Source organism: Convolutriloba macropyga, chromosome 15 (assembly GCF_964194025.1).
Source record: "Convolutriloba macropyga chromosome 15, txConMacr16.3, whole genome shotgun sequence".
Lineage (NCBI taxonomy): Eukaryota > Metazoa > Xenacoelomorpha > Acoela > Convolutidae > Convolutriloba > Convolutriloba macropyga.
The window spans coordinates 10,041,018-10,106,217 of NC_134482.1; the positions used below are offsets into that span (position 1 = coordinate 10,041,018).

At 35.5% G+C, this 65,200-nt stretch overlaps 3 protein-coding genes across 3 annotated transcripts; 2 read left to right on the plus strand and 1 right to left on the minus strand.

Moving 5' to 3' along the window:
- Positions 1–787: 787 nt before the first annotated feature.
- LOC142354038 (cilia- and flagella-associated protein 69-like) lies at positions 788–2,974 on the minus strand. The gene is made up of 3 exons (XM_075406300.1): positions 2,374–2,974; positions 1,473–1,647; positions 788–1,030 (listed from the first exon to the last, which is right to left on the minus strand). Exons 1-3 carry the CDS (start codon positions 2,780–2,782, stop codon positions 823–825), a joined length of 792 nt encoding a protein of 263 aa, XP_075262415.1. The 5' UTR covers positions 2,783–2,974; the 3' UTR covers positions 788–822.
- A 76-nt stretch (positions 2,975–3,050) lies between these two features.
- Positions 3,051–8,571, plus strand: LOC142354037 (uncharacterized). Its single transcript, XM_075406299.1, has 4 exons — positions 3,051–3,172; positions 3,836–3,964; positions 6,389–6,635; positions 7,764–8,571. Exons 2-4 carry the CDS (start codon positions 3,879–3,881, stop codon positions 8,451–8,453), a joined length of 1,023 nt encoding a protein of 340 aa, XP_075262414.1. The 5' UTR covers positions 3,051–3,172; positions 3,836–3,878; the 3' UTR covers positions 8,454–8,571.
- Positions 8,572–16,151: 7,580 nt separating this feature from the next.
- On the plus strand, positions 16,152–29,519 carry LOC142354400 (uncharacterized). The gene is made up of 4 exons (XM_075406677.1): positions 16,152–16,211; positions 25,313–25,447; positions 28,883–28,997; positions 29,263–29,519. The coding sequence occupies exons 2-4, from the start codon at positions 25,345–25,347 to the stop codon at positions 29,513–29,515; spliced, it is 471 nt and encodes a 156-aa protein (XP_075262792.1). The 5' UTR covers positions 16,152–16,211; positions 25,313–25,344; the 3' UTR covers positions 29,516–29,519.
- Positions 29,520–65,200: the final 35,681 nt, after the last annotated feature.

Sequence of the window (65,200 nt, forward strand, 5' to 3'; positions counted from 1 at the left end):
CTGCCACTATCAGACGTCCCACTTCAGACGTTTATTCGGTTATGTTTTCAATTTAATGTTCCTCCATTTTGGATCTGATTCCTATAATGGAGTACAGAAATTATTAAGTACGGAGCTGACCTAAGTCGCCAAATCACGGTTTTGCTGCGTGAAATTGGCTCACGATGTTTGACAATATTTCGGCTGGTCGATTTATTTCATGTGCGGCAATTTGGCTTCTGTTTTTACTGTTATTCAGCCTTTTGAAGTTTTTTTGCGAATGGTTAAAATTTTGTGCAAATTTTCAGCAGTTTTCTCTGTAACTCAAGGTTTAGTTTTTGTTTTATAAAAATTGGTTAAAATGTAATTCATGACTTTTGCTATGTTTTAATTTTTTTCGTATGTTCATATTTTAAACAGGTCACACTTTTCACGTTTGATTTTTGAGCTACCCCACTCTCTGTTTCAACTGAATGGAGTTCAGATTTAATCCAGCAAATTTACCCGAATAGGTTTAAGGTCGAAAATTGAATTAAAATAAAAAACGGTATACACCAATAAAGCAGTGATACTAAGTCTTAATGTTCAAAGACTTTGTATTAAGTTATCAAAGTTACTCAGAGTATACTGCTAAATAGTTATTGAATTTTTTTCTCCAATTCAAAAAGGTGAATGATCCATATTTTTCTTATCTGATGAAACTACAGAAATTACAACATTTTGACGCTTAGAAGAAATTAGATTGTCAATTTTTCTCTTTTTTACTGTTTCAATCCCGACGACGGTAAGTGGGGTCAACGGCGTCTATTTTCCGACAATTTACCGTCATTGTTTTGTCTGCTTTTATTTAGGAACAAATAAAATTTTCTGTTTTAATGTAAATGGTCTCACTTGGAACAGGACGTTGATAACTAGAGGTGATTGTAGTAGAGTGAGAGCCTTGACCAGTGTGTCGGCCACCCCACTCAATTCCAACATGTATCTGCTGTATTCCACGGGCACCCTCTGAGGCTCGTCTGGGGCATTTCTCACTGTCTCAGATTCCTCTTTTCTAAAATTTTGATCCAGCTATTTTTTGATCTGTTTCTTTTTTGGCCACATGTTTCGACTAAATTTTTTGGGTCACTTTCGCGAAATTAAATCCACAATGGTTTAATATGAAGTTTTAGGTTTATTGATTGGGCTTAGTGTATGTTACCAACGGCTGTGCAATAATATGCCAAAATCCTATTAGATATATAATGCACGATCTTTAAACACCACCTAACTATTGCTTAAATATTGCTTCCACCTAACTTTTTGGGGTGCATAATAATTGATGGTAAATCGGATTTTTTCCGTTTGTGCCCCCCCCCCCCCGCTTAGTGGGTGCATATTATTTGCACCCCCAAGACGCACGTGCCATATTTTTACGTAATGAATTACTAAGTAAAGGCACGGCCGCTGTAACGGGGGGGGGCACAAACGGAAAAGATCCGGTAATCAAGTCTTACCCAGGTTTAGCCTTTGACTGTTGGACTTGAGGGACAGCAGTGCCAAGGTAAATGGCCAGTAAAGTGTGGCATATCTGCAGCTGTAGTTCCTCATTGTCTATTCGCAGCAGGAATCCCAGCTGTGCATAGCTGTCCTTCAGCACTCCTTTGTAGGCGACGTCGTCTGAGAGTTTCTCTGAAATCAATGTAATCTCAAAATCAATTTCCAAATACCGACAAAATTATCTCTCAAAATAATGCCTCCAAGAAAGCTTTACGTTTTACCCCCAAAAAGTTTTTGTTCCAAGAAAAACGCGGTCTTTACCATTGTACCCCCCCCCCCCCATGAAATTATGGGTCTTTCCCATTATAGCCCCCATGAAATTATAGCACCCCTCGTGGTATATTTACCAAGATTGGGAGAGGGGGGCTATAGGTTATCTGACCACTAAACGGGGGGGGGGGGATAATGGGAAAGACACACCATGTTGTATATTCGCTGCGACGTTACGTAATATGGCCAGTAAGCTGTGACGGAGGGTTGAAAATGGGATCTAATCTCCCCCCCCCCCCCCCCCCAAAGCTTGTGGGATTTTTTTATGCTGATCATGCGCCTGTGCTACTTTTTTACGTAGTAACTTGCTATATAATTACAAGTATTTGGGGTTCATCTAAACACACGGGGGAGGGCGCCGAATAGATTCTCTAAAATTTTGCCAAAAATTGAACATTACAACGGGGTCTGAGGGGAGAGACCTGACCAGATTTTCTTTTCTGGCCAAAATCTTAGTGGGCTATAATGTGTACCCTACGACGCCGCCCCCGCAAGTACCGTAATTATACCATAAAGAGGGGTTATAATGGTTAAGACTCCGTCAGACTATGGATGGTTTTTAATACACGCCCACTGTTTACAACTAACCTTTCTTAAAAGGTTTCTCAGCTATTTTGATCATCTCGACCATAGGCCGAACGTATCTACTGTCTTCAGCACACCTGTCTGCACACGCGTTCACAATTATCAGAATATCCACCAAATCTCGAAGGAAAAACCCATCCCCATATTCTGTAACAATCTTCTGCAAAATATGCAGATGCCGTTTTGTCAAATCATGTGAATGTGGATCTGTAAATAGAGTAACAGCGTGAGCTATTTTGACTGGGTGGAAATTTGAGGGCATTTCGTTCAGGTTGGCCTCGTCTGGTAAAACGTGACGCATAATGGGTGGCATGGTTTTTGGTTGGTTTTGTTTCTGCATCAAAGGGTGCATTACGTCTGCGGCACTGGAGACAAAGTTTTCGCCTCCGGGTTTGGACTCCGCCAGCGCCATTTTTAACGAAGTTAAAATAGTAATTCGGATTGTTTTTCCAAACCGTTATTTGGTTTCAGTGTTCATGTTCGTGTGGAGCAATATGCAAAAAATGCAGTGCGCTCATAAGCTTAAAATTTTTCAAATTATGCGTGTGTGTTATGTGGTGATTTAACATTTGAAGGTGCGTGTTGTATTGTAAAAAACGCACGTGTATTTAATTGCGAGCGTTGCTTTTATCATTGTTGTTCAAAACGAATGGTTCAGCAAAGCGTTTGTCTTATTTAGCCGTTTTTCAGGATATAAGATCTAAACTGTGAAGCATGTCGGATGTTAGCCTGTTAAAATGGCTCCTCCCTCCCACAATATGATTTGCTTCCTCCCTGTCACATATCATTCTGCTCCCACGAGGTATCGTACTGTTTTTCATGGTAATGTGTGATATAACAACGCATAATTTGCAACTGGGGCATAAAAACAGTTCCGAAACACTGGGTCCGAAACCAAATATAACTGATATTTTCAGAACACTTATCTTAGGCTTTTAGTGGCTTTGTGTATTTAGGTCTCACTGGGTTATTCGGATCTGACCCAGTCATTTTTATTGATGTTATAGAATTTTGGGGTCTTTCCCATTATAGACCCCCCCCCCCCCCCAGTTTAGCGGTGAGATAACCTATAGCCCCCCCCCCCCCCCCAATCAAGGTAATTATACCATAATGAGGGGCTATATTTTCATGGGGGGGCTATATTGGGAAAGACCCGAAATTTGTTTAAAATATCAGATCTTCTGTTTTGCCACCCAGCTTAGTGGGTATGTAACTTTTACGCACCAAGGCCACATGCTACTTTTTACGCACCAAGGCCAAAAATACTGGAGGAAGTGGGGGCAAAATAGATCCAAAATATCTAACAAAGAAAGGTATAACTGCTCCTTATTTTCGCCGTATTTTATGAAAATGATACAGTGCAAATATCAATTAGTAATCGCAGATTAAAAAATCAGCTGAAACGAATAGTGTTGTTTTTAATCTCAATTTTTGATTACGAAATACACGTTGTATTGTTTTTAAGGTGGTTAATGTGATAGTAAATTATAAAGTGAGAAAAGAGCGATATGGCTGTGAAGAGTCATAAGGCTGCAGTTGTCATTGTTCCCAAAGTGACAGACGAGTTCCTGGATACTATACAGAACATTAGACGGTAACTACTGGAATCAAATTTCATGAACAAAGATTATTCTTCTTTTCATTATTTTAAGTTTCAGATCTTTATCATGTATAGAAAATAATTCCCCCCAGCTGATTGGGTAGATACCCCCTCCCCGCCCCCAGACGCACGTGCATAATGAATTGACATTTTTAAATTTTATATAACATATAATGGCACGTAACGTGTATTTGGGGGGGGGGGGGAAGGAGTAACCGAAAATGGTGAACCTATGTCATAATTATTCTCAAACAAAGTTTGTTGCTAGCTGCGAAGCTGTAAGCTGAGCGGAGCTATATTGCGATGTTCGTGGTTTTTTACTATTTACAATTTTTACAATCTTTCTTTTATTAGCTGTGAAGCGATAACGGCTATTGTTGGGGGCATCGTGGTTTTTTTTACAATCCAAAGGATTTTTACAATCCAAAGGATTTGGATTGTATATTGGTGTACTGTCTTTTTTAAGATCTTTTCACGCCTTTTTCGGCTTTTTCACGTCAGTGAGAAGTAAAGTTAGAGTTTGATTTTAGTCACGCTGAAGTACTAAAAAGGGAGCCAAAATTAGAGTAGGTTTAAATCAGAAATTGGTGTTAGAACAAATTTTGTTTTGGTGAGGGAGTTTTTTTCCACGTGCGTCAATTTGACTTCTGTTTTTAGAGTTTCTTTTCCTTGAGTGCTTTTAGTATGGTACATATGTGTTCTAATTGCGCCTAGTTGAAATTGCTTGAATTCATCTAGGGACAGTTGAAACTTTAATGACCTGAACATTTTTTTGTCAAAAAACCTTAGAGTATTTGATTTTGCTCACTTTCAAAAATTATTACTGTTGTCTTACCACTTAGTATCATCATTGACAGGTCTGATTTATTGATAATGAGGCCCAAATTACCTAATTAATGAGGTAATAGCTGATTAGTTTTTATGACTTACGAGTTAGTTTTTTTATTTTTTGTTGTACTTTTGTAATTGTTGTTGTCTTATCGGTATTTCTCATTAATAGCAGGCCTCATTGGTTGCTAATAGGGGTTATTTTAGTTGATTAAATCGGTTATGTTCAAAGCTGATACCTTCTATGAGTTTTGACATCAATTGTTTACAAAAATTTTTACAGAATTTTTGTTTTTTTTTTCGTTAACTTTATTATCTTATATCTTTGTCTCATTATTGACTGTTTTCATTGCTTTCTAAAAAAGCTTTTCTTTTTTATAAATTTTTCGATTAATGGCTATTTGTTTCTTTGACTTATACTCTGCCCCGGCTCAATTGGGGTTTATTCCTTTTAGAGCGTATGTGTCTCAGAAAAACGTCAGCGCGACTGTAACCAAAATGTCCAGTGTTCTCTAGGTGGTCAATTTGTTATCTTGTTTCTTTAGTTGTTTCAATTCATGGAAGACCAATAGTGTCTATCGCGTCTACTTTCCGACAGTCTGCCGGTTATGTTTTTAAGATCTGTTCACATTTTCATCATTGAAGTCATTTTGGAGTGATGATTTTGGTCACGCTGAAACAGGAAGTGGAGCGAAAAAGCAAGTGATTTTGCGGCCCGAGTTTTCAAGTTTAATAAAACGGTTTTTAAACAAAAGATAGCTTTCTCAATTGTGATTTTTTGTTCACGCGCTGCAATTTGTCTTCTGTTTATACTGTTTTTTCAATTTTTTCATTGGAGTTTTCTAATTGGTTTTCCCAATCCATTCATAGACTTTTGTAGGTCTGGCTATTTGTTTAGTCAATGAAAATTCTTTGGATTGAAGGTCAGAACTTTTTCTTCTGTCGTTCTGGTGTTTTTTCGATGTTTCTAGAGTTTTTTGATAGCAAGTAATTGTTTTATTTGTTATTCTTACATTAAGTTCTAGACAGAATCCACTATTTTTATCAATCCGCTGGCTGGCAAACATAAATACTTACTCGATAATTGCGATTTTTTTCTTGGAGCGGAATACTCATCACTTCTTAGTCCTTATTGACTCCTTAGTCCTTCTTAGTTCTTAGTCCTTAAAACTCAATATAATATCAAAAGATTGCACATCTGAACTGGAGTCGTAAATTTAAGTGACAGAAGAACATGAGCAAATTATGTATATGGACAATCAAGAATTGAGAAGCTGGAAAATACATATGAAATCAAGGTGAAATCACGCGGGGTGCGAATGAACAATAGGGCTCATGAACCAAATGATAACTGTGGTTATTGGGTATAACAGTAGTTATAAAGTTGGTCAAAAATTGGAAGGAGTTTTGATATATTATTATAAATAGATTTGCTAAAAATTTGTATTTTGTGTTGATACCAGTAACCGTCGTTAAGTTTTTGTTTATAAAAAAGCTTTAGGTTTTCCGGGATTAAAAATGGCTTATGTCACCGCAACTTGCAGAGTTTACTTTAGATCATATTCAATGTTAATCTTATTATGATTTTAGGAAACACGACAAAGCTTTTCAAAGATGGATGCCACATATAAACATGTTGTATCCCTTCTACGAGCGAGAGAGCGACAACTTCAAGAAAGATGTCAAGGCTATCAAACACGTGATGCTTGAATGTGGTGTGACTAAGTTCAGAATGAAATTCAACAAACAGTCGGTGGCATTTTTTGAACATGCAGCCAACGCCAATATGCACATTAAACCATTACCAGTGAATAGTGTGAACCTTGAGGCAAATTCCGTAAGTGCATTTTCCCTGTTTACAAAGGAGCATGTGTGAACAAACTTATTCAAATTTTAAGATCTGTTCACACATTTTCATGATTTTTGAAGTCAAATTGGAGTAGTGATTTTGGTCACGCCGAAATAGGAAAGAAGCGAATAAGCGAGTGGTTTTGCGGCGTGAAATTTTTCCGCTCTAATTTTAAAGTAGAGTGAGAAAACGGTGTTTGAACAAAAATTCGGTTTCTCGCTAGTGGTTTTTTGTTCATATGCGGCAATTTCACTTTGATTTTTACTGTTTTTTCGATTTTTTGAATCGGATTTTTTTAAATGGTTTTCCCAATCCATTCATAGTCCGTTCTAGGTCTAGTTTTCTGTTTATTCAATGAAAATTCTTTGAATTGTACGTCAGGACTTGTCCTGCTATGTTTTTTTGTTTCGTCGTCTGCCGCTGTTTTTTCGTTTTACATTTGTTCACACAGCACAGCTGAAAAAGTCAAATTTTCTGAATGACTTCTTCCTCTCACTAACGGCGTTTGCGCACGTGACGTCATTTCTCACTCGCTTTAGCAAAAGTTTTTAGGTTATTTGCGTGATTAGATTTTGATCATACGTGACTTACCTCACTCAATAAAATGACTGTGCACTTTAAAACTTAAGTTTAATTTGAATTTGTTTAAGGTCAAAGGAACTGCTATGTGCAGTGAAGGTCCCTAATAAGAGGCTTCTGTGGAATGAATTTTAACAAGCTTTATTAATTTATCGCTGAATGTTTTTTAGTAATTTACTATGTTTTCTGTGGTTAATATTCTATAGATGAATTTAACGAATCACATGAATTTAAAGGATCTAGGATTTCTCAATTCTGTTCCCCTCATTCCCCCCCCAGCACGGTGGGCATATAACTTAGTGCCCCAGCATAAGCGCTCGTGCTACTTTTACATAGTGACGTGGTATAAATGAGAACATATAAATTCTAATTAGAGGACATAAAAACACTGGGGGAGTTGCGAAACAGAATAGATCCAATGAAAGCAAGAAATCAAGTCATGCAGGAAGTCAAATCGTAAAATGAAAGCCAAATTGAAAATTTAGCTTCAAGGAAAAAAAATGTCTAAAAATTTGAAGTGTTGTGATAATTTTTCAGGAAGCCACCTCAACTTCTACTGTTAAAGTCGTTACCACGTCAGCCCCCAAAGATACAAAAGCCAAGCATTCACAGCTTAAAGACCTTCCACTAGGCTACATTGATCCTTTCTCTAAAGTTCATTCAGACACAATTGAGAGCTGCCCTTCACTTTATGACTTACACACAGCAATTGACAAAGCCAACGCTACTAATCGTGCCAACATCAATTCTACGGATGCTTCGTTTGCTAAGTTCTGGGACAAAAGTTACGCGTTTTGGGACATTGAGTCAAGCAAATCACGCAAACGTCTACAAGCCGATGTCAGCACACCTCCACAGACAAAAAGTAATAACCAAGATGAACAAATCTATACTCGTGAAGATTTAGAGTTTCTTGGTAATTACAGCAGAGATGAAAATTTGGAGAATATCAAGAAGATGCCATCAATGCAAAGATTGCAAGCTTCGTTGGTCAGAGCTTTCCCCGAATGTGATGATTTGAACCAGATTTCCCATTTTGGATTCCAGCCTCATTTGACCCTGGGTCAGTTCAAAAAGATGAATTTGTTGAAACACGTGAATGAGATAACAGAGGCGTTGTTTGAGGAGGAGGAAGAAGAGGAATTTGAAGTTGATCAGGTTTTGATCATAACTCGGAAATCGGGCGATGATCCGTTTGAAGTGAGAGCTTCTGTTGAACTACCTTAAATTGTTTAGTTTCAGAGAAAGATAAATTTTACAGAATGTTCAAATAATACTGCTGTGAATACATATCATCGACTATTTTAATGAAATAACGTTCGTTTAATAAATTTTTCCATCCTGATTTTCAATTTTTGACCAAGCATCATTTATTGTTTGAGCCCAGATGGCAACTATGAGCAGGCGTTTCATGGAGTTTGGATTGTCAAACATGTATCAAGATACCGTTTAGTTCTTGTTTATGGTTTCGGTGCAATCAATATTTCACCAGTGAACTGAACATGAACAATAACTGGACGAGAATGTTGAATTAGGTGTAATATATAACAAATCTATGCTGTTTTTTCTCAAACTCGGACCTAATTCCTAGAAATTCCTAACACAAGATCTGCGATCTACGTATGAGTCAGCCCATTTGTAACAATTTTACTCCATAAACAGTTATTGAGCAGAATTGACACACTGTTTCTGACCAGAAATTGAAAAAAACTGCCCGCTGAGCAAAGGATTTTTGTCTTCAGAAATTGACGGAGCCGACGAAGTTTTGCGTGAGAAGGGATAGCTCCTGTACCGTGAGGTACCTTGAAGTCATGCACCCCAGTATTTGCAACGTAGTAAAAATGCGCTAAATCTTCCATGGAAGTCTGCTGCTGGTAGAGAAACCTTTCCGCAGTTTTTTCAGGTCCATGCTTCAGCTCCTTTCTAACAAGTCTGAAAATCAAAAAAGTTAAGGACCGTCCCGTTGCTGCCGGGTAAGTTTTACGAAGAATCATAGCAAAATTTTTAGTCAAATAGTCGGAATATTCAGTGAAAATGTTTAGTGAAAGAGTTTACTTCTTACAACTAGGAGTAGCTGTTGAAGTAGGTGCAGAGGCAGTTATCGACTCCACGAAATGAATATTGGAGATGCCTACTGGGTCCACACTGAGATGTCGTTCTATACAAATTGATTTTAAGAACGCTTTCAATTCAGTTAAACAATGTTCTTTGAAAACCGCTGAAGATAATATGCCAAGTTTTGCAGCGTTTAGTTGGTTTTGCTACCCGAAGCAGTTTGTTTTCGGGGATCTAACTATTACTAGTAAATCAGGAGTTCAACGCTCACACGGTTGTTTTTTGCTCTAAAGCTGTGACAAATAATAAAACAGCCTAATGTGAAGGCCAGAAATTGGCTACATCAAATGGTTTCCTGATGACGGGACTGTTGCCTGAAAAGAAGAAGTATTGGCAACCCTTTATGGGGAGGGCTCTGAAAGAGGTCTAATTCTACTTAAAGACGAATGTGAGACGTACTCATTTTCTGAGCGACTCGTGTTTGACAATTGAGTCAAACAAAACACTACTTAATTGTTAAAAGAAACTTAGTGTTGCAATTGGTAATCTAGTACATGTTGCATCTTTCTTGTTTAAACAGTTGAAAATTTATCTTTGCTGATTGATTGCCTTGATTATCGTGATGACCCGCAATGCCTCCTAGGAATCTTGAGATATTGGTTGGGTTCTGCAAAAATAGTGTACGCAATGAGAGGACTAACAACTTCTGAAAAATTATTGAAAGTTTCTTTTCATAAATTGCTATTAGTTTATCTGGATTAGTTTTAAAATGGTCTATCGGTTAGTATATCGCGGTTTGTATTTGCTGTGATTCTTCAGTTTTGCGTCTTGTTGATAAAATATCAGATGTTCAGCTACAAGATGAAAGTTTTTTCAAACAATTGGCTGATGGCATTGCTCATCTTTTAGTTGCAAATCTCACTAAAAAATTCACGACAAAACCGCTTTTTGTTCTTTAAAAAGACATACGGTTATTTGAGAAACAAACAGCTCTGCAAGTCGCGCTGTCACTCCAGCAGGCAGTGTCTTTAATATCCAATCGTCCTATTGGGGCTTTGGGGGGTCTGCGTTTGCGTTCAAACAATTTTGAAGAAGATCCATTCTAGGATTTCCGATATGAAAACGAACGAAAGTGTCAGTATTGCAAATCATCGACACTAGGCATCTTTGGAGATCACGGAGTTGCTTGCCATGGGAGAAGCAATGGTATAACTTAAGGAGATCGCATTGGAGATCGTCAAAATGCATCTTTATTGTCTGCAAATCTCGACCATACCGGAGAGAAAACAATTCCTGATAGCTAAAACCAACCATGAGAGGTTTTTTACCTTAATTGATTGCTGGCGAATCCGCTGCCTTTGACGTTGCAGTTTTTTTAGTTGCAACAATGAAGCACACTATTTAATTGGGCACAGAAGTTAGGTGACGCAATTGATGTTGCTGAAGAGTGTAAGTACAACGCTCATTACGCGAAGTGTAAGGAAAAGATTTATACTCCTCCCTCAAGAGAATGGGTGGACATTCAGATATTCGTTGTTCTTTTTCGTAGGAATTTTTGTTGGCTGACTGTAGATTGTTTGTTTTTGTCCGTAGTTGATATCGAGGAATTTGTAATTGTTCCGCATCCGCTCTTGCAGATCAGTCAGAAATGAATTCCGTTTTTCTTATGTTCTAATAAAGCAATTGAGTTGCCGTGGATGCGTATGGTTTTGGACGTGCCTCTTTCCTGATTCGTCATTTTTTTTGAATGAAGTTTTGAAGATGGACAGATTTCGATTAATATATTGTAACTTGGTTGTTATACCGTAAAAATGTTTTAAAATAGCAGTTGAAATGTATGAAAAACGTCGAAAAGTGTTCACGTCAAATCACGACGAAAACAAGAGCAGAAGAGAGGGGGTGGTTTTTTCCTCTATTTTTGAGAGAGCGAGAAATTGTTTGGATCACGTGTGGCATTTACAGATTTTTTATTTTAAACTCGAAGTTTTTTCAATTAAAAGTTTTTTCATTTATCTAAATTAGTAATAGTGAGTGAGTAGTTGCGAGGAAATTTTCGACGATATTTGTACTTTTTTCAAGTTTACCGTTCATTAATAGCCGCTTAGAGATAGCTGGGGCTATTATTGGCCTTCTCTTGGTTTTTTTACGACTCGAAGAGGAGTATTGGTTTTCTCTCGGTCTTTTTTTTTACAGGAAGTAGATTTGTTCACGCGGCATTTTGACCTAAAAGCGAAAGTGAGAAAAGCGGTCTTGGTGAACAGATTTTCGCTAAGCGAGAGAATTTTTTTGATCATGCGCTTCGTTTAGTGAATGACTTCTTGACTTTGGAAAGTAGTTTTTGACTGAATGGCACAAATGGATAACCGTTTTTAGTCGTTTTTTCGTCTAAGTGGCCAATTTTTTTTCTTTAATTTGGTTTCTTGTAGAAATAAATTTTATTCGATTCTATATTGAAATGTCAATCTCGGAAATTGATGCCACAGTGTTTTGCAGAGCCTGGAAAAGCGTTTCAAGTTGAAAATTGGCAAATATTTAATTTTTTAATTAATTTTTGGCTTTTTTTACTATTAATTTCTTCATTTGTGGATCTTTTAACCGTCTTTCTGTCAAAAATCAGTTAAAATGGCAACTTCTTTTTGATAATTCATATACTCAACGCCTCTTTCTCCCTCGACGTAATTTTTTTTTACAAAATTATACATATGCTAATCCGATTTTGGTAGTTTTTTCCCGATTTTCGTCAGTTTTTTGTTTGTATTTTGGTTGTAATTGCTGGAAATAGTCTTTTTGTGCAACATGAGGGACTTTAATTTCGTTTCAATAAAGCAGTTTCAATAAAGTTTTTGAAAAGCAGTTAAAACTTTTTCATAAATGCAGTTTTAAAAGTTTTTTGACCATTTTTTTTGCAAAATGTTTCAATGTTTCGTATTTATGAATTCTGCTTTTTCCTATTTTTTTGTTCTCTTCAGGAGGATACATCTTTGTATCGGATGATTAGTTATCTTTTCAATGTCTTGAATGGTGAACAATTAAATGTATTCGTTTTTCTTAAATTTTTAAAATTGATTTTTAACTTTCAAAAATCACTAATGTCTTTTTTGTTACGGTGTTCCTTACATTGTGCCCATATTCTTTACATTCTAGTTACTATCATTTTTTTTTTGTCCTGGCACCTACATTTTTTTCGGCAGGTATATATTTATTTAGTATATTGATTTTTTTTCAGTTGTTAAAAATGAACGATTTCAGCTTTTTCTTATATTTTCGTCAATTCTTTGGTTTGCAATTGATTTCATTCAACATAAGGCAGTACTGAGAGTTTGATAGCCAGCCCTTTCTAAAAGTTCCACTTATGATTATTGAATGCTAAGGTGTGCCGGCCTTGGTATTAATTTAAACGATTTTTTGCCTTTGAATATTCTTCTGCTGCTTATGTCTTTTCTACGATCAATTTAATTTTTGAATTGGTATGAAATCATGTGGTCTAACATATGTACAACAAGGAACAACTGTGTGTTGTTTTTTGTCTTAATTGCAGTGATTAGAAGTGTAAGTATAGGTGTTTTCTGATTCTTAAATTTGAGCTTTCTTTTTTTAGAAAAGATTTTACTTAGTTTCTAAGATTATTATCTGCTGTTTGCTTTCGCGATCTTTTTCAGATTAGAATCATGAGTTATTTGAAGGCAAATGATAACCTTGTCAGCGTTTTCAGACTATCAGTTTTTGTACCACCTTTTTTTATTTCGGATTTTTTCACGTTACCAAACATTTTCAATAATATAAAATTTTGCTGCATTTTGTTACTCTTGGGACAGCGGTTTAAGTTTCACCAATTTTTAGAGCAGACTATGAGAGATAATGAGTTAATGGTTTAATACAAAACGTAGTGGTTTCCGCTGCAGTTATGGTTTTTGTTAGTGAAGTTTTGACCCTTCGAGCCGCTTCCGGAATTCTTCCGGCTATGTTTTTTATTTCGTCGTCATGATTTTTGTTTCGACCTTATGACGTCACAACCACTTCAAATCTGCTTTTTGTTCATTCGTTAAGGCAATTTCAATTGAATTGCGTGCGTGACGTCATGTTTTACTCTAAGTGGAGCGAGTTTTTTGTTCATTCGCGTGATTAAATTTGTGGTCACACTTGACTTACCTCACTCTCAAAAATGACTTCCTCACTTTGAAATTGACTTTTATTTGCTTTAATTCAAAGATTAGGTCAAATGGGTGTGTGTCACTCTAAACGAAGGTTATTTGAGAGCATCTAATAGAGGCAGCAATAACCTAAACAGATTTTTAATCAAAATATAACATATCAGCCTTCAATGAAAAGACAAATTTTTTTGGTCTGTTTTTTTTTACTGTTTTTTTAGACTGCAGATCTACGAAGCTAGTGCGGCTATTTTCTGGCAATCTGCCAGCTATGTTTTATTTTTTGCTTCTCGCTTTGATTTTACGTTTTCAATCTCTGTCTTAGAACCATTCTTTGGAAGCAGCTCCTAAAGAGTTGCGATGAAGGCTAAACAGGGTAAATCCAACTGAATTAAGAAATAAACTCAACCTTTTCTTACAAAAAAATGGTTCAAGCCATAAACAGGTGTGATAGAGTGCAAATAGAGTTTTCTCGCTTGTGTTTGGAATCTCAGGCAAATTTTGTATTCGGTGACTAAAATTCAACTGTTTATATTGAACTTTCTTTCGTCAAAGTTTTTATATAATAATCTGCGGTTTGAAAATATTATAGCAGTGCAATTCTTCAGCGGAATAGTTTTTTGTTTTTTTTTCGTAGATTTTGTATTGAATCGTACTTCCTCTTTTATTAATTATCATCCTAATGCTATTGACTAAATGGTTTCACACAGCATACGAAAACGTTGAAAGCTCTTTACATATTTTTTCTCCCATATTTTGAGAGACAATTTTGCAAAACCGGTTTTACATCAGAACTAAAATCCAACTACCTTTTGATTAGGGATTTTTCGTAGCTCGTAAAAGACACCGAAGAATTGCACCCATCTGCTTTCAACGTTTTGATATGTTGTGTGAAACTCAGTTTGTGTTCAATTGTTGCTCATAGATGCTTTATTGATATTACGTCTTCTAAACCGTCCTTCTTCATTTAAACATAAAACTTCTTTTTGAGTGTTTTCGTCGTTTTTCAGGGTTTTAACCCAATTTATTTGCCTCTAGACGTTCTACTGTCTAACTCACCAATTTTTGGTTTTCTTCTTTAAATGATTTTAATGCGATGGTAGTTTTAATTGCTGTATCATCTGCAAAAGAGTTTTTCTTTTTGGGGCTTGACTTCCAAGTCAATGATGTAAAATGAAAAATCAACCGGACCAAGTATTGATCCTTGAGGAATCCGATATTTAGTTTCAGCTAACTTGGACGCGTTATTTCCAGCCTCTACATACTGTTTACAACCCTTAAGATAGACTTCAATCATCGTCCAATGATTTTGATTCAATAGACTTTTCTAGCCACTGTCAAATGCTCTTTTAGATCATGAAAAGTGCAAACCGTATTTTCAATTAAAAGAGTTTGTTGATCCTATGATGTCCACCAATTTTGGGTTTGCTTCAACAGCACTTTTTTGAATGAAAGCAAATTGGTTGTTAAAAAGCCTTCAATATAATCGGCGATTCGGAAGAAAAGCAGTTTAAAATTTTACCAACTGTTTGCAAAAGTCAAATTTCCGATAGTTAATTGGTTTTTAAAATGTGTCTTTCTAATGTAGTTGTATCACCTTTGCTATTTAGAGGCAGTTGAGATATTTACTCCCACTAAAATGTTGATTGAAAAATTCACACAGGAAAGAGCTCAGAGCCAAACCTGTTTTTTTAAAACACTCAATTATTACACGTATAGTCTTCTATTTATTTCGATTTAATGTGCGTTATGGAAATATAAACGTCCATCGTGTTCGATTTCTGTGGTTGCTCTGCAATTTTTCTTGAATTTTCTCCGAAAAGTGGCAAAACAATTGTTAAATAGGTTTTAATCACCAACTGAATTTTTTACTTCATATTTCTTACAGTTTTCATACTGGTGCGGACTGCAAATACTCGTAAATTTTTGTACGTTCATGAGATTTTTAATTCAATTTTCAACTAATCAAGTTGTTATTCGTGCTCGAGACCACGACGAACAGAAATTGAAATATTACAGGTGCATTCGAAAAGGCAAGAATTGCAGAAAGGCAATGCAATGATTTTTAATATGTCTTTGAAAGATTATCATCAGGTTGTAGAAACGCTTGAAATCTTTTTGCTGGATTCCTTAACCTGCTGTTTAGTTTAACTTGAAAATTATTTTAGTGATTCTGCTAGTTTTAAGGTTATAAGCTGGAATCCTGGGTAGCATAATAACTAGAATAAAATCTACAGTAATTATCTAGCAAAGAATCCAGTTGTGAGCTGAATTTGTTGGGTAGTATAAATACAAAAAACACGGAATTAGCTTCTTAGCTGTATATTGCTGTTGATATAGACCCTATAGGAAGGCAATTTTCGATTACAAAAACTGTGTCAAAGGGTCTACAAAACGGGATTTTTTGGGAAGTGGTTTTGTATAGGTTTTGAGTTCTGATGCTTAATATGTCAAATAATGTTCTCTGAAAACTAGAACACAGTTAGCAAAAACAGAATAATCTAATTTTTCAAGGTGTGGCTGAGAACTCGTGAACTGGGAAGGTTTTTAAAAGCGGTTTGTAGACTGTTTGGAAGTAGCAAAGTTCACACGTGTTTAAATGAGCTTTCACAACCTATTTAAACCCAATTTCATTTATGCATATAAAACAGAGCAAACTAAAAGCAAATTAGTGTCTTTGTCCAAAGTTGAATTATCATAATGATTCGTTTGAGTTCTTTAGGCTTATGTATTTATCTTCAAAGCTTGAGTTTACAAGCCAAATATTCGTCTGAAATTGAAGGTATGTTTTTCTAAGCTAAGTTCTTATGTAATAGTGTATGCTAAAAAATAATTGAAATAGAAAAGACAACTTCTTTACTTTTTTTGGGATATCAATTGTAATGCTAATCTCATTATAGGACCAATGCCTTGCTTAATCGACCAAACTGTTTTTTGATGTATATAAAGAAGCAATAAGCATACTCACAAGCAGTGCCCTAGTACCGGGGAAACTAGCGCCCGAGAACTGATTGAAAGGCGCAGGGGTACTATGATTTATGCGCTCACTTATTCAGAGACCCAAAACTACGAAATGAGTATTTTTTATACAAACAAGGAGGCTCGTTAATGTGCGTTTGCACATGTTATTCCGACCCGCGCTCATCTACATTTTTGACGTAGCTGTCTTTTGAATTACATTTTTGCAAAGAGATAATCAAGAACAGATATTTGAGTTTAAAAAAATCGTTACACAACCAAACTAATAATTGAATTAAATAGGGTCATGCCTCATTACAACGAGATCTGCCATTAAAAAGATGATCTGCCATGAAAAAAAAACAACAACGGCAAAAAAAGCAAAAACAAAAATTTCACGGAAAAAACTTAATATCTTAAATTAAATGCACCTAGTAACAACGTCAAATTACAATCAGACAAATCCTAACAAAACAAACTTACTTTTTTTCTAATTACACATCAGATGGCGTTTTTCCCAAATGAGATTAGGTAACAAGTCGACAAAGAGAAGGAATAATGAGATGATATACAAAAGTCAATCAACATTTTTAAAACCAAATAATTAGAGAAGTCGAAGATAATTAGCTTTTAACGAAATAATTTTTGATAAATTTACTAAAAAGTCATAATGAGACCAATAGAGCCTGTCTCTGGTTGGATTAAACCATAGGAACGGACTAAAGATGCAGAAAAACTCAAAAGATTTCGAACAACAAATTACAAACATTGCGAAAACACAAGTTAGTGAAGCCATTAAAATCATTAGCTTTTATCTGAATATTATGTATTTTCATTGCAATATCCTCTTATAGAAAATCATCTAAAATGATGCTGAATGAATAAATGAGTTTAAATGGGCCACATTTGAAAATCATTGTGATATTATGCGATGTGCTAAAGGAAGTGATAAAAAAAACAAAAACACACCACTCACATAACATTTTTTGTTTTGAAGACGCATATTATCCGAAAAACAAAACATTAGTTACGTGACAACAGCAGCAAACATGGCAATTTTTAAAATACATGGAACTAAATGGGACCTGTCAATGATGAGAATAGTTTAAAAATTGACGAAAATAACAACAAAACTGAGAAAAATGAAAAATCCTCAAAACTATTTAAAATGTATAATATCATAAACTTTAAGACTATTCGCAATAAACTGACTCCTTCGGGTAACATCACTCATGCGTTCCTATATTACAAGCTTATGGGTCCGGCCAGCATTTTACGACTACTTATAGAACAGAAGAAAGCAAATACAGCAATTTCAAAAAAAGTGAGCGAGAAAAGTGTCGAAGCCATTGAAAAAACAACTTTTCACTAGAAACTTTTCTGCTTTCAATTCATATTTTAAAACAAATTAGTGTTTTTGTCCAAAGTTGAAATATCATAATGATTCGTTTGAGTTCTTAAGGCTTATGTATTTTTCATCAAAGCTTGAGTTTACAAGCCAAATATTCGTCTGAAATTGAAGGTATTTTTTTCTAAGCGAAGTTCTTATGTAATAGTGTATGCTAAAAATTAATTGAAATAGAAAAGACAACTTCTTTACTTTTTTGGGATATCAATTGTAATGCTAATCTCATTATAGGACCAATGCCTTGCTTAATCGAACAAACTGTTTTTTTATATATATAAAGAAGCAATAAGCATAGTCACAGGCCGTGCCCTTGTACCGGGGAAACTACCGCCCGAGAACTGATTGAAAGGCGCAGGGGTACTATGATTTATGCGCTCACTTATTCAAAGACATAAAACTACGAAATGAGTATTATTTATACCAACAATGAGGCTCGTTAATGTGCGTTCGCACATGTTATTCCGACCCGCGCTCATCTACATTTTTGACGTAGCTGTCTTTTGAATTACATTTTTGCAAAAAGATAATCAAGAACAGATATTTGAGTATAAAAAAAACGTTACACAACCAAGCTGATAATTGAATTAAATAGGGCCATGCCTCATTGCAACGAGATCTGCCATTAAAAAGACTACAAGAAAAAAAAACAACAGCAGCAAAAAAAAAGCAAAAACAAAAATTTCACTGAAAAAACTCAATATCTTAATTTAAATGCACCTAGTAACAACGTCAAATTACAATGAGACAAATCCTAACTAAACAAACTTATTTTTTCTCTAATCACACATCAGATGGGGTTTTTCCCAAATGAGATTAGGTAACAAGTCGACAAAGAGAAGAAATAATGCGACGATATACAAAAGTCAATCAACATTTTTAAAACCAAATAATTAGAAAAGTCGAAGAAAAATAGCTTTTAACAAAATAATTCTTAATAAATTTACTAAAAAGTCATAATGAGACAAATAGTGTCTGTCTCTGCTTAGATTAAGCCATAGGAACGACTAAAAATTACGAACAACAAATTACAAACATTGCCAAAAAACAAATTAGTGAAGCCATTAAAATCATTAGCTTTTATCTGAAAATTATGTATTTTCATTCCAATATCTTCTTATAGAAAATCATCTAAAATGATGCTGGATGAATAAATGAGTTTAAATGGGCCACATTTGAAAATCATTGTGATATTATGCGATGTGCTAAAGGAAGTGAAAAAAAACAAAAACACACCACTCACATAACATTTTTTGAAGACGCATATTATCCGAAAAACAAAACATTAGTTACGTGGCAACAGCAGCAAACATGGCAATTTTTAAAATACATGGAACTAAATGGGACCTGTCAATGATGAGAATAGTTTAAAAATTGACGAAAATAACAACAAAGCTGAGAAAAATGAAAAATCCTTAAAACTATTTAAAGTGTATATTATCATAAACTTTGAAACTATTCGCAATAAACTGACTCCTTCGGGTAACATCACTCATGCCTTCCTGGAATACAAGCTGATGGGACCGGCCAGCTTTTTACTGCTACCTATAGAATAGAAGAAAGCAAATAGAGCAATTTCAAAAAAAAAATGAACGAGAAAAGTGTCGAAGCCATTGAAAAAATAATTTTTCACTAGAAACTTTTCTATTTTCATTTTAAATTTTTAAACAACAATTTGATTCTTCTTTTTAACAGTTTGACTTCAATAAATCAACAAACATGAACGTATACATTAAAATCATTCAGACTGCGGTGAATCGCGGTGAAATTTTTTTCACTGGATTCAACAGAATTCGTACCAACAAAACTTCCGAATACGAGTTTGAACCTCTCATCTCCCGCTTCTTATTCCATTGCTCCATCTCTCCCTTAGTTGCATGATATTGCTTGTGAATTTAATTCAGATTCAATAAACGTTATGCAAAACAAATGCGGTGAATTTTGTAAGAAATGCCGCAGACTTCGCGGTAAATTTTCGTTAAAAAATGCGGTGAATTGTTTCCATTTCACCAAAATCACTGCAATAACCGCATTTCTTATATTAGTTTAACCCAAAAGTCGAATGCGGTGTATTTTGTAAGAAATGCGGTGAATTTTTTGTTGAATTGCGATGAAATGCGGCGAAAATTTTGTTCACCGCATTACATTTCACTACAAAAATGCTCCGCATTTCTTACAAAAATGCACCCAAAAACGATTGTGGAAGGCAGATCAGGCTAGAACAAACCGAAATCGGCGCAGATCAGATTGATTGGTGTTGTGGAAAGTGGATATCAGACTCTATACGTTGCCCACTCTGAAAACAAAAGCTGTCGATAAGTTTCAGTATTATCCAACCACCAGAAGTAAAAGAAACAGCAGAATAAACTCAGAACGGTATCTGTCATTTTTGTGTTTTCAAACATTCAACCCTGAAAAATCACTAATCCTCTATGAACTCAAAATTTTGCTGTCAGCTTCTCAGGTACTTAATAAGCAACATTCCTTCACAATGAGTATCGTTGTCTGGCAATTTTTTGAAAAAATTATTGAAAATAAGATGTCATCAAATTATTCAAAACTTAGCTTAATTTGTAAACGGATCTTAGTTCTTAGAATTGCATATTTTTCACAAGTACCGAAACAGGATTAGAAAAGTTGCCCTTTCGTTAGAGGAAGTTTAACAAAGACCAAAGACTCTGAAAAAAATCATAAATTTTACAAATAAAAAATGGAAATATTCACTTCTGGAGTACATGCCAGAAACTGTTTTGTAATTTTCTGAATTTGAAGCAAGTTTTAACAGTTTTCATAAAATTTAGCAGTATCATATGGCAATAGTTATTTTTATCTAGCTCCTGTTGGTTTCCAGATAAAACCTTGTTTTCAATTTTCCAACTCCAGGTCCGGTGTGCAATCTGTCGAACAACTCTAGTTGAGTTCCTAAGACTGAAGTAGGAAGTGATAAGTGTCAGCTCCACGAATGCTGTTCTATTATTCGAATGAACAAGACGCATTGCAAATTAGTGTATCAATCAATTGTAGTTCTTGACTTGCTGGTTATCATTTATCAAGTATGACAGTACGGCTTTGACAGAAACGTTGATATTTTTCTCCAAACAAAAATTAAAAATTTTTTTGATCCAAACTGAATAATTTCATATCTCCCAAAATTAAAACTCAGAAACGTTTGTAACTTTTGAAACAGATTGTCTGTCTACGCACACAGTTCACGAAATACGCTTAGTATTTGGTGCGAGAAAATAATTGAGAGAAACGAAAGTTGTTGCTAAAACTTTATAAACTCTAGTTTTCTTCTTTGGAAACAGATAAAATTATTTTAACAACCTTGACATTCTCGTGCTTTTTTGTTGGGCTTAAACATCCGTTAATTTATCTTATCGTTAATATTCTAATCTGTAAGTGCATTTGCTTTATACATATATATATATATATATATATATATATATATAAATATATATATTTTTTGGGAAAAAATTCGGAATTTCAGAAGTTATGGAGAGTGGATATCAGACTCTAGACGTTACCCACTCTGAAAACAAAAACTATCGATAAGTTTCAGTAATACCCTACCATCAGAAGTAAAAGAAACAGCAGAAAAAACTCAGAGCGGTATCTGTCATTTTTGTGTTTTCAAACATTTAGCCCTGAAAAATCACTTGTCCTCAATAAACTCAAAGTTTTGCTGTCAGCTTCTCAGGTACCTAATAAGCAACAAGCTTTCACAATGAGTATCGTCGACTGGAATTTTTCGGGCCAGTCTGGAAACACGCTTAGTATTCGGTGCGAGAAAATAATTGAGAGAAACAAAAGTTGTTGCTAAAACTTTACAAACTCTAGTTTTTTTTTTCTTTGGAAACAGATAAAATTTTTTATCAATCTAGACATGCTCGCGCGCTTTAGTTGGGCTTAAACATCCGGAAAAGTATTCATTAATATTCTAATCTGTAGGTGCATTTGCATTATACATATATATATATATATATATATATATATATATATATAAATATATATATATATATATATATATTTATGTATATATATATATATATATATATATATATATTTATATAAATATATTTTTTTGGGAAAAGATGTGGAAGTTCAGAAGTTTTCTCTGATTTTAAATTGCTTTGATATGCTGTGCCAGCATTGAGCATCGAGTTTTTTCGATAGGTATCAAGCAGTAAGTAAATTTCCAAAACTTTTCAGATTCGTGCTTGTATCTTCGGCACTAATACGATGGATCCATTTATAATTTTTTGCTTTTCAAAGACAAATTTAACGAGAACAAAACTTTCCTGTCGCAACTCAACTTTTTAATCAATGGACTGATACGAAAATTTTAAAATGCAGAATGGGTTGACAAAAGTTGCAAACTCATTTTTTACTTTTGCGTTAGTCTATGGCTCGCTATTAAATAATTTTCTCGTCCTGGCTCCAGGATTGTTACGGCAAAATTTTAAATTTCTTTTCATGCAAAACCTTTTTTTTTCGCTTTTTCAGGGCAGCAAATTGTCCAAATTGTTAGATATTTTGTGGAGCCGGCTCAGCTGTTGCTTCAAAGATTGAATCTAACTTATCTGTGGTATGCTTTTTTATGTTAAAAATTTCAAGCTTTCTGCGTTCTTTCGTTGTTTGCTTTAAAAAAAGAAATTGTATTCTCCAACCGTTGGTTTTTGAGATTTTAGTAAAATACCGAAAAGTAAACGATGTCTTGGAAAGTTGTTGAAACTAAGGAAGAACACAATCCATGTCACTAAAAAGGATTGACTCAACATCGTGTCGCTGCTTCTAGAATGACTTTATAGTAAACCAGAAAATCAATGAAGAATTTTAAATTTCAGATATCTAAAAACAGTTCAGCTTGAACGTCTTTTGTTAATCGCCGCAAAGCGATAGTTGAGGTTATTATTAACAGTCGCTAAGGGATAGCTGGGGCTATTATTGACCTTCTCTTGGTTTTTTACAATTCAAATAATTTTAATTGTCTTGTGGCGCAAGAATTTGAACTTGAATTTTTGAAGTCCAGAATTTGAATTTTTAAAGTCAAATTGGAGCAGTAATTTTGGTCAAGCCGAAACAGGAAGTACAGAGAAAAAGCCAGGTGTTTTTTCGGCATGAAAATTTTTAAACTTAATTTGTAGGCTGGTCAAGTAGAGTGAGAAAACGTTGTTTGAACAAAATTTCGCTTTCTCGCTGGTGATTTTTTGTTCACATGCGGCAGTTTCACCTTGATATTTACTGTTTTTCGGTTTTTTGGATCGGATTTTTTTATTAATGGTTTTGTGATCCATTCATAATTCGTTACAGGACTAGTTTTTTTAGTCAATGAAAATTCTTTGAATTGTACGTCAGGATTTGTCCTGCTATGTTCTTAAATTATTTATCAGGTGCAAACGACTTTAGTGTCCTTTTTATTGCTTCTATGATGTTTCATCGTCAAAGCGTTAGAGGAGCGTATTATTTATATCTTATGTCTTCCACTCTTGAACAGAACTGATAAAAAATTTCTATTAAAAGTTTGAACCGCGAAATAAAATTTAGGAGTTTTTGGAAACAACCAAAGTTAAACATGACCTTGATTTATCTTATTATCCTCTACCTAGAACAAAATTGTTTTTCCAAGATAAAAACAGTACAAAGATAATATTGCCAAAGTAATTTAACTCATCACAAAATTTGAAAAAAAAATTTTGATTCACAGATCTTTCTTCATAATCTCACTCGCAAAATAAATAGCTAAGAAGCTCGAAGAACCATATTTCCCTTTCTAGTGCTTTTTTGTTCACATACGGTCTTTTAAATTTGATTTTTTGTTTTTTTTTTGCTTTTCAGATTTGATTTTTTTGGAAATGATTTTCACAATTCATTCATAGTCCGCTTTAGCGCTTTAGGTCTAGTCGTTTGTTTAGTCAATGAAAACTCTTTGAAATGTACTTCAGAACTTGTCCTGCTATGTTTTTTTTTATTTCGTCCTCAAGATTTTTGTTACCACCATATGACGTCACAACCACTTCAAATCTGCTTTTTGTCCATTCGTTCATGCAATTTCAACCGAGGTGCTTGCATGACGTCATTTTCCGATCTTAGCAGAGCGATTTTTTTGTTCAATCGCGTGATTACATTTTTGGTTACACTTGACTTACCTCACTCTCAAAAACGACTTCCTCACTTCGAAATTGACTTTAATTCAAAGAGATAAGGTCAAATGGGTATGTGTCACTCTAAATGAAGGTTATTTGAGAGCAGCTAATAGAGGCAGCAAAAACTTATGCAGATTTCTAATCAAAATATAACATATGAGCCTTCAAGGAAAAGACGAATTTTTTGTTCTGTCTTTTTACTGCTTTTTTTGAGACTGCAGATCTACGCAGCTATTGCAACTATTTTCTGGCAATCAGCTAGCTATGTTTGGCCTTTTCTTGTTTTTTTTTTAAATTTAGTCATCAAGATTTTCTTACGACCATGTGACGTCGCAATCATGTTTTTGTTCATTCTCGTGATTAAGTTTTTGCTCACACGTGAGTTACTTCACTCACAGAAATGACTTCCTTGCTCTGAAATTGACTTTTCTCTACTTTTGTTCAAAGAGATAAGGTCAAATGGGTTTGTGTCACTCTAATTGAAGGTTATTGAAGACCAGCTAATAGGAGCAGCAATAAGTTATTTAGATTCTTAATCAAAATTTAACCTTTCAGCCCTTTTTGAAAAAAATATATTTTTTGTTCCGTCATTTTTTACCTTTTCGAGATTGCAGATCTGCAAAGCTATTGCGGCTATTTTCTGGCAAACTGCCAGCTTTTTTTCATTGCTACGAAGATCCTTTGGAATCTCGCGTTAAGACAACAGATTCTTGGTGAAACCGAGCTACAGACAGCAAAGTATGAAACGAGTTGACAGAAATTTTTTTCATTGTCATCCTTTTAAACTCGAATAGTTTTCTTTTCCACTCTCTTTCTTGTGCTCAGACAATTTTTATCCATACGGATTTTTTTTCGTTGTTGTCATTGGTTTTTTCCCGAATCGCGTACTGTTTTAACTAGTCAGTATGATACCGGAAAATTATGAACCGTCATTATGATGTGATCTTGCTATCAAAAGTGTTTCCAATACGCTTACCATTTCGTTGGTGTTTCCGATTCACTTACTGTTTTAACTAGCCAGTATGGTGCTCGGTGCGCGCCAGAAACACAGAAAGCAGCCAGTCATCTTAGAGTAAGAACGAAATAGCCCATGAAGAGACTGGTTTTTGAAAAAGGTGCAATTGTGGGTGACGATAGGTAAGAATTAAACGAACGACCATATATATAGTTTTCTGTTGTCGAATTTCAAACATATGAAAAGAGCATTTCAACTTTTTGAAGAGAAAACATTGTACTAATAGTCAGTCCTACTTCAATTATGAAACTTTTAGTCTTGGTCAACCCCCAGTGCGCTGCCCATGTTGAACTAATCAGAGCTCGCTTGGGTTGGGCACCTCGGCTTTGGAAAGACTTTGCAATATTACTTTATTACAGGGAATCCATTGACGTCACGACTAGATAGAGCCATGATGCTCAGCAATTACAGCAAGAGAGATGACGTAATATCTACAATGGAAGATTATGAAATGGATTATGAGGCTACCAATTACACTGAGAAACCAGCTGAAGGTAAAATATCCCTACTTGATGCAAAAAACATATCAAAAAGAATTTTAAAGAATTTTGCGAAACGTACCAAGTGGCAAAACCAATTGTTTCTTGGCGCGATGTGCGCTTTCTTTGATCCTTCTCTAGTGCATTACAAGATTAATTAATACTTTCTGTTGTTGACCCACCTGTGTTTTATCTATAAAGCTATTATTATTATATTACCCTACACTACCATTGATGATGTTACCTCTTGACATTGTTTTTTTTTGGGTAAAAAAAGTGTTACTTCTCTTAATGATAACTGATTTCCCAAAATGGTGGCCAAGCTATCCTGGCCATATAAACTCTGGTTGCAGACAAATGGGGTCTGCAATGTGAAGCGGTCCGGTGCGACCGAAGATCTTATTCATGACAGGTCTTAAATGTTTCATACGGTCTTTCTTCCAGATCTAATCTTGGCACCATGATTCATAGTAGCAGTCTCAAATCTGACCAATTACGGTTTGTATATTCAAAATATTTGGTTCTAGTTTGGAGGGAATCCTAATCACAAAAGAACTTGAAAATTGGGCTGAGGTCTGGGAAAAATGAACATCAGATAACGTACTGATATTAATAATTGTCTAATTGAGAGACGAGCATAAACAAGATTTTGACCTTCTCAGATACATTACCTGCTTGGTTAATTTCAATTAATTTGTCACTTTAATATTTCTGCGCCTGACATTATATTGGCAAATTGAACTTTCCAATAAATTTATACAGAATTTAAGTTATGTTCGAAGTGCATTTATAACATCCCACAGAATTGAACTAATCTGTTGGAGCCTACTAACGTGAAACTTCTGAATTATTCCGCCATTGTTCCCTACCATCTTGCCTCGATTTCAAATTATTCTGCTTCTTATGAAGTTAGAGAAAAAGCGGCTTATTTATTTACAACCCGGCTGTGTAATTAAGGTAATCCTTTCGTGGGCTCCTTTTACAGCCTTAAAGTATAAAGAGTTATTATTATTTCTGTTTGCGGCTTCTTATTTCTTCTCGCGAAGTAGATTCTCTCAGACTAGTTCTCGCAGACTAACCGACTCTGTAAAACACTAAAGGTGGACTTCAATTAAAACGGTTTATAATACATAAAAGAAACTCCAGACATATCACCGGATTCAAGGTGTAGAATATACACATAGTGCAACTATCAACTTCTACTAGACTCTCTGAAGTCAGCCGCGCTATCGCTATATATAAGAGAATAGTGTCTTCTCAGTCTCTGATTGATTGGAGGTGTACATTCAGCATTTCATATGCTACATAATGCACCAAACTAGCTATTTTAGTATAGGTGACTTGCAACTCCTGAAACTCATGCAGATAACGAAGAATTTGTTTTCTACGCCGTTGTAGTTTTTTGGTTTTATCCATGTGTTTTGACAAAATACTGAATGAACATGATGTTTGATCTCGTCTGTCTTGCTTGGTAAAGAATGATTCAACCAAGCTATTGTGGAGTCTCTGTGGCCCACTTCTAAACCTGAAATGTTTAAACAAAGAATTTGAACCATTTTAGTAAAATTTGCTGCATCATGTATCTCATTGTAATCGTGTGCGTTTTTTTACGACTCGAAGAGAAGTATTGGTTTTCTTAAGGTTTTTTTTACCGGAAGTACTATTCGTTCAGACGATGTTTTGACCTAAAAGCGAAAGCGAGTAAAATTGCAGTGTGAACTAATTTTTTCTGAGCGAGAGAAGTTTTTTGATCATGCGCTGCGTTTAGTGAATGACTTTTTGACATTGAAAAGTAGTTTTTGACTGAATGGCACATATAGATAACGGTTTTTAGCCGTTTTTTCGTCTAAGTGGCCTAGTTTTTTTGCTTGTAATTTGGTTTTTTGTAGAAATAATTTTTAATTGATGCTATGTTGAAATGTAAACCCCGGAAATTGATAGGACAGTACTTTGCATAGCCTGAAATTGCGTTTCAAATGCGAAATTGGCACATATTTCTTGATTTTTAGTTAATTTTTGGCTTTTTTTCTATTAATTTCTTCATTTTTGGATATTTTAGCTGTTTTTTGTCAAAAATCAGTTAATATGGCAACTTCCCTTTGATAATTCATATACTCAATGCCTCTTTCTGCCTAGATGTAATTTTGTTTCATAAAATTGTTCATTTGTTAATGCGATTTTCGTAGTTTTTTGGCAATTTTTTTCAGTTTTTTGTTTGTATTTTGCTTTTAATTACTAGAAATAGTATTTTGGGGAACGTGAGGGACTTTAATTTTGTTTCAATAAAAATTCAACCTTTTTTGGTGCTAAGTTTTTGAAAAAACAGATAAATTTTTTTCATAAATGCAGTCTAAAATATTTTTTGACCACTTTTTTGCAAAATGTTTCATTGTTTCGTATATCTGAATTCTGCTTTTTCTTGTTTTATTCTGTTCAGCAAGTTGGATTTTTGTCTCGAATGACTCGTTGTCTTTTCTATGTCTCGAATGCTGATCAATGAAATGTACTCGTTTTTCTTGATTTTTTTAAATTTGATTTTTAACTTTCAAAAATCAAGAATTGGTCTTTTTGTTACGGTGTTCCTAACATTGTGTCCATATTCTTCACATTTTCGTTTGTATCAGTCTAGTTTTGTCCTTGCACCTACTTTTATATTCGTAATATTGATTTTTTCAGTTGTTAAAAAATTGAATGAATTCAGCTTTTTCTTAGATCTTGGTTTCTTCGGTTTGCGATTGATTTAATTCGAAATAAGGTAGTACTGGGAGTTTGCTAGAAAGTCTTTTGCAACGTTTTTACTTATTACTATTCATTGCAATTTTCTTCCGGGCTTGGTATTGTTTTTAGACGATTTTTTGCCTTTGAATATTATTCTGTTGCTTTTGTTTTTCTATGATTAATTTAATTTTTGAATTAGTATAAAATCATGTTGTCTAGCATATATACAACAAGGAAGAATCATGTATTAATTTTGTCTTAATTGCCGTGATTAGAAATCTAATTGTAGTGGTTCTCTGATTCTTAAGTTTGAGCACTCTTTCTTTGAATAATTTTGACTTTCCTGTCTTTTTTGAAAAGTTTTTATCTGCCGTTTGCTTTCGCGATCTTTTTGAGATTAGAATCATTAATTATCTGAGGGCAATTGATGTCCCTGTCAGCTTTGTCAGGCTATCAGTTTTTTGACCATCCTAAAAATTTCAGAATTTTTTAACGTTACCAAACGTTTTCAATAATATAAAATTTTGCTGCGTTTTGTTTCTCTTGGTGACAGTGGTTTAAGTCACCAAATTTTAGATCAGACCTGGTAAGGTAATGAATTAATAGTTTAATACAAATGGCAATGGCTTCCACTGCATTTACGGTTTTGTCTGTGAAGTTCTGACGCTTCGAGTCGCTTCCGGAATCTTCCGGCTATGTTTTTTTTGTTAAAACCGCCTTTTTTGTGTTCAGAGAATTGTCCGGAAAAATTCAGAAACATCGATGGAATTATCCCCTCAAAGTGTTTCTATTTCACCCAACAAAACGTCAGGGGATACGAAAACGCAAAGAGCTTCTGTTTCAACATGTTAGTAGCAGAGTTTTCTTAGATTCTCGTTTTTTATTTTTGTTGAGACCTGATAGTCATAGGTATCAAAAAGTTGATTTTTTAAATAGTAATATGCCTCAAGTGTTGGGTGTGCCAGGAAAAATGACCCGAATTCTGGTATAATAACATCATTTTCTCAGATATCTTTGCACTACAATTGTAATGTAAAGATATCTGAACAAATGATGTTATTATACCAGAATTGTGGTTATTTTTCCTGGCAAACAATAATTTGATGTTTCAGAAAGCGCCATTCCCATTTGGTTGAACCAGAAAATCTGCACGAGATAGAGAAACTTTATTTGGAATATATCAATGACAAATCACTGGCTACCAAAAACTTTTGGACAAATTTTAAGCGTACGCATCCTGAAATGCCGAAGAAATCTGATCTGCAGAAATATGCTGATATGGTTCCCAATTGGTTCGTTCAAAAAGGTGTCAAATTTGCTGAAGAGAAACTTAGAGGAAAACCACAGCGAAAAAAAGGAAATTGATTTCTTATTGAAACTTTCCTGAGTTGTCGTAAGCAGAATTTAGAGAATTGATAATCAAGCTGACAGTTTTCTATGGAAACTAATTGGCGCCAAATTTCTCTGCATTAAAAACATATTATGATTTGGAACTGCGGAAATAACTTTTCATGAATCTTTTTCGTTCGCAATTTTTAATCACACCTCGCGCAAGTGGTGTTCTTTAATTGTTCTTGAACTTTTTGTAAACAAAAAATTCTAATAGCTCTTATTGCCTGAACAATTGGGGGGCTTACTGTAAAAGAAACAGAAAATTGAAGAAGCGCAAATAAATTTTTCTAAAAATTTTTGCTTAACGTAGGGAGTGTGTTACAAAGCTGTCTCGAGAAAAAATTAAGAAAACTTTTTTTTCTGTCTGGTTGAAGATTTCTACTTTTTATATTTATAGTCCTCCTCATTAATATAAAATAAATGTTCGTTTGCTGGGATAATGTGAGTTTTGAAAAAAATTAAGAAGAGACCTGTATTCGATATAATAATACATCAACTTTTAGTAGGGAGTAATTGGTATAAGTATTTTATATAAGTGAATACAATAATTTTGAAAAAAATCAATACAATTTTAACATGATTTGTCGATGTTTTTTTGCGGCTTCCTTGCACTTTTTCTTATCTCGTGCTCGTTGCTGTTTGGTTTATTAAGTTTTTTCATTTGCTTCTCAAAGACCAAAGGGAAATTATCAAAGACCCAAAGTCACAAAAAAAGATGTGTGATTTTATGTTAAAACTCCTCTTATAACGTAATCCATATCTTCACATTATCCAGCAATCAAAAATGAGTATAAAATAAAAATCGCATTTACCCTATAATTAAAAAAACCGTGGTTTATACGCAGTCACTCAACCAAATACGCACTTAACCAAAGATAATTTGGGTCTTTTTGCGGAAATCCGATAATCACATTAAATAAATGTACAAAAATTTTTGTGATATTTTATAGTACATCTTTTTTTAGAGCGAAGTGGAAATCTTCGTAGTTAAACTGAACTTTTCTGCTTCTGCTTCATGTCTTGCTTGATGTTTTTTTTGACATCTATCTAACCTGTAAATATACATCTGTGAGATTTGTGGTTACAGTTGAAACAGTTGACTTGCACTAAAGTAGTTTTTGTCTGGTCGAAGATTTTTACTTTTTATATTTACAGATGTCCTCATTAATAAAAAATAAGTGTTCGTTTACTGGGATAATGTGAAATTGGAAAAAATTTAAGAAGAGACCTGTATGCGATATAATAAGACATCATTTTTTAGTAGGGGCCTATTGGTCTAAGTATCTTATATAAGTGAACACAATAATTTTGAAAAAGTGAATACAATTTGAACATCATTTGTCGATTTTTTTCCGGCTTGCTTGCACTTTTTTTAATCCGTGCATGTTTTTTCATTTGCTTCTCAAAGACCAAAGTGAAATTATCAAAGGCCCAAAGTCACAAAAAGATGATGTGTGATTTCATGTTAAAACTCCTCTTATAACGTAATCCATAGCTTCACATTATCCAGCAATCAAAAATGAGTATAAAATAAAAATCGCATTTACCCTATAATTAAAAAAACCGTGGTTTATACGCAGTCACTCAACCAAATACGCACTTAACCAAAAGTAACTTGGGTCTTTTTGCGGAAATCCGATTTTGGCATTAAGTGCATGCACAATTTCTGCGATATTTTATGGTACAACGTTTTTTAGAGCGAAATGAACCGCAGTGTAAATTTGGAAAATAGCATAAAGCACACGTGTTTCGAATTTATTAAAGTTTTCTTGTGGTAATTTTTTTATGAAAAAATTCATAAAAAGCCAAATCTGCAGTGTTTCTAGTCAATAAATTCTGACCGTCTGAAAATGGTAGGTTCAAGAAACAACATTTATTAGCAACTTTTGGTTTGGTGACCATTTTGGAAGCATTGTTAGGAGATATCTGTTTTGTAGAAATTATGTTACAATTGTTGTAAAATTCGGTCAACTATCTTTCAGTATAATTCGTATTCTCATTGTGACCAAAGAAATCGTTTGAGATTTGCAGAAGACAAATTTTTGCACTAATATACAAACTGCTCTATTTGCAGAAGACAAATTTTTGCACTATTATACAAACTGCTCTATTTGCAGAAGACAAATTTTTGCACTATTATACAAACTGCTCTATTTGCAGAAGACAAATTTTTGCACTATTATACAAACTGCTCTATTTGCAGAAGACAAATTTTTGCACTATTATACAAACTGCTCTATACAATTGCTGAGTCGTAACTTCTCGCCACTTGAACGTCACCCGTAAGTTACCGCTTAAAAATTGTAAATTTAAAAAACGCTCAAGAATGATTAGGCGAGAAACAAACAGTAGGTATTTTGTTTGCTGTTTTCCAAGAATCCAACGTAACCTACGTTTTCTTCTTTTTGCAACACAAAATTTGAACTTGGTTTTCTATCAAAGAACAGATAATTTACAGCTTTTGTACATTCCCTGCTTTATATTTGTATGCGTGTGCATTTGTGCGTCTATGTGTAAGTGTATATGTATGTGCGTGTGTTTGTTTATTTTTGTGTTTGTCTTTATGCGTGTGTTTATGTGTGTGTTAGTGTGTATGTGTGCGTGTGTCTGAGTGTGTTGGTTTGTGTACGTTTGTGTGTTTGCGTGCGTGTGTGTGGGCGTTTGTGTTTGCATGTGTATGTATTGCGAGTGAGTGAGTGTGTGTGTTTGTGTGTGTGTGTGTTTGTGTTGTGTGTTTGTGTACGCATGGTCTTTCTGCGGGGACAGTGGTAGGAAGAAGTCAAGAGTTGTTCAGACCCATTTTTTCGCTCAAAAATAAAAAAAATATTGAACAACCGAGCACTTGAATTTTCTAAGGGTTTTGCTGTAATGGCACATCATTCCCTATACAAATGATGACAAAGGGACAAAATTGTGTGAAATCGTTTGCAACATTTGGTCGCAACAAGTTTGTTGAGCAACAGTCCTTCAGGATTCTCCATTGCAGGCGTCTATTGGCAATAAATTTTTTGTTTATAAGTTTCTCACGTTACTATAGATGGTTTGCAGTTTTGAATATTAATAAATCGTGAAAATGGACTAAACTAACTCATTGTCAATCGTTTTAATTCGTCTGCAAAACACAGCCACTTTCTCTAATTAGGATTATCTTAGTACACGCAGAAGCGTGAAAAGTCTATTCCCAAGTCACCCAGGAATAGTTATCTTGTAAGATTTACCTGGGTCGAGGTTTTTTGGTGAATTTTCGTAAGAAATGCGGTGAATGCGGTGAATTTTCGTAAGAAATGCGGTGATTGCGGTGAATGCGGTGAAAAAAAAATAATTCATCGCTTTTCACCGCATTTCTTACAAAAGTTCACCACCAAATTCACCGCATTTCTTACAAAAATTCACCGCATAGATTATGGCAAATTAATGTAAGGAATGCGGTGATTGCGGTAAATGCGGTGAAAAAAAAATAATTCACCACATTTTACTGCATTTCTTAGAAAAATTCAACGCGAAATTCACCGCATTTCTTACAAAAATTCACCGCATATGATTTCCAAAAGTTACTCAATCTGATTTAAATTCACAAGAAATTGCTAATATGTAAGTGACAGGTGGCGCAGTGGACTGAGCAGTGGAAGGCATGCAGGAGGTCATAGGTTCGAACCCGTCTGGGGAAGATTCTTTTTTGTAAGAATACTAAGAACGCGGTGAAAATAAATAATTCACCGCGATTCACCGCATTCAACGCAAAAAGATGTAAGAAATACGCGGTGAAAATTATTTTTTTTTCACCGCATTTCACCGCATTTCTTACGAAAATTCACCGCTAAACGTCGACCCGGGTACTAATTCCTACAAAACTAACTTGCAAGTTTCTGTATCTTTAGTACGAATCTTGTAAGATCTTAAAAGTATTTTTAAAGGAACTTACAAGATCATTATGACTCTTGCAAAAACTTGCAAGATAAGTATTCTTAGCACGATTCTTGCTAAAACTTACACGAAAATGTAAGATCTTTCTTCCTTTAGTGCGAAACGTGCCAGTTCTTACAAGATAACAATTCCTCGTACTAACTTGGTACGATTTCGCATTCTCTTATACGTTTCTTACTAAAACTTACAGGATTAAGCAAGTGTTGGCTCTCATTAGTACGAAAATTGAAAGTTCGAATAACAGTTTTCTGGTAATTTTACTGCGGAACGTTACAAAAAAATTAAAGTAATTTAAGGTAATTTTACCTTAACAACGTTAAGGTAAATTTTTACCTTAATTCAAGTTAAGGTAGAGTTAAGGTAAAATTTACCTTATCTTTATCTTAGCAACGGTTTACTTTAACTCCGTTAAAGTGAATATACCTTAACTGTATATAGTGCGTATTTATCTTTTAATTTGTTACATATTCATACTTCAGTGGTTAATTTTTAGTACGACTGATTACAGGAATAAGTATCTTACAAGTTCTTGCAATATGTTACAAAATAACTATCTCTTACGAGAGAATAGTTATCTTGCAAGATTCGTACTAAATCCTACTAAAGTTGGACCACAAATCTTGCAAGTTAGTACAAATCTTGCAACATAACTATTCTGCATTGTCTGGGGTGCGCGCGTTCCACTTCAAGAAAGGAAAAAAATTGATCTACACGTGCTTTGAAGAAACTCGATTATTTATAAAAGAAAAGCTCATTTAAGTAATTGAACTCTCATTTTTTTTAAAAACTTAAACTCTGTACAATTAGCAAGATTTTCTTATCAGGCTCTGAAGAAAATTAGAATCAATTTCAAATCAGACCCGATAAGAAGTTTCAAATCAATTTCATTTTGCCACTGATTCTCAGACTTTTCGAGCGGGAGTACAACCTTGAAATTGGATCCAGCAATTTGGATAAAAGGTCAGCCGAATGATCCCAATTACGACGAGGACTGTGTGTTTCTTTCGTCAGCTGACAACCTGAAGGCACACGATGTTAAATGCGGATCTATGGGTTCTGTAGTTTGTGAATATAATACAAATTGAGCACCTTTATGCAAATACAATTTCGTACATAAACTTTTTTTTCATTGATATTTTAACTACTTAGCTGGTTTTTATAACTTGTAGGAGTTGGGGAATCCTAACTTAATAGTTAAATACGCCTTTCCCTTTAAAACAATAGGTATGTATTTCTTTTACTGTAATGGAAACATATAGAGAAATCAACTGTAATAAAGACAATCAACAAAGCTTATGAAGCTAAAACGTGGTTACATACAAATCATGACTTCTACATTTCCGATTTCATTTTGAACGCTTTGACTTTTCCTTATATGATTATACTTGATATAATGACCTCTAATACTGCTGTATCCTACATATCTCCCCCTCCTGAGTGTTGGAGACCTAAAACACCGCAAAAAAAGAATACCCACCAAAATTCGCAAAATACCTGAAACATCGTGGAATACCCAACAAAATTCGCAAAATACCTGAAATATCGTGAAATACCCAACAAAATTTGCAAAATACCAATAATATCGTAGACTATTCAACAAAATAAAACCCAGATCGTCCCATAGGTTGCCCACATTGTCCAATAAATCGTCCACATCGCCGAGTAGGTTGTCCACGTCGCCCAATAGTAAAATAAGCTAAAATAACCTAAAATAACCAAAATTGACAAAAAAAATGAAAAATAAGCAAAAATGGTAACCAAATAAAGAAATAAAACAAATAAAGTGTTTTAATGTCAATAAATGGTTACTAAAAAGCAAAATATGCACAATCAGGCCAATTTTTAGTCATGCAAGAGGACAAAATAATAGCGCAAATGGATAAAATCGGTCAAATTTTGGGGAAATTTTGTTGTTTTCAGTAAGAAACTTGACTTTACGAAAGTGTAATAACTAACCTAAAAAATATAAATGGGGAGAATAATATTGTAAACTGAATCTGCAAATTTAAAGTAAAAGCTGCAAATATGTTAACAAAAAGGCAAAGATGTTCAATCACTGCTCAATTTATCAGAATCTACTGATATGCTTGACATAAAGAGTGCTTTTGCAAGTTGAGCAGAGCCATGAGCCTTTTAGATGTGCTCTTAAGCCAACACAATCTAAATGAAACCATTCAATGAGGCAATTTTTGTTGCAACATTTGAGCATTGCTCGATTGTATGGCTCATTACAAAGACAATAGCGCTCTTGTAAAGTTGATTGTGTCTCAACATTGTTGTTAATTTGGCTCTCTTTTGTAGAAATTTTTGATTCATTGCTCTTTTTAACGGCTAAAGGTAATTTGCATGGTTTTAACCTTTGTTTACTAACTGTTTGGCTCAAACCATTCACTTTTATTTGGGCTGTGTTCAACTCATGATTGAAAGAGACTACTTCATGTGGACCTGAATATGGAGCTTCTAATGGTTGTTTCACACGATCAATACGTAGCCAAACATGAGAGCACTTAGAAAGTTCTTTTGGAATAAAGACATTGTCTTTGGAACTTGATTTTGTTTTTCTCTCCGAGGTGAAAACTAAAAGGTCCAAATGACTTTGTAGCTGACGAATATACTCAAATGTCGGTTTTTCTAATTGACTGTTGACTATTGAGTTTGGGATTAGAACATCAAGACCAGTGGTGTCTGATAGTGCAGAAATTCATTTTTCGTCTGGTTTAATTCGAATTCCAAACAGAACAATTGGCATCGCTCTGAGCCAATCACTTTTGGCTGGTTTTAAAGCCTCTTTAAGTGTTCTATGAAATCTTTCTATTTGACCATTTGATTGAGGATGATAGGCAGTTGTTCTTAGCCGACAAAAACCAATAGTCTTTGCTAAGCATTCAAAAAGTTCACTTTCGAATTGAGAACCTCTGTCTGTTGTTAAGTACAAAGGCACGCCAAATGTAGAGAACCACAAATTTAGAAAGGCATCACTTATTACATCAGCTGTAGTTGATGATACAGGTTGTGCTTCCACCCATTTTGTCATTCTGTCTGTAAATGTTATAAGGTACCTATGAGGAGAATCTGGAACTGCAGAATGTGGTCCCACTATGTCTAATTGTATTTGGCTGCACCTGGTAATACCGTCATTAAACTTGCATGTCCTAGGTTTTATGTGTCTTGAGATCTTGTTTTGTTGGCGTTGAAAACACTCTTTGCACCACTATTTAATATTTTGACCAGCTCTGGGCCATGTAAATCTGGTTAGTATCATCCTTCTCGTAATTTTCCAATTAGGATGACATAAGTCATGGAACTGGCTGAAAATAGGAAAGCGACAAGCCGGAGGTAAAATCGGTCGTGGAACATTAGATTTATCACAGAGAAGTTTTTCTTTGCCAATATCAACTTCTTGTACTCCGTTCAAACATTCATTAATCATCTGAGTACGAAAATCTTCTGATTGTCTTTTCGCTAATTCTGGCAAATCAAAAACGTCGATGTAGACGCTGGATACGTTTTGGGATTGTTCTTTAGTGTCATCCGATGGAGGACGAGATAAACAGTCGGCAACAATATTTTCCGAACCGGACAAATGGTGAATTCATCTATGTATTCAGCTATAAAAGAAAGCTGTCTGGCTTGTCGAGGACTGTGGTTATTAGATGCGCTAATTTGACGAAAAGTGTATGCTATAGGTTTGTGGTCTGTGAAGGCAACAGTTTTTCTGCTTTCTATGGGATAACGAAATTTAACACTGGCAGCTTAAATTGCAAGCAATTCTTTGTCGAATGTGCTATAATTGCGTTCTGCTTGACTTAGGCATCTAGAGAAAAATGCTAGTGGTCGATTTTTGTCTGAACTAGATACCTCATGAAGAGCTGCACCAATGGCTGTTTCTGAAGCGTCAATTGTTAATGACAACATAGTATCTGGTGATAAATGGTGGAGAAGTAGTGATTTGCTCAAGGCCTGTTTAAGTTTACTGAAAGATTCTGAATGCTGGTGAAACCAATCATAAGTGGGTGCAATGGTATTCAAAAGCAAATTACTTTTGTTTCCTCTTTTTCTGTTTATTGGTTGACTTGCATTAAGAAGTTGCTGTAATGGCTCTATAATTTGTGCATATTGTGGAATATGCTTCCTTTAAAAACACAACATTCCCATTATTCTTCGGAGCTCTTTGTAGTTTTGCGGTTCTTCTAAACCAATCAGACTTTCAATATTTGAAGCAAGTGGTTAAATTCCTTCAGGTGAAATTTGAAATCCTAAGAAATCGACAGTTGCTTGAAGCCATTTGCACTTGGTTAGGTTTACACGCAAGCCATATTCATTTAATCTTGTCAACAGGAGATCAAGTGTTTCAAGATGCGACTCAATATCAGAGGATGCTACCAATACGTCGTCTGAGTACACAAACACATCTTTTATTTTCTGAGCAACTTCGTGAATGAATCTTTGAAATGCTTTCCCGACATTTTTGAGACCAAATGGCATTCTGATAATTTCGAACAAACCGAAAGGTTTAGTTACGGCTGTCTTTTCTATGTCATCCGAGTGAATCGGTATCTGATGGCATGCTTTTACCAAGTCAAGTTTGCTGAAAATTGTTTTGCCATTAAGTTCAACCATTGAAATTTGAGGCATTGGATAACTATCTCTGACAGTTATGTGATTTAGAGATCTATAGTCACCGCATGGTCTTCAATCGCCAATTTTTTTCTTCGGAACCATATGCAAACGTGAGGAGTAAGGACTCTTGGATGGCCGTATTATTCTAAGCCGTTGCATTTCATCAAAGGCATTTTTAGCAATTTTTAATTTTTTTGGAGTCAACTGTCTTGGTTTAGAGAAAATTTGTTTCCCAGATGTTTCAACTCTGCGAACTGTTTTATGTTTTTCGTCGACATCGAAATTAACGTCACCGAAAACATCAGAATATTTTTCCATGATGGCTTTTAGTCTATCGTTTTTTAATTGAAGTAAAGTCATTTTTAACAACCTGGACTGATAAGTGGCTCTTGTCAACTGTTGTTAAAGATTGTCTTGTAGAAAGACCTGTTAAGTTGTCAATTAAGGTGAGGTTATCACAGTTAACTGTTATTTTGAATTCATTCAGAAAGTCTAAGCCCAGAATATTGTCTTTGACATCTGCTACAAAGAATGTGAAAGGTAATGTTCGTCGCAAAGAGGGAATTGAAATTGATAATAATATTCTGCCAAAAATTTTAATTGCATCTCCATTGACTGTTCTAAGTTTTGTTACAGTAGTAGTAACGAAGTTTGTATTAATAAATCTTGGCATAAATGTTGAAGTCATTGAACCAGTGTCTGCTATGAAATCAATAGAACTGTCTCCTAATTTCGCGGCTATGCGAATGCAAAGATTTCCCCCAGAGGTTGCCGCACACAAACTAGGGGTTACTAGTTTGACTGATTTGCTGGAGAATTTGGTCGAGACGTTGGATCGATGTTTTTGGGCTTTTGTCCTGGCCGCTGACACCAAAGTTCACATGATTTTGCTTTTTTAGCAAAATAGAGATGATATCGACAAATTTTTGGCCGTTGACTTGGTGCGAAAGGTCTATGTGTATTCTCGATTGATCTGTTAGACTTTGAGTTGTTGATAGGTTGGTTGCTTTTTGTTGAATGCTGATTGTACAACGATCTTGTTGGCATCTGCTGTGCTGAGGCTGCGAATACGTTTGGAGTAGGTGTGGCAATTATGGTGTTTGAGTAGCTGTAAATGGTATCAGCTAATTTGGCAAATTGTTCAACGGGAAGTTCTAGCTGTGCTGAGAGTGCCGTTTTAACAGCAATTGGCTTTGCTTGCATTAATCTGTGCTTTATGACATCGTCATCTAACGTCAGGTTGCATTCAGCAAGCTTTGGTTGAATTCTCATTAAGCACAATGAAGGTTTTTGACCGTCCAATGAAATCATTCCCAGGGCTTCTTCAATCATTTTTTGTTTTGACTTCTGGAATATACCGCATATGTGTTCTTTAATGTCAAGACAATTGTCTATGCCCATTGGAAGATTGATTGCAACGTCTTCGGGAATTGAAGCAAGTATGTGATGAAATTTTGTTTCACCATTTGTTATTCCGGCAAGGACAAATTGAGATTCCATTTGACGGAACCATACTCCAGGATTTGACCTGTAGAAAACAGGAGGTTTCACAGAAACTCTTCCAACGTAGCCTTCTGAAGCTATATGTTGTTGAGCGAGCAATAAATTGGGATCAATTGCTCCAGCTAGAGTCTGGGATCCTGAGTGAAGTTGTCCCCCCATACCTGTACCTACCGAACCTCCAGCATCACCCGAACCTGTACCAATACCTGTACCCGCCATACCAATACCTGTTATTACCAAACCCGAACCTGTACCTACCAAACCCTGACCATTACCTACCAAACTCTGACCTGTGCCTACCGAACCGAACCTACCTTACCGAAACCCCCCAAACCTGCATCTATCGGGGGGGGGGGGGAAATAACAGGGCCCCGGAAAGGAAACAAATTTAAGAAGTCGAGCAAAGGTAAAGTTCGACTCGAATTTTTTTTTAATAAAACGATTAAATTTGATTTTGATTATCGTGATGGAAAAAAATAGGTAGTTAGCTTCCGTATTAGGCGTATGTTAATAGTTAAGGGTCAACATTGTAGGAGTTGGGGAATCCTAACTTAATAGTTAAATACGCCTTTCCCTTTAAAACAATAGGTATGTATTTCTTTTACTGTAATGGAAGCATATAGAGAAATCAGCTGTAATAAAGACAATCAACAAAGCTTATGAAGCTAAAACTTGGTTACATACAAATCATGACTTCTACATTTCTGATTTCATTTTGAACGCTTTGACTTTTCCTTATATGATTATACTTGATATAATGACCTCTAATACTGCTGTATCCTACAAACTAAAGTCAATTTTCATCTGCAAGGAACTCTCGTGTGCATTATCTGTGACAAAAGAACTTAGGTATAATTATAGCGAAAAACTAAATAATGATATATTGTAACTTTTTGCTGAACGGAACTGTCAGCTTAAAAGATGAGTGTGGGAGAAAACTTTATCACAATTTCTAGAAAAGAGACAGAGAAAAAAACAAAAAAGGAAATGAAAAAACTGCAGTAATTTTTTTGCCTGAGCAATCCGTGAAATGAATGTCACAGCATCCACTTTATTTCTCGAATTCTCACTTTCACCTCCTCTAGCTCTGAAAATAGATGTTGAAATTGCGGCCTGAGCTTTTTGGCGTCTGGCAATGAATTTGAGAATCTTTTCGGTTTGAGCCCCCCAAAGCTTGGTGGGTGCAAATTAGTTGCACCGCAAGACGCAGGAGCCATATTTTTACACTATGTTTTACTATGTAATGGCACGTGCGCTGTAACTGGGGATGCATAACGTACTGAGAGGGACACAAAACCGAAAAAATCAGAAATTGATCGTAACTTTTTGCTTTATTCCAATTTTTTTGACTGCTGAAACTAATAAATTGAAGATAAAATCACTAGAAATCAGATCCGTCAGTCAAATTGCTTCTAAAAGCTTGATGGCCAGCAATCTAACACTGACGTGACATGTTTCGAATCTCACTTGTATGCTTGATTTTGGTTGTCTTTTGACATTCTATCAGTCGGATAGATTTTTGTCAAGAAAAGACAATCTTATTAGAGAGAGGCATACAAAGACAACGAACGTCACAGATCGAAAGCTTTGCCAGGTCTAGGTACAGACTTATGAAAAGACAATGCTCATCCAAATGTACTATGAAAAGACCATGCTCGACACAATTCAGCTATGAAAAGATTTTATCTGGACTTTAAGACATTCTGGACTTTAGCTCGACTCAGATTTTTTGCAAAAGATTTTAGCTGGACCCAAAATTTTACAAAAGACTTTAGCTCGATTGCAGTGTTTGGGCTGGACTTAAGCTCGACACAGTATTTGCAAACAAAGTCGAGTGAGAGTCTTTTCATGGGTCCATCAATGGTCTTTTCATAAGTCTGCTTTTTTGCTATTAAAATTGTCCGTGCAATATTACATATAACGTAGTCAATATGTATGCTCTTTCATTTTTTACGGTTCACAAGAATCACTAATCCCTCAAAAACCTGCATTATTTTTAAAAAAAGATAGTTAATAATTTTGGAGGGGAAAACAAACTGAATAATGCCGAAAATTTGTCATGGCGAATGGTACTAGGACCAATACACTTAAGCTAGCTGGTTTCATTGAATCAAGTAAAGTGGTAATATACTCGAGCTGCCATAACTCATTATCTTAAGATTTGACGAAGATCTTTAGGCTTTTATCAGTTTTCAAACTGTTTCGTAAGATGGACTGCTGTGGTGCAAAGATATTTAGTCTTCCTCCGGCTCTGCTTCTATATGTACAGTAGCAGAAAAGATATGAAAAATTTCGGTTTTTGAAAAAAACAGATTTATGAAAAGATTAATGGTGGACCCATGAAAAGACCTTTACTCGACTTTGTTGGTTATGAAATGACTAATGGTGGACCCATGAAAAGACCTTAGCTGGACTTTCGTCGTTATGAAAAGACTTAAGCTTGACCCATGAAAAGATATTAGCTCGACTTTAACCAGGAAACTCCACCGTGTAATTATGGTCAATATTGACCCCCGTACTAGACTTTTAAAGTCATTTCATAAGTCGAGGCCTAGGCCTGGGTTATGCAACACAAAAAATTTAGTGATCATATTCAATTGCTGTTTAGAGAGGTCATACGAGCATCATTTTATCAGTGACAAAACTAAAATCATGAATTGAAAGCCTGCATACTCCAAATGATTCAGATACCCAATGTCGAACAATCCTTCATAAGGTCTCAATTTCTATTTTGGTGATCATCGAATTTCGAAAATTGTAATTTGACTGTTAAAGGATTGATCACTTTGTTACCATTACATTGTCGAGAACTATGACATTATTACAAACAAACTCACGAGACAATTTGAAAAACGTCAACTGTTTTACAGAAGCCTTTCTTGAGAACAAAGAACATTAACCACGCATAGGAGCAACAAAATCAGGCGTCATTTGTTTTGCAAATACTTGAACAATTATTTAATTTTTGCTCGAATATACAATTATTAGCATTAAACTATTTTAAGTTTTTTTTCAGCAAATTAATAAAAATCTCTGTTCAAAAACTCCTGTTAGTAATGCAAAAACTTGTGCAGCGCAGCCACAAAATGACACTCATCAGACAACAGACGTTAACTTTTGTTGCAAGTTTACCTTTTCCGAAGAGTGAAAACACCCGGGCCGAGGATTTTCCCCAAAAATAACGGGGAAAAGAGTGTAAAGAGTGTAAAAAAAATATTTTTACACCGTTAGTGCTACCCTTAATAAGGGTGGAAAAAGTGTAATTTAAGAGTGTAAAAAAAGATTTAACGGTGGAATAACGGTGTAATTTCTTACGATTACACTCTTCTTAATTACACCTTTAACTTATTTTTACACCCTTATTTTACACCATTAAATCTTTTTTTACACTCTTCCACTCTTCTTCTTATAATTACACTCTTGCATTACACTTTTTCCACCCTTATTAAGGGTAGCACTAACGTTGTAAAAATATTTTTTTTACACTCTTTACACTCTTTTCCCCGTTATTTTTCGGTAAAATCCTCGGATCGTAAACCGTCTCGAAAGCACGCGGTAGTCTAATCAGATGCACTAAATGAGTCACTAAATATATTTATAGCTACAGTAGTGTCGGAAATATCTCAATTTGATTTAAGAAAATCAACTCTTGAGATTTTTCCATTATGATTTGGGTGTGTTTCCCTCCTCCTTATCTCAACCGGGCTGGGGACCGGCTACGGCGGAGTTATGAACATTCAACTATAGGAGATTTTTGAGCAAAGCACTGGCCAAAAAACCAGGTCTAAACTCTATCTCCAAAACAAAATAAAAGCAAACAATAAAATAGCTAAGAAGTCGGAAACAATAACAAAAACATAATAAATTACAAAATATATTAAATAAAATAATATAAACAAAGAATTAACTTTTTAAGCAAGCAAGCTATACCAGAAATTCTTTTTTTCCTAGATTCTATACACCCTAGGGATAATCTATACCGAGTTTGGTTTGATTTGAACAACTTCTTGGCCCTATAAAAGATAACTATAGTTAAAATTCGCTAATCGCGAAATTCGCAAATTTCCGTATGAAATACAAACTTTTTTCCTAGGCAAGCTATACCAAAAATTCTTTTTGTTTTACACTCTAGATACACATGGGACACTCTCTACCGGGTTTGGATTGATTTTTACAACTCCTTGACCCGGCGAAAAAGACCTATTTTTAAAATTCGTTATTTGCGAAATTCGCAAATTTCCGTACGAAAAACTAACTTTTTCCTAGGCAAGCTATAGCAAAAATTCTTTTTGTTGTAGACTCTATAAACACAGGGAATAGATCATACCAAGTTTGGTTCGCTTTGGACAACTCTAAGACCTAATCAAAAAGACCTATTTTTAAAATTACTTATTTGAAATAATCGCAATTTTTCGTTCAAAAACCTAACTTTTTTCCTAGGCAAGCTATACCGAAAAATCTTTTTGTTTTACCATCTAGATACCCATGGAATACTCCATACCGAGTTTGGTTCACTTTGGACAACTCTAAGACCTAATCAAAAAGACCTATTTTTCAAAATTATTTAAAATTAACTATTCGAATTAATCGCAAATTTCCGTATGAAAACCCAACTTTTTTCTAGGCAAGCTATACCAAAAATTCTTTTGGTTTTACACTCTAGATACACATGGGATACTCCATACCGGGTTTGGATTGATTTGGACAACTCCTTGACCCGGAGAAAAAGACCTATTTTTAAATATCGTTATTTGCCAAATTCGCAAATTTCCGTACGAAAAACTAACTTTTTTCCTAGGCAAGCTATAGCAAAAATTCTTTTTGTTGTAGACTCTATAAATACAGGGAATAGATCATACCAAGTTTGGTTCGATTTGGACAACTCTATGACCCTATCAAAAAGACTTATTTTTAAAATTTCTTATTTGAAATAATCGCAATTTTTCGTTCAAAAACCTAACTTTTTTCCTAGGCAAGCTATACCGAAAATTCTTTTTGTTTTACCATCTAGATACCCATGGAATACTCCATACCGAGTTTAGTTCACTTTGGACAACTCTAAGACCTAATCAAAAAGACCTATTTTTCAAAATTATTTAAAATTAACTATTCGAATTAATCGGAAATTAACGTACGAAAAGCTAACTTTTTTCCTAGGCAAGCTATACCAAAAATTCTTTTTGTTTTACACTCTAGATACACATGGGACACTCTCTACCGGGTTTGGATTGATTTTTACAACTCCTTGACCCGGCGAAAAAGACCTATTTTTAAAATTCGTTATTTGCGAAATTCGCAAATTTCCGTACGAAAAACTAACTTTTTCCTAGGCAAGCTATAGCAAAAATTCTTTTTGTTGTAGACTCTATAAACACAGGGAATAGATCATACCAAGTTTGGTTCGCTTTGGACAACTCTAAGACCTAATCAAAAAGACCTATTTTTAAAATTACTTATTTGAAATAATCGCAATTTTTCGTTCAAAAACCTAACTTTTTTCCTAGGCAAGCTATACCGAAAAATCTTTTTGTTTTACCATCTAGATACCCATGGAATACTCCATACCGAGTTTGGTTCACTTTGGACAACTCTAAGACCTAATCAAAAAGACCTATTTTTCAAAATTATTTAAAATTAACTATTCGAATTAATCGCAAATTTCCGTATGAAAACCCAACTTTTTTCTAGGCAAGCTATACCAAAAATTCTTTTGGTTTTACACTCTAGATACACATGGGATACTCCATACCGGGTTTGGATTGATTTGGACAACTCCTTGACCCGGAGAAAAAGACCTATTTTTAAATATCGTTATTTGCCAAATTCGCAAATTTCCGTACGAAAAACTAACTTTTTTCCTAGGCAAGCTATAGCAAAAATTCTTTTTGTTGTAGACTCTATAAATACAGGGAATAGATCATACCAAGTTTGGTTCGATTTGGACAACTCTATGACCCTATCAAAAAGACTTATTTTTAAAATTTCTTATTTGAAATAATCGCAATTTTTCGTTCAAAAACCTAACTTTTTTCCTAGGCAAGCTATACCGAAAATTCTTTTTGTTTTACCATCTAGATACCCATGGAATACTCCATACCGAGTTTAGTTCACTTTGGACAACTCTAAGACCTAATCAAAAAGACCTATTTTTCAAAATTATTTAAAATTAACTATTCGAATTAATCGGAAATTAACGTACGAAAAGCTAACTTTTTTCCTAGGCAAGCTATACCAAAAATTCTTTTTGTTTTACACTCTAGATACACATGGGACACTCTCTACCGGGTTTGGATTGATTTTTACAACTCCTTGACCCGGCGAAAAAGACCTATTTTTAAAATTCGTTATTTGCGAAATTCGCAAATTTCCGTACGAAAAACTAACTTTTTCCTAGGCAAGCTATAGCAAAAATTCTTTTTGTTGTAGACTCTATAAACACAGGGAATAGATCATACCAAGTTTGGTTCGCTTTGGACAACTCTAAGACCTAATCAAAAAGACCTATTTTTAAAATTACTTATTTGAAATAATCGCAATTTTTCGTTCAAAAACCTAACTTTTTTCCTAGGCAAGCTATACCGAAAAATCTTTTTGTTTTACCATCTAGATACCCATGGAATACTCCATACCGAGTTTGGTTCACTTTGGACAACTCTAAGACCTAATCAAAAAGACCTATTTTTCAAAATTATTTAAAATTAACTATTCGAATTAATCGCAAATTTCCGTATGAAAACCCAACTTTTTTCTAGGCAAGCTATACCAAAAATTCTTTTGGTTTTACACTCTAGATACACATGGGATACTCCATACCGGGTTTGGATTGATTTGGACAACTCCTTGACCCGGAGAAAAAGACCTATTTTTAAATATCGTTATTTGCCAAATTCGCAAATTTCCGTACGAAAAACTAACTTTTTTCCTAGGCAAGCTATAGCAAAAATTCTTTTTGTTGTAGACTCTATAAATACAGGGAATAGATTATACCAAGTTTGGTTCGATTTGGACAACTCTATGACCCTATCAAAAAGACTTATTTTTAAAATTTCTTATTTGAAATAATCGCAATTTTTCGTTCAAAAACCTAACTTTTTTCCTAGGCAAGCTATACCGAAAATTCTTTTTGTTTTACCATCTAGATACCCATGGAATACTCCATACCGAGTTTAGTTCACTTTGGACAACTCTAAGACCTAATCAAAAAGACCTATTTTTCAAAATTATTTAAAATTAACTATTCGAATTAATCGGAAATTAACGTACGAAAAGCTAACTTTTTTCCTAGGCAAGCTATACCAAAAATTCTTTTTGTTTTACACTCTAGATACACATGGAATACTCCATACCGGGTTCGGATTGATTTGGACAACTCTAAGACCTAATCAAAAAGACCTATTTTTAAAATTACTTATTTGAAATAATCGCAATTTTTCGTTCAAAAACCTAACTTTTTTCCTAGGCAAGCTATACCGAAAAATCTTTTTGTTTTACCATCTAGATACCCATGGAATACTCCATACCGAGTTTGGTTCACTTTGGACAACTCTAAGACCTAATCAAAAAGACCTATTTTTCAAAATTATTTAAAATTAACTATTCGAATTAATCGCAAATTTCCGTATGAAAACCCAACTTTTTTCTAAGCAAGCTATACCAAAAGTTCTTTTGGTTTTACACTCTAGATACACATGGGATACTCCATACCGGGTTTGGATTGATTTGGACAACTCCTTGACCCGGAGAAAAAGACCTATTTTTAAATATCGTTATTTGCCAAATTCGCAAATTTCCGTACGAAAAACTAACTTTTTTCCTAGGCAAGCTATAGCAAAAATTCTTTTTGTTGTAGACTCTATAAACACAGGGAATAGATCATACCAAGTTTGGTTCGATTTCAACAACTTCTTGGCCCAATAATAAATAACTATAGTTAAAATTCGTTATTCGCGAAATTCGCAAATTTACAATCCGACCGAAGATTTTATGAACCAGACCGAAGAGAACCCAAAAAACCGACGGCACGCTATCTACGTCCCCAACATAAGGTGCACAAAATCCCAGCGGGGGGAAACCGACTAACCGGCGTCTCAACGGGGCAGGGGGGGGAGTGCACCTCATGCGGACCCGAGGCCCTCAGCTTAGAATAATAGTAAGACTGAAATAGACTTTGCTAGGCAAGCTATACAAAAAAATACTTTTTGTTTTACCATCTAGATACCCATGGAATACTCCATACCGAGTTTGGTTCACTTTGGACAATTCTAAGACCCAATCAAAAAGACCTATTTTTAAAATTACTTATTTGAAATAATCGCAATTTTTCTTTCAAAAACCTAACTTTTTTCCTAGGCAAGCTATACCAAAAACTCTTTTTGTTTTACCATCTAGATACCCATGGAATACTCCATACCAAGTTTGGTTCTCTTTGAACAACTCTAAGACCTAATCAAAAAGACCTACTTTTCAAAATTATTTAAAATTAACTATTCGAATTAATAGCAAATTTCCGTATGAAAAACTAACTTTTTTCCTAGGCAAGCTATACCAAAAATTCTTTTTGTTTTACAATCTAGTTATCCATGGGATACTCGTTACCAAGTTTGGCTCGAGTTGGACAACTCCTTGACCCGATGAAAAAGACCTATTTTTAAAATTCGCTATTTGCGAAATTCGCAAATTTCCGTATGGAAAACTAACTTTTTTCCTAGACAAGCTATAACAAAAATTTTTTTTGTTTTACAATCTAGTTACCCATATGATACTCGATGCCAAGTTTGGCTCGAGTTGGACAACTCCTTGACCCGATGAAAAAGACCTATTTTTAAAATTCGTTATTTGCGAAATTCGCAAATTTCCGTATGAAAAACTAACTTTTTTCCTAGGCAAGCTATACCATAAATTCTTTTTGTTTTACAATCTAGTTACCCATGGAATACTCGATAACAAGTTTGGTTCACTTTGAACAACTCTTTGACCCGATGAAAAAGACCTATTTTTAAAATTCGTTATTTGCGAAATACGCAAATTTCCGTATGAAAAACTAACTTTTTTCCTAGGCAAGCTATACCAAAAATTCTTTTTGTTTTACAATCTAGTTACCCATGGAATACTCGATACCAAGTTTGGCTCGAGTTGGACAACTCCTTGACCCGATGAAAAAGACCTATTTTTAAAATTCAATAATTTCAAGTTATTCGAAACAATAGCAAATTTCCGTATGAAAAACTAACTTTTTTCCTGGGCAAGCTATACCAAAAATTCTTTTTGTTTTACAATCTAGTTACCCATATGATACTCGATACCAAGTTTGGCTCGAGTTGGACAACTCCTTGACCCGATGAAAAAGACCTATTTTTAAAATTCGTTATTTGCGAAATTCGCAAATTTCCGTATGAAAAACTAACTTTTTTCCTAGGCAAGCTGTACCAAAAATTCTTTTTGTTTTACAATCTAGTTACCCATATGATACTCGATACCAAGTTTGGCTCGAGTTGGACAACTCCTTGACCCGATGAAAAAGACCTATTTTTAAAATTCGTTATTTGCGAAATTCGCAAATTTCCGTATGAAAAACTAACTTTTTTCCTAGGCAAGCTATACCAAAAATTCTTTTTGTTTTACAATCTAGTTATCCATGGGATACTCGTTACCAAGTTTGGCTCGAGTTGGACAACTCCTTGACCCGATGAAAAAGACCTATTTTTAAAATTCGCTATTTGCGAAATTCGCAAATTTCCGTATGGAAAACTAACTTTTTTCCTAGACAAGCTATAACAAAAATTTTTTTTGTTTTACAATCTAGTTACCCATATGATACTCGATGCCAAGTTTGGCTCGAGTTGGACAACTCCTTGACCCGATGAAAAAGACCTATTTTTAAAATTCGTTATTTGCGAAATTCGCAAATTTCCGTATGAAAAACTAACTTTTTTCCTAGGCAAGCTATACCATAAATTCTTTTTGTTTTACAATCTAGTTACCCATGGGATACTCGATAACAAGTTTGGTTCACTTTGAACAACTCTTTGACCCGATGAAAAAGACCTATTTTTAAAATTCGTTATTTGCGAAATACGCAAATTTCCGTATGAAAAACTAACTTTTTTCCTAGGCAAGCTATACCAAAAATTCTTTTTGTTTTACAATCTAGTTACCCATGGAATACTCGATACCAAGTTTGGCTCGAGTTGGACAACTCCTTGACCCGATGAAAAAGACCTATTTTTAAAATTCAATAATTTCAAGTTATTCGAAACAATAGCAAATTTCCGTATGAAAAACTAACTTTTTTCCTGGGCAAGCTATACCAAAAATTCTTTTTGTTTTACAATCTAGTTACCCATATGATACTCGATACCAAGTTTGGCTCGAGTTGGACAACTCCTTGACCCGATGAAAAAGACCTATTTTTAAAATTCGTTATTTGCGAAATTCGCAAATTTCCGTATGAAAAACTAACTTTTTTCCTAGGCAAGCTGTACCAAAAATTCTTTTTGTTTTACAATCTAGTTACCCATGGGATACTCGATACCAAGTTTGACTCGAGTTGGACAACTCCTTGACCCAATGAAAAAGACCTATTTTTAAAATTCGTTATTTGCGAAATTCTCAAATTTCCGTATGGAAAACTAACTTTTTTCCTAGACAAGCTATACCAAAAATTTTTTTTGTTTTACAATCTAGTTACCCATATGATACTCGATACCAAGTTTGGACAACTCCTTGACCCGATGAAAAAGACCTATTTTTAAAATTCAATAATTTCAAGTTATTCGAAACAATAGCAAATTTCCGTATGAAAAACTAACTTTTTTCCTAGGCAAGCTATACCAAAAATTCTTTTTGTTTTACATTCTAGATACACATGGGATACTCCATACCGGGTTTGGATTGATTTGGACAATCCCTTGACCCGGCGAAAAAGACCTATTTTTAAAATTCGTTATTTGCGAAATTCGCAAATTTCCGTATGAAAAACTAACTTTTTTCCTAGGCCAGCTATACCAAAATTTCTTTTTGTTTTACAATCTGGTTACCCATGGGATACTCGATAACAAGTTTGGTTCACTTTGAACAACTCCTTGACCCGATGAAAAAGACCTATTTTTAAAATTCGTTAATTGCGAAATTCGCAAATTTCCGTATGAATAAATAAGTTTTTTCCTAGACAAGCTATACCAAAAATTCTTTTTGTTTTACATTCTAGATACACATGGGATACTCCATACCGGGTTTGGATTGATTTGGACAATCCCTTGACCCGGCGAAAAAGACCTATTTTTAAAATTCGTTATTTGCGAAATTCGCAAATTTCCGTATGAAAAACTAACTTTTTTCCTAGGCCAGCTATACCAAAATTTCTTTTTGTTTTACAATCTGGTTACCCATGGGATACTCGATAACAAGTTTGGTTCACTTTGAACAACTCCTTGACCCGATGAAAAAGACCTATTTTTAAAATTCGTTAATTGCGAAATTCGCAAATTTCCGTATGAATAAATAACTTTTTTTCCTAGACAAGCTATACCAAAAACTCTTTTGGTTTTACAATCTAGTTACCCATATGATACTCGATACCAAGTTTGGCTTGAGTTGGACAACTCCTTGACCCGATGAAAAAGACCTATTTTTAAAATTCAATAATTTCAAGTTATTCGAAACAATAGCAAATTTCCGTATGAAAAACTAACTTTTTTCCTGGGCAAGCTATACCAAAAATTCTTTTTGTTTTACATTCTAGATACACAAGGGATGCTCCATACCGGGTTTGGATTGATTTGGACAACTCCTTGACCCGGCGAAAAAGACCTATTTTTAAAATTCGTTATTTGCGAAATTCGCAAATTTCCGTATGAAAAACTAACTTTTTTCCTAGGCCAGCTGTACCGAAATTTCTTCTTGTTTTACAATCTAGTTACCCATGGGATACTCGATACCAAGTTTGGCTCGAGTTGGACAACTCCTGGACCCGACGAAATAGACCTATTTTTAAAATTCAATAATTTCAAGTTATTCGAAACAATAGCAAATTTCCGTATGAAAAACTAACTTTTTTCCTAGGCAAGCTATAGCAAAAATTCTTTCTGTTTTACACTCTAGGTATACATGGGATACTCCATACGGAGTTTGGTTTACTTTGGACAACTCTAAGACCTAATCAAAAAGACCCATTTTTAAAATTACTTATTTGAATTAAAGGCAAATTTCCGTATTAAAAACTAACTTTTTTCGTAGGCAAGCTATAGCAAAAATTCGTTCTGTTTTACACTCTAGGTATACATTGGATACTCCATACCGAGTTTGGTTTCCTTTGGACAACTCTAAGACCTAATCAAAAAGACCTATTTTTAAAATTACTTATTTGAATTAATCGCAATTTTCCGTATTAAAAACTAACTTTTTTCCTAGGCAAGCTATAGCAAAAATTCGTTCTGTTTTACACTCTAGATATACATTGGATACTCCATACCGAGTTTGGTTTACTTTGGACAACTCTAAGACCTAAACAAAAAGACCCATTTTTAAAATTACTTATTTGAATTAAAGGCAAATTTCCGTATTAAAAACTAACTTTTTTCCTAGGCAAGCTATAGCAAAAATTCGTTCTGTTTTACACTCTAGGTATACATTGGATACTCCATACCGAGTTTGGTTTACTTTGGACAACTCTAAGACCTAATCAAAAAGACCTATTTTTAAAATTACTTATTTGAATTAATCGCAAATTTCCGTATTAAAAACTAACTTTTTTCCTAGGCAAGCTATAGCAAAAATTCGTTCTGTTTTACACTCTAGGTATACATTGGATACTCCATACCGAGTTTGGTTCACTTTGGACAACTCTATGACCTAATCAAAAAGACCTATTCTTCAAAATTATTTAAAATTGAATATTCGAATTAATCGCAAACTTCCGTATGAAAAGCTAACTTTTTTCCTAGACAAGCTATAGCAAAAACTTTTTTCGTTTTAGATTCTAGGTTCACATGGGATACTCCGTACCGAGTTTGGTACGATTTAGACAAGTCCTTGACCCAATGAAAAAGACCTACTTTTAAAATTCGTTATTTGCGAAATTCGCAAATTTCCGTACAAAAACCCAAGTTTTTTCCTAATCAAGCTATAGCAAAAATTCTTTTTGTTTTAGACTCTAAGTACCCATGGTATACTCCATCCCCCGTTTGGTTCGATTTGGAGAACTTCTTGGCCCAATAAAAGATAGCTATATTTAAAATTCGCTAATCGCGAAATTCGCAAAACTCCGTATCAAAAACTAGCTTTTTTCGTAGGCAACCTATAGCAAAAATTCCTTATGTACTAGGCTTTAACTTCACGGGGGATACTCCATACCGAGTTTGATTCGATTTGAACAACTCCTGGACCCGACGAAATAGACCTATTTTTAAAACAATAATCGCAAAATTATTCGAAATAATAGCAAATTTCCGTATGAAAACCCAACTTCTTTCCTAGGCATGCTATAGCAAAAATTCTTTTTGTTTTACACTCTCATTACACTGGTGATACTCCATACCCAGTTTGCTTCGATTTGGACAAGTCTATGACCCTATGAAAAAGACTATTTTTAAAATTACTTATTCGTAATAATCAAAGTGTTTCAAAACGCTGATGAAATATAAATCACCCAGGAAAGCAAATTTTATAAACTTGCTTTTAATTTCATCTAGTTAAAAACAAGTAAGAAAAATCTAACAGTACTAATCATGCTCAAAGTGTTTTAACACGCTGATGAAATATAAATCCCCTAAGAAAGCAAACTTTATAAGCTTGTTTTTAATTGCATCTAGTTTGAAAGCCTGGACATCAGTTGACTTTGCAACACGGTAAGCGAGAGGTTCAAAAGAGTCTGAATTTCTGGCGAATTCCGTTGACCTCAGATCAACTACAAATTTTTCAACAATTTCGTAGAGCTGTACAAAACACTGCAACTCCGAATCTTGCTCTTTGAAAAGCAAAATCTGGCCAACTATGGTCTCACCGTTCACATCGATAGCAACAAAACTGTTGGCGTTTGATCTTGTATAATTCTGACTATCAAGATAAAAGCGACCTCGATACCTACAGAACAAACGGGCTTCAGGAAACTTTTTTTGGGTTTCATAATAAAAATTGTTTCTTTCTAAGCACAAATCCTCCGTGATACCAGTTGGTCTCCTCCTCAGATTTTCAATATAAGCTTTTAGATGGTCATCTTTCACTTCGAAGCTTTCAAGTTGTCGGTTTCGTATATAACGACTAACGATCAAACTGCAGGCATTGACACTCCCCGTCAGAGTTTTAATCAGATGATTGTTGGCATTTTCAAACATCGTAGCTGAAGTAGTCCATAACGGGCCAAATGTTTTGCACTGCCAGGCCAGGTGTCGCAGCAAATGGAAGTTGACAGAGTCAAATTTCTTTAGAGGATAACGAAACGACATGTTATAGCAGAAAGCCTCCAGAAGATGTCCACATAAGTTTGCATTTGAGGTATTCTCGTACAATGACCGCAGTGAAAACACCAGGTAGTTGAGATTTTGCATGTTCGCATCATGTGCAGCAGAACTCTCGGAAAACTTTTGAAAAATAAGGGTGAAAAATATAGCAAGAAAGTTTTCAGTTCATTTGCTTTGAAGTGATCAATTGAACTGAGAGACCTAATTGACCTTTTGAACTCGTTGGGAAGAACTACTTGGCAAGTTGCATTGTCGATTGCGCTTAGTTCCGTCAAACTTAGTTGCTCGGCAAAAAATTTTATGACGTCACTGGCCACACCTTTAAGGCACTGATGCATCTTGTCTACTGGACAAGTCAAGGGAAGGTTTGGGATGATGTCAAACAGTTTAGAGCGTCCTTTAACGCCTAGTGTGTCCACCTCTGGGTCTTTCTCCTTCCTCGAATTTCTTTCCTCAACACTTCCGCTTTCAGCCTGCATAAAAAGAATATGATGCTCAGCAGGGTTCCGCATTGAGAAGGATTTATTGTTTGGATAAGAGTGAGTTCCTGGAAATCTTTGAAACCCTCGCATGGTACAAAGACCGCAGCCGTAATAACCATTGAATTTTTTCATATTCAAAACATCATGCCTGCACACAAGGTCTACCACGAGAAAAATTGTTGTAAAACTGATTTCGTATAGTCTCCCTTTGTAACAAATGTTCTGGGGTTTTGCAAGTTCAGATCTGTAGTGTTCAAATATAGGGTCCCAGAAAACTTTTCCTTTTCCATACCACAATGAGCAAAGAAAGATGTTGTCAAACGAAGCTCTTAATTTTGGCGGCAGATCAGCAAGCGCAACCCAAACAGGGTAGGCTGAGCAATCACTCGACTTTCGAACTTCAACTCCATCTATGTTTAAAATTAGTTTCACGTTGATTGTCCCGTCATCGAAAAGACTTGTTAGCTTGAGATCCGTTTCGGTTTCTGGGTTAGCGTAATCTATAATTTCGTTGATGTACTTTTCTACTTTCTCCTTTAGTTTTTCTGCAAAGTTAAGAAAAATAACTTCTCCGCTGGCATTTTTTTCTGTGTCCTTTACGTAGAGATCCGTTAATTTCTTGGTTTCACTTTTTATAAAATTGGGAGTAGGCACATTGTCATTGGGATGAATAATTTTTTGCCATTTCAGCAAATCGAACAGGGCTTCGTCGGGTAGACAATGTCGAGCAGCAACTGCAAATAAACCCATTGACGCATTATGAACAGTTACATTCGAGTTACAAGTTAACGGATTCGAAGAAAACTGGAAACTTCTTTCTGCCACATCAGTGCCATCACTGTCATCAAGATCATCTTCGTCATAATCATTGGAGGTCACCTCAGATTCTTCTCCAATTGGGAGGTCAAATTCATGTTCGGGTTCAAAAGAGGCTTCGGTTTCAAGGTAATCGTCAGCAGAACATTGCGAACTCACTTGTGTATCTGTTTCCTCAGCTTCAACTTCCGAAGAGCGAGTGGCATCTATCTGGTGTATGAAGGTTCTGATTTCGCGACTCGAACCTTCTAAGATTCTTCTTTTGACCCGCCTTTTCCGTTGATTTCTAAATTTTCTCTTTGCCGAAAGTTCACAATCAGTCGGTGTACCAATGCTAGACTGACTTGCAGTGTAGTTGGAACTACTCTCACCAGATCCCAAGATTGCACTTGTGGTACTTGACGAAAATGTCAGCTGAGTGGGGACATCAGGACTTTGGTATCGAGGAGTCGTTGGTTCTAAATTTTCTCGGTTTAGCGGCACGTGCTTTTCCTTATGTGGGCACCTACATTTAAGACTACCGTCTTTGAAGTAGTTTGATCCGTAACTCACAGTTATTTCTTCACCAAGCCCTATGGAGTCTATTACTTGAAGAAACACGCACTTGTTGTGGGGGAGAAAAGAACTTGTGTATCCTAAGAAAAACTTCGTATTAGGCGAACAAGAGTGATTTGCAAAACGAATGGGGCCAAGCAGTACTACTTCATCCTGCTCACGCTCGCCACGCATTACAGACAAATCAGACATCTCATTTTGCAGTTCAAGAGGAACAGTTTCAATTGGGCCCACAGGAAAAGGTCTAAGGGGTTGCAATGAAGGTTTTAATACCTTTCCCGTATTGTTGAAGAGGCCATAGCCGCCATAGTTGTCGGGCAAGATTTTAAACCCTGATGCAATACAAAGCTCATATAGTTCTTTTAGCGAAAAATAAGCTTTTGAAAGCTGTTTGTCGAATTTCATGCGGCTCTCGAACTGTTCGAAGCTGTTCAGGGGCAGCATCATTTGAGGACAGACATTAAAACTGGTTAAAACTTGACGCACAACTTGTCCATCCGCAATTACTAAATCTTCGCATGTAATCATATCACTTGAAAAACTTAACCAGTGGTTACGTTATGCCCGTCATAGAGATAATTTCGAAAAACTATTTAAACAAGTTCTTTTATGGAAACGTAATCATTGTTTTAATAAACTGTTTAATTCAGGATCAATAGACAATACAAACTTTCTTACGCTGGCAAAACAGCGAATGTTTAAACAAAGTAAACAAACTGGATCTAAGAAAATTACAGAAAGTTAGTTCAAGTTCACAAAACATAACCGACTAACGTCGGGAGACTATATAAGAAAGTTACGAAAGGTTAGTTCAAGTTCACTAAACATAACCGACTAACGTCGGGAAAATTGCTCTCGAACAACTAGTGGGAGCTCTAATCAGTTACAAATTGCAGCCTGATCATTAGAGGTTAATAAAAACCGCTATTAAGATTTAAAGTGAAAAATTATTTTCAATTTTGGCGCACTTATCATTTGATTTTCAGCACTAAATTGCCGCCAATTTAAATTAGGACCTTGAAATTTTGAATGAGAGAAATTATGATCACTTAAAACGCAGATAGTCAAGGGCGTAAAAGTCACTCAAAAAATCAAAATGTTCAAGCAAAATTTTTACATAGAGACCAACGCGTTTACAATAATTGCTACAAATTTCGTTCGAGATCAATTAAAAATAAAACAGCACTCCTTAATGAAAAATGACATTTTCAGGCAGAATGCTCGCAATTCAGGCAGAATCCTCACTAATTTTCTTCTACGTTGGAATGTCGGCCTCGGCAATCCTTGCCGTATTGATTTGCCGATTTTCTGGCTTTCTCAAAGGCGAGCCCAGGAGTGTCAGGGTACTTCTGCTGCACAACCTCTGAAAGCAAGAAGACAATCTCTTATTAACTTCTATGCCGATTACCTGTCTTGAAGTACTGGTTTTTGCAGGTTAAAATTTTAACACGCAAGAGGGATCTTTTTAAAATGCCAATAACGCGCAAGAGGGATTTTTGAAAATGCTGATGGAAAGGAAGGCTTCATGTCTAATTTTAAAAACATACTCGTAAACTTGTCGAGAATTTCACTGGGAGCTTCAAGTCTACGATCAGCCTCATGTCTTTTTGGTGCCAGAATGTAATTTCCACGCTCATTTTCCGGAAACAGCTTCTCAAACAATGCTCTACCCAGCTTTCCGACATCTGAGCCAGCGTGAATCGTCATAAGGTCTTCACCGTTGTGCATGACTGCTGTGATGCCTGCGCTCCGCGAAGGATAGTCATCGATACTTTGGAACCCATGAATATCCAAGAGGCGAGTTTCTTTCAATTGGGTAGCCTAAACATTTACAGGTAACAAACCCTGTGAAATTTAATCACAAGAACTTAAGCCTCTATGATGCTTGAGAATTTGAGATCTTTTGAAAAGGCTAGCAAGTAGGTTCATTTCATAAAAAGTAGAAAAACTAAATGAGCGATGGGGTACCTTAGCGTCAATTCTTGCGCATATGTTTGCCCGTCTTTTTTCGTCCGCTTTCTTCAGCTCCTCAAATGCTTTCGTCCAACTATTCATCTCAACAACATGCTCATCTAGATATTCCTGGAGAAGACGGCAATTTGGCCCACAATCGACTGCGTTGTCCGCAATGGTTGGAAGTGTGGTTGAGCTGGTGGTCGCAGATGTAGAAGGTTGAGAAAGAACGGGCTCAGGCTAAAAAAGGGCAAATATTTCAAAGCACAGCAACGACATTTATCAGTTTGCCCTTCTACTGTTAAACAGTCTCATAGTTTTCGACAATTTCAAAGAGGCCTTTAACAATCTTTAAGATGCCATTTGTAATTAGTTAAAAAAGTCACATTTTACCGTATTGTTCTTTTTCTTTGCTGAAATGACTGGCTGAGATAACGCAGAATTGGGGGCTTTTGACTTTTCGACGCCTGCTGGTTTACCAAGAGAGACTACGGTACTGTTCATCACGGGTGCACGGCCTCGACACAAGAAATTAACCTCATCGACAACAGGTGCCTTAGGATTCGCCAGCACTGTTTTTCGCAATTCAGACGGCCGTTTACCTGCATCTAGCTCCTGCTGATAGTTGTTCATGAGTTCTTCAACTTTTTTCATGTTTCCTTTTGCCAACAAACGACAGGGCACAGTTCCATCTTTGAATCGCAGGTCAAAACTATCACCTTCGATTAGACTTAGCATTTCAGATGGCTTAGTCTTGGGTGGCCATTTAAAGCTGCTTACAGTAATCAAAATCAGCTCTTTATTGTCAACGAAGAGCCACGCCGTGTTATTTGCTAAAATACTGGATCGGATACTGTCCTCTCTTTCGGCCTCCGAATCAAATAGGTTGCTGCTTTTCCTGCGATCAGTTCTCGAAGGTGGTTTCATTTTCAACGATCTAAAAACTTTTCAATTATTTAACTACGTTCGATTGTTTTTGCAACGAAATAGAGAAACCAAAAATTTCAAAATGTTTAGAATCAATCTAAATTTTAACGTTTTAACCGCCAAATTGAAGAATAAACGAACAATGAGTCAAATAAAATCAATCTAAAAATCTGAGGTAGCCATTAGATGGAAGCGTAATGTTTTCTGCATTTAGAGTCAATCCAAAATTCAATAAACAAAAGAAAACCAAACATAGCTGGCAGATTGCCAGAAAACAGCCGCGCGAAAAAGGACTGGGACGTTAAATTTTAATTATGTATCTGTATAATTTATTAGCTGCTCCTGCTATTAACTGTTCTATAGTAACTTTCAAGTAGAGTGTCAAACACTCATTTTACCTCATCTCTTTAAAAAAAAGAAAACCAATTTAATAACGAGGAAGTCTTTTGTGAGAGTGAGGAAAATCACGTGTGACCAAAAATACTCGCTCACCTAAAAGTGAAAGATAACGTCACGCACGCGAAAAAAACCAAGAGAAGGACAATAACAGCCTCAGCTATTGATTCGCGGCCCTTAATCAAAGTCTAATAACAGCACAAAATATCAAGTCATCAAATCAAATAGAAAATTGCAACAAAGACTTTAAGGGCTCTATTCAACATTTCCTGGCTCAGAATCACTCTCATCAGTTTGTGCATTGCTTAAATTTTGACCTTCAGACTCCTCATTCGGTCGCCTTTTTGTCTGTTTGTTTCTCTTAGACATTGCCTTTTCTTTCATTTGTGCGCACCAGAATGGGTCCGATTTCCTTTTTCGGTACCGCAGTGCATCCATGCCCGATCTATTCGCAGACGAACGGGCGTCGTTGTAAGCCTCAGGCCACAGACGAGGGGGGAAATGCTTCTTCACAAGCCCTTGAACATACAAAAAACCTCAACAATTTCAGCTCTTCGTTTTGGGGAAGACAGAGAAAACCAATAAAATCCAATTTTTCAAAAAATCCGAAAGCTGCTAAAAGTTCCGTACCACTTTTTGCCTTGATGAGCGTTTAGGGTCTGCAAATTTTTTGAGGAAGCCATATTGAAAATTTTAAGTTTCTTGAAAAACAGTACTTGTAAATACCTTTGAAAAGCTTAGTTCTTTTCGGAGATGCGGGTTTTCGCACCTCGCTTTCTCTCGTTGGAGAAAGTATTTCTCGCTCAAGACCCGTTTCTCCCCAAAGTGCTGTTCTTAGCACTCTTCCGAACTCATCGGGAGTTGAGGGTACAGGAAGATTGTCAACATCAACGTCTCCATAGAAACTAAGTAGCACTTCACTGGTCTCCTCGTCCACAGAGTCATCTAATTTCTTGAGTTCTTTCTAAAAGTCAAAAATCTCTACAAGAAATTGATTTCATCCAGAAAACAACCCACATCAAATTAAATTTCCATATCTGCATATTTGAAGATTAAAGTCGAACATTTGTGAAGTGCTTATGAGCAAAAACTTGTACAAGACCAGTGAAAATCATATACTCACAATCCCTTTGAAATGTTGTAGCTGGCTTTCCAATTTTTTATTGCAATCCTGTACTGTTTTCTTATAGACTCGAAGAAGTTCACTGAACATACGTTTGTCTTCGTTTAGGACTTCCACAACCTTTTCATGATTTGAGCATTTCTAAACAGGGCAACGTAACCGACATTGGAAAGAGATCAAACAAAGCAACAAAATTTCTTATTAAGGCAAAGATACAACAAAAACTTGATGAACAAAGTCCTACCACGTTGCAAAAAGAATTTTATTTTTACACCGTTCATAAAAATAAAGAAAACGAAAGCAAGAGATCTAACCAGAACCCTGGGACTTTCAGGTCCAAAACTCTCAACTGGTGTCAAACTACTGCCAGCCCAGCGCGCTCCCTTACGTGGGGTGACGTCCAAATTACCACTACACTGATCCGCAAACGCACCATAGATCTCTTGATTTTTTCTGAACTCCACGTCCATCGCACCTGGTGGACCATGCTTCAGTAGAACGCAATCAACCTCAGAGCCATCAATCGTTAGCGATGTTTTATCGTCATCATTTAGTTTCATACGCTCATTTATTTGCAGGGTTTTGGGCCACCGAGGATCAAACAAACTCAATTTTAACACTTGGCAATCTTCCGTAAGGAACACAAACTCAATTTTCAAAGGCATCTCTAAAATTAATAGTAAACGAATTAGACCATTAGCTGAACGAGTCTCATTTAGACATGGTAACAAAGTCATTTAAATTCAACGACCAAACGTCAACTAAATTAAACCATAAAACCAAAGGATTCACTAATTCTCACTTAATTTAATGTCAACAGGAGAAAACCTCGAAAGAACAATTTAATTTTCAAAAAGCAAAATCAACCGCAAACAAGCCTAATTATGGAATCTATTTTTATTGCGCGCAGCGGATAAAATAGGCTGAGTAGACATAACGATGCAGGCAGAAACACCCGCAAACACAAGCCTAATTAATGAATCTGTTTGTAACGGGCAAAGCAGATAGAATCCGCTGAGTGGACATAGCGATGCAGGCAGAGACACCCGCAAACACGAGCCTAAAATTTGAATCTTTGTACCGGCGGAGCGGATAAAATCCGCTGAGAGGACATAACGATGCAGGCAGAAACACCCGCAAACACGAGCCTAATTAATGAATCTGTTTGTAACGGGCGAAGCGGATAGAATCCGCTGAGTGGACATAGCGATGCAGGCAGAGACACCCGCAAACACGAGCCTAAAATTTGAATCTTTGTACCGGGCGAAGCGGATAAAATCCGCTGAGAGGACATGACGATGCAGGCAGAAACACCCGCAAACACGAGCCTAATTAATGAATCTGTTTGTAACGGGCGAAGCGGATAGAATCCGCTGAGTGGACATAGCGATGCAGGCAGAGACACCCGCAAACACGAGCCTAAAATTTGAATCTTTGTACCGGGCGAAGCGGATAAAATCCGCTGAGAGGACTTAACGATGCAGGCAGAAACACCCGCAAACACGAGCCTAATTAATGAATCTGTTTGTAACGGGCGAAGCGGATAGAATCCGCTGAGTGGACATAGCGATGCAGGCAGAGACACCCGCAAACACGAGCCTAAAATTTGAATCTTTGTACCGGGCGAAGCGGATAAAATCCGCTGAGAGGACATAACGATGCAGGCAGAAACACCCGCAAACACGAGCCTAATTAATGAATCTGTTTGTAACGGGCGAAGCGGATAGAATCCGCTGAGTGGACATAGCGATGCAGGCAGAGACACCCGCAAACACGAGCCTAAAATTTGAATCTTTGTACCGGGCGAAGCGGATAAAATCCGCTGAGAGGACATAACGATGCAGGCAGAAACACCCGCAAACACGAGCCTAATTAATGAATCTGTTTGTAACGGGCGAAGCGGATAGAATCCGCTGAGTTGATATAGCGATGCAGGCAGAGACACCCGCAAACACGAGCCTAATCAATGAATCTGTTTGTAACGGGCGAAGCGGATAGAATCCGCTGAGTGGACATAGCGATGCAGGCAGAGACACCCGCAAACACGAGCCTAAAATTTGAATCTTTGTACCAGGCGAAGCGGATAAAATCATATGTTAAAACCACATCAAAATTATCCCACTTTTCAGGGCTTCAGCAAGCGATTAAATTAACAGATGCTCGAAAAAAAATATGCAGGTAAGACGATGAATTAACCTTGATGAGTATATACAAAAAATTGCGAATTGTTTTAGTAAAAGATCCACTTAGTTGTCAACAAACACCAAAGATATAATAAAACAAATTGAATAAAATTGCTGCACGAACACAAACAACGAAAACAATAGTCAATCAAATTAGTGCAGCTGATGTTCTCTCACAACTTTATTCATTGCACAAGCCAATGCTTTTCTACCTTTCAAATTAAGGTGGACACCGTCGCTCAGAAACAAATTGCTTTTGCAAACTTCTTGATGAAGTTTAAAGAAGGGCAGCTGCGAGTGCCTTAGCACCGCATTGAATCGTTGGATGTTCCAATGGCTGCAATTCCGTTTCAATACTGAGCACACTATCACTTTTGGGCGATTTTCAAGGCCCCGGATGGCATTGTACAAGCTTCTCAGTTTATCAACAACAACTGATGGATCCTCTCCGGGTTCACCCCAATTTGACAAATTGTTGCCACCGACAGCTAAGATGACGCTCCTATATACAGAGAGGGTATCGAGTAACAGATGAAATTGTTCGATTCGTCCGCCTGACAATGAATATGTGACGCAGTTCCTTATACAAATACTATCAAAGATTGAGTCCCCCACTATTGCAGTATGCACATTTTCACCAACGAAATTGTTAAAAATGAATTCAGCGTTCCTCCCGTTGGGTTGCAACTTTGTCACCCTGCCATTGATTTGGTCATCTGCGAAAAGTGGCTTGAGGGCTTTTTTGGGAGGTGCATTAGCGGAAGCATAAGGTCTGCCGATTCGTTTACGGTCCATGTTTTCAACAGCAATATCTAAAAACGATACACCAACTATAAACGCTTAGCGACTAATACATCACAAACTTCCAACCAATAGTATAATAGTACAGATATAGTATAGTAAGCTCGTATTGGGTGCTGCCATAGCCTATCGATTTCGCCTTGACGAGAGCTTTCCAACGATATAACTCTTTCATATATACCCCTCCTCCCACTGTACTCAAATGCGACCTCCCGTGGGTCCAAACCACGACTCCACGACTTCACCAACCCACGAATCCAACCCTAAAGACTCTCCGACTCTCCTACTACTACTACCACCACCTTTGGTATCTATGGGATATATCACCACTTAGTATACTGAATTCGGATCCAGCACACATTCTTTTTCTATTTCCTGCTCGCGGGACCTTTTGAAATATTCTATTTGGTTTCACATTCAAAGTTATACATGCTTACCCCCGGGAAGTGGGGAGGCAGTGAGTGAGCTTCTCGCTTCTGTCACTTGACGGGAGGGCACTTGCATAAGCATGTCACGTGACCGGACGGAGGCGGTAAACGAAAGTTTCACTTCGTCATCTGGGTTAGCCGCTATAATTATGAAGTAAAATAAAATAGAGTAATATATTCGAGAAGCTCTCTCGATGGGGGATATAGCGAGATTATTCGAACGATAAAACTTTAAAAAAAGAATTGCAGATTGGGTGGGGGGGGGGGGTTGGGATCCGAGCTATGCAGGTGGGGACCGAGGTTTGCGTCCGAAAAAGGCTTATATCTCAAAAACTACTGAACCAAATTTAAAAAATGAATATGTTTTGGAATCAGCATGAACTGGGGCTTTATTCTAGCGTTTAAAAAAGTTAAAAAAATGAAGGAATCAAAACTCGATTTTCGACATTTTGGCCGAAATTGGCTCATTTTCACCAAAATTTGGAAAATCGAAAAATTAGGCAATGAAATTAAACCGAAACTTTTCAACCCATATATATTCGTAAAGAGGATTAAATAGGCAAGAAAATGATATAATATACTTTTAAATACGTCGTGTTACAAAAAAGTTATTAAACTAAACGACTTTGAAAATTCGAAAATTTTGCTAAAATCGACCCTGATTTCGGTCTCTACATTGCCCTCGCATTCTCTTGTTTGGCAATAGTTCAAAAAGATAATTATATGGCTGTTGGAAGCGTAAATTCCAGTTTATTTTGCTACCAAAAACATATATGTTTGCCTCTAAAATTTGAGAGAATTTTGTCCAAAATCGACAAAAATGACTAATTTTTGACCACGAATCGACAGTTTTCCTGACATTTTGGGTAGAAATAAAGAGTTTCGAGATCGGTTCTAAAAAGTTCTTAAAAGTACAATATCACGGCAACAAAATAAGCTATTATACATTTTCTAACTTGGCTTCTTCAAAAAGTTATTAACAAATGTTTTTAATGAAAATCAAAATTTTTTTCACCTAATTCGAGGGTTCCTTAAAATTTTGTAATTAAATCAAAGTTTTTGCAGTTACTTCTACACACACTCATAAAGTACGTTATCACGGCAACAAAATGGGCTAACATAGGTCTTCTAACAACATAGGTCTTCTAACTCGTCTTCTTCAAAAAGTTAGTAACAGACGTTTTTCATGAAGTTAAACATTTTTTTCACCTAATTCGACGGTTCTTTAAAATTTTGTAATTAAATCAAAATGTTTGCAGTTACTTCTACACAAACTCATAAAGTACGTTATCACGAAAGCAGAATGAGCTAACATAGGTCTTTTAACTCGTCTTCTTCAAAAAGTTATTCATAGAGGTTTTTCATGAAGTTCGAAATTTTCTTCACCTAATTCGACGGTTCATTAAAACTTTGTAGACAAATCAAAATATTGGCATTTTTTTCTACATAAACCCATAGATTAAATTATCACGACAACAAAATGGGCTAACA

What these genes read in the sequence shown, in the direction of transcription:
- LOC142354037 (XM_075406299.1), top strand. Translation starts at nt 3,879, where the DNA reads ATGGCTGTGAAGAGTCATAAGGCTGCAGTTGTCATTGTTCCCAAAGTG. An exon ending in ACTATACAGAACATTAGACG is followed by an intron (nt 3,965 to 6,388) that starts GTAACTACTGGA and finishes TTATGATTTTAG; the next exon opens with GAAACACGACAAAGCTTTTC. An exon ending in TGAACCTTGAGGCAAATTCC is followed by an intron (nt 6,636 to 7,763) that starts GTAAGTGCATTT and finishes ATAATTTTTCAG; the next exon opens with GAAGCCACCTCAACTTCTAC.
- LOC142354038 (XM_075406300.1), bottom strand. Translation starts at nt 2,782, where the DNA reads ATGGCGCTGGCGGAGTCCAAACCCGGAGGCGAAAACTTTGTCTCCAGT. An exon ending in TGAGAAACCTTTTAAGAAAG is followed by an intron (nt 1,648 to 2,373) that starts GTTAGTTGTAAA and finishes CATTGATTTCAG; the next exon opens with AGAAACTCTCAGACGACGTC. An exon ending in CAGTCAAAGGCTAAACCTGG is followed by an intron (nt 1,031 to 1,472) that starts GTAAGACTTGAT and finishes TCAAAATTTTAG; the next exon opens with AAAAGAGGAATCTGAGACAG.
- LOC142354400 (XM_075406677.1), top strand. Translation starts at nt 25,345, where the DNA reads ATGATGCTCAGCAATTACAGCAAGAGAGATGACGTAATATCTACAATG. An exon ending in CACTGAGAAACCAGCTGAAG is followed by an intron (nt 25,448 to 28,882) that starts GTAAAATATCCC and finishes TTTTGTGTTCAG; the next exon opens with AGAATTGTCCGGAAAAATTC. An exon ending in AAGAGCTTCTGTTTCAACAT is followed by an intron (nt 28,998 to 29,262) that starts GTTAGTAGCAGA and finishes TTGATGTTTCAG; the next exon opens with AAAGCGCCATTCCCATTTGG.